The sequence below is a fragment of the Phoca vitulina genome, unplaced genomic scaffold (assembly GCF_004348235.1).
Source record: "Phoca vitulina isolate PV1807 unplaced genomic scaffold, GSC_HSeal_1.0 scaffold10, whole genome shotgun sequence".
Taxonomy (NCBI): domain Eukaryota; kingdom Metazoa; phylum Chordata; class Mammalia; order Carnivora; family Phocidae; genus Phoca; species Phoca vitulina.
Genome location: NW_022589713.1, coordinates 48,697,601 through 48,769,689, shown reverse-complemented (window position 1 = coordinate 48,769,689; position 72,089 = coordinate 48,697,601).

Here is a 72,089-nt window from a genome sequence, read left to right as displayed (position 1 = left end):
ATTCAGAATACTGTTTGTTTTTCACTGTTTGTACTATTTACCTGGGTTTTATTTGTCACTTGAATTTATTTAGGTTGTTTGTGAATACTCAACATTTTAAACATTATAGAGTCTTGTTTACCAATACATTGCTTAATGTCATCACTTTTAATAGCTTGTTAGCAAAATGTCAGTGAAGAACTTGACAGGTAGCTCTGAATTTCTCTCTCCCAAGTACCATCATTGCCCTGTGTTACCAATGTTCATGTGGAAAATTCCTTTTATTGTTATCTGTAGCCATCTCAATAAGCATATATATTTTTAAAATTATTTTTTAATTCCAGTATAACTAAATACAGTGCTATATTACTTTCAGGTGTACAATATAGTGATTCAACAATTCTGTACATTACTCAGTATACAGAAATCCATTTCATTTCTAATAAAGTAATAAAGTGGCAGAAAGAGAAATTAAGAAAATAATCCCATTTATAATTGCACCAATTATAATGAAATAGCCAGGAATAAACTTATCCAAGGAGGTGAAAGGCCTGTATTCCAAAAACTATAAAATTTTGATGAAAGAAATTGAAGATGATATAAACCAATAGAAAGATATCCCTTGCTCATGGATTGGGAGAATAAATATTGTTTAAATATCCATACTACTTAAATATCCAATCTACAGATTTAATGCAATTCCTATCAAAATACCAACAGCATTTTTCACAAAACTAGAACAAATAATACTAAAATTTGTATAGTACCACAAAAGACCCCAAATAGCCAAAACAACCTTCAAAAAGAATTAAAAAACTAGAGGAATCACAACTCCAGGCTTCAAGTTATACTACAAAGCGCTGGTAAACAAAATTGTATGGTACTGACACAAAAAATAGACACTAGATCTATAGAACAGAATAGAAAATCCACAAATAAACCCGTAATTGTACGGTCAATTAATCTACCACAAAGAAGGCAAAAATATGCAATGGGAAAAAGTCTCCTCAACAAATGGTGTTGGGAAAATTGGACAGCTACATGCAAAAAAAAAAAAAAAAAAAAAAAGAAAGAAAAAAGAAACTGGACCACTATTTATACCATACACAAAAATAAATTCAAAATGGATTAAAGACCTAAATGCGAGACCTGAAACCGTGAAATTCCCAGAAGAAAACATAGGCAGTAATCTCTTTGACATCAGCCACAGAAACATTTTTCTAGATATGTCTCCTTTGCCAAGGGAAACAAAAGCAAAAATAAACTAGTGGGACTATATCAAAATAAAAAGCTTTTGCACAGGAAAGGAAAGCATTAACAAAACAAAAAGACAACTCACCTAATGGGAGAAGATATTTGCAAATGACATATCTGATAAAGGGTTAATAATCAAAATATATAAAGAATTTATACAACTTAACACTGAAAAAAACTACAAATAATCCAATTAAAATAAGCAGAAAACATGAACAGACATTTTTCCAAAGAAGACATACAGATGGCCAACAGACACATTGAAAGATCATTAATCATCAGGGAAATACAAATGCAAATCAAAGCCAATAAACATATCTTTATCCTTATTCTCACTTATAAGGTGATTCTTTCAGTTATCCTGATAAAAGCTTCCTTTTCATAATTTCATTTGAATTTCATTTTCTCACACACTTCCATATAGAAGATGGATCTCCAGTATGTAGGGATATATGGATCACAGCCCTCCTGTTTTTGTTTTGTTTTTTGAGCCCACCTGTATTAGTTTGCTAGGGCTGTTATAACAAAGTAGTTTAAGCAACAGAGGTCTATCTTCTCATAGTTCTGGAGACTAGAATTCTGAGATCAAGGTGTCAGCAGGGTTGATTTTTTTTTGTGAGGGCTGTAGATGACTGTCTTCCTGTGTCTTCACATGGTTTTTGCTCTGTATATGTCTGTGACCAAATTCCTTCTTCTCATAAGGATGCCAGTCATGTTGGATTAGGGCTAACCCTAATGACATCATTTTAACCTAATTTCACCATGTCTCCACATACAGTCACATTCTGAGGTACTGGGGGTTAAGATTTCAACATATGAATTTGATGGTGTGGGGGGACAAAATCTGCTCATAACACTACCACACCTTTTGCTAACAATTATGCAGTGATTCGTTTGTCACTTCACTCTTTTCCCCCCAATTTCTGTACATTTTTTTCCACTGCCTTACTATCATAATGACCTGGAAAAATTCTAACTCTGTATGAATTCAGCTTTCTGCTTCTGACTGGACTGCTTCCAAGTGGCTCAGTGATTTGGAGCAAATTTTGACAAGAACATAAATTGGTACCATGATGAATTATCAGATTAGAATTCTTGCAGCCTTCTCCTGTAATACTTACAAACTTGCTATGTTCTACACCTATTCTCTTTTCATATTTTTATCATAGAAGAACTACATCTTTATGTCTAAAGCTAATAGTTTTGTGTTCTTGATCCTAAACTCTCATGTCTTTCCAATGACCTCATTCTTATTTATGAATTTTGATCCAACATTTCTCCATCTAGCATCCCTTTTCATCAGGGATTTCATATGTAAACATGTTTAAGTTCCTTTTATATTAGAAATACGTGTGAATATTTAGCAAACATGTATTTGGCACTACATGCCAGACACTCTTTCTGGCATGACAATGTACCAGTGTGTAAGACACAGTCTCCACTACCAAATAATTTATAATCCAGTAGGAGGACACAGCTAATTTTTTTTGAAGTTACATATACCAAAATGTATAACAAAGCATTGACTAATGCTAGAGAGGAAAAGAAACGTGGATAAGGAAAGAGATGATGAAGTTTCACTATTAGAAAGGATAGTTAGAAATGTTCTCCAAGGATGTGACTTTTTAAGAGAGTGTTGAAATAGTTGATGGAATTAGCCGTGTAAAATATAGGAATATTCTGGATAAAGTAAATAGTAAGTGTAATGTCCATCAGGGAAAATTCTTAGGATGTTTGAGGAACAACAATAAGCTATGGAATTGAATTTGAGAAAATTACATCAGAGAGATAATTAAGGATCAGATAATATAGGGCATTATAGGCCGTGGTAAAGATTCTGGATTTTGGTTCCATGTGTGATGGGAAGCCATGAAAGTTTTGACCAAGTCAGATAAATGGTATAATTTATGTTTTAAACATATTTCTGGATTGTTCTGTGGAGAAGAGACAGAGAAAGACAAAGAATTAGTAGAAGTCAGTTTAGCATCATTGCCCCAGTTCTTGTGAACAGATGAGGCAGCCCAGACTATTCATAGTGGTGGAGTGGTGATAGGAGAATCAGGAGAATCAGGACCTATTTTGAAGGTGCAGTCAATATATAGATTCATGAGAGAAGGAGAGGGATAAAAAATGATTCTAAACATGTTGGCCAGAACAGTGGGGTGTTCATGCCCTTCACTAGAATGGGGGATACTTTGGGAAGAGTAAGCTTGAAGAACAAAGTCAAGAGCTCCATGTGGGGCATGTTGTGTTTAAGTATATATGTATTAGATGTCCAATTAGAAAAATTGAATAGACAATGTATAAATGGACCCAGAGTTAAGTGCAAAGATTAGGATTATTATTATTATTAAAGATTATTATTATTAAAGATTATTAAAGATTATCCCCTATCGATAAGGGGATTGCTATTAAACAGATCAGGCACCATTCAAAGACAGTAACTGCTTAAAATTTATATTATTGGATACTAGCAAGATCACACGATAGTCAGGTGTGGTGTTTTTGATACAAATGTATCGATTTGTGATAGATTAGGAAAAAAAAACAAGAAAAAAACATTTCATCTCAGAGAGTTAAATAAGCACTGATATAGATGCTATTGAACTCTAAGGGGCTTTGTGTGATCTTCTGGGATTAAGCGCAGATAGAATAAAGAAGAGAACCAAGGACTGAGCCTTGAGGCACTCCAAATGTTAGAGGTCAGGTTGAGGAGGGTGGACGAGCTAGATATTGGAAAGGAATGGCTTGAGAAGTAGGATAATAAAGAGAAGCCAAACAAAGAAAATGTTTCAAGGAGAGAAGGTGTGATCATTTTGTCAAATGAAATCAAAGGACTGAGTAAAATGAAGACTAAACTTCAAGTACCTATATCTGTAAAATGAAGACTAAACTTCAAGTACCTATATCTGTATCTATATCCACACCTGCATCTGTATCATCCACCTCTACATCTACCTCTCCTGGACTTTCCACCTTTATCAGCATAGGTGATTTTAACTCTTACTTACATCATTTTGGTCAGCTCTTAATGGCTCTCTTTTCTTCCACGATTATGCTTCCTTCTATTCATTGCTTTGTTCTCTACAAGGAAGCTAAAGTGTCTTTTCTAAAGTTGAATATCAATCCTGTTTCTATTTGTCTAACACAAATACTATGCTTCATAACATTGTTAAAATATCCTTTTATAATTGTCATATTCTTCTCTTTCTAGTCCCAATGCTCCACCAGACCATGAGGGTGATGGCCAGTCACCCATCTATGGAAATCCAAGCAGCAGCCACAGCTCTGCACACTGAAAAAAGGCAGCATCCCCCACAGATATGGTGACCCAGATTGCCTATTACCAAATGCAGGGCAGGAAAAAACAGCTCTGCAGGACCCAACAAGGTTCTGCATCTGCAGGCTTTGCTCAATTTATTCTTTCTTACGCCCCAACCAAGTTCCTTCTCCAGCTGTCTCCCTCATTGTGAGCTACCCAAATTCTCCACCCCTGGCTATCTCCAGATAGCCCCCTAAGGAAGAGTGAGCTGGCTCATGTTTTGCTCTATTTCGGGTTTTTATTTATTTATTTTCTATTATGTCCTTTCCTCTGTAATATCATAATTCAGTTGTGCTTGGCTCAACTTGGTTCATTTCACACTTGTATTTACTGTAATTAAAATAGTGTTTATCTATACAATCTCTGAATCCCCATAATACTTTGGGGATCTGTTACATCCTCCCATAAATTTACTGGCTATGTGGTTTAGATGTCTACCGAAGTAAATCTATTTTATCACTTAATATATTTTCTTTTTGATAATTATCACTCAACATCAAGAAACGGAAGTATCGGGATGCCTGGGTGGCTCAGTTGGTTAAGTGTCTGCCTTTGGCTCAGGTCATGATCCCAGGGTCCTGGGATCGAGTCCGGCATCGAGGTCCCTGCTCAGCGGGGAGCATGCTTCTCCCTCTGCCTGTCACTTGCCCTGCTTGTGTGCGTGCTCTCTCTCTCTCTCTGACAAATAAATTTAAGAAAAAAGAAAAAAAAGAAAGGGAGGTATCAAATCTCTCATGGAAAAGGTTGATTATAACCTGAGCATATTATCTGCCTTAAACCTAGTGCCAAATTAAAATTATTCTTTAAGAAGAAGTTGCTGCGTCTGAGGTCGAAGAAGTTGCTGCCTGTGTTCTCCTTTAAGATTTTGATGGACTCCTGTCTCACATCTAGGTCTTTCAACCATTTGAGTCTACTTTTGTGAATGACATATCAGATAAAGGGCTAGTATCCAAAATCTATAAAGAACTTATCAAACGCAACACCCAAAGAACAAACAATCCAATCAAGAAATGGGCAGAAGACATGAGCAGACATTTTTCCAAAGAAGACATCCAAATGGCCAACAGACACATGAAAAAATGCTCAGCATCGCTTGGCATCAAGGAAGTCCAAATCAAAACCTCAATGAGATACCACCTCACACCAGTCAGGATGGCTAAAATTAACAAGTCAAGAAAGGACAGATGTTGTTGGGGATGCAGAGAAAGGGGAACCCTCCTACACTGTTGGTGGGAATGCAAGCTGTGTAGCCACTCTGGAAAACGTATTGAGGTTCCTCAAAAAGTTGAAAATAGAGCTACCATACGACCCAGCAATTGCACTATTGAGTATTTACCCCAAAGACACAAATGTAGGGATCTGAAGGGGTACGTGCACCCTGATGTTTATAGCAGCAATGTCCACGATAGCCAAACTATGGAAAGAGCCAAGATGTCCATCAACAGATGAATGGATAAAGAAGAAGTGGTATAGATATACAATGGAATATTATGCAGCCATCAAAAGGAATGAAATCTTGCCATTTGCAATGACATGGATGGAACTGGAGGCTATTTGCTGAGTGAAATAAGTCAATCAGAGAAAGACATGTATCATATGACCTCACTGATATGAGGAATTCTTAATCTCAGGAAACAAACTGAGGGTTGCTGGAATGGTGGGGGGTTGGAGGGATGGGGTGGCTGGGTGATAGACATTGGGGAGGGTATGTGCTATGGTGAGCGCTGTGAATTGTGTAAGACTGTTGAATCACAGACGTGTACCTCTGAAACAAATAATACATTATATGTTAAAAAAAAAGAAGAAGAAGAAGAAAATAGCAGGAAGGGAAAAATGAAGAGGGGGAAATCAGAGGGGTAGACGAACCATGAGAGACTATGGACTCTGAGAAACAAACTGAGGGTTCTAGAGGGGAGGGGTTGGGGGGATGGGTTAGCCTGGTGATGGGTCTTAAAGAAGGCACATACTGAATAGAGCACTGGGTGTTATGCACAAACAATGAATCATGGAACACTACATCAAAAACTAATGATGTAATGTATGGTGATTAATGTAACAATAAAATTAAGAAAAAATTATTCTTTAAGTAATTCTGTTTAATTTTTTCCCATTTAAACAGAAAACCAATGCAGAATTTTATTTAAATAATGGTTTGAAAATTAACTTTTCTTTTTTTTTCAAAATGGTAAATTTCCCAATCTCATTTAATAAACACAGCATCTTTCCCCAATGAATTGAAATGCCACCTTCAATTTATTAAAAATGTTAAAACCATCTGAGCTTCTTTTGGGTGTTGATATATTTTACCAGCCACATTCTGGCACAACATATTTCTGATTTCTTGAGCTTAACATCTGATATAACAAGTTTATCTTCTTTTTTATTAAAATATATGAATTATATGTTTCTTCACATTTTTAGTTTGGATATATGAATCATATAAGTTTCTTCACGTTTTTAGTTTGGATATTGTAAGTTACCAGAGTGTATATCTGTGTTATGAAAGTTAATAAGATAAAGTTTCCTTTCTGTTCCTTATATGTAGGGAAGGTGTTGGTGTGTTAATAACTAGGTATCTTTTCTAAAATCTTTTATTTTAAAATATTTTAATTTCACTAGTTTAACTTAATTTTTAAAAATTATTTTAATTTAAAATATTTAAATTTTATTTAAAATATTTATATTTTATATATTTGATGGAAAAATATAAGACTTTAATATAACCATATCACAAATATTTGTATATATTTCCTCTGTTTTTCAAATGAGTATCGTCAGCATTCAAGTCAATATTTTGTGGAGTTTTTTGTTTTCTTTTTTTCCTCTTTTAATATTTACAGTTCTAATATACTTTTCTTCAGTGAGAGTGGGAAGTCCTGTCCCTTTTTCTGAATTTAGTGGAGATTTTTCTACATTTTAATGATTACATATGATAATGGTATTTTGAAACACATAAAAGAAATATTTGCTTCTTGTTATAATACACACATATATGTATATGTGTATGTGTATATATTTAATTGTACAAAAAAGCTTTTTTTTTACATTTGTTGGAATGACGTTATTTTCTTTGTTATTTATTTGAAGAATTATATTAATCTATTTTTTAATATTTGTCTATCCAAGCATTCTTGAAATACTTCCTATAAAATCATGGTATATTTTACTTTAATATATTTGTATTCCATTTACCACCCTCTTTTTTATTTTTCAGTGTATATTTAGAATGCATTCTTCCTTTTTATTTGGGCCAACATTCATTTCATACTCTTAAACTTTCTCAAAGAATTCCTGCTAAACTATTGTTAGACAGATTTTTATGATTCTCTATTAATCAATAGAACAAAGCATTCAAACATTCATTAGAGAATTAATCCATGAATTCAATGCAATTTTGCTCTTCTTAAAGGCTTATTTGAGATAATAGAAGGGAAAACAAATCCAAGGTAGATGTATTATCTATTTCTGTTGATCCTTTAAGTTCACTCCTTGTATTTTTGGTTATTAGAAATCAGCAGACATTAACCATATTCTCTTGGCTTCCTGAAGATTGGCATTCTGTCGCCATTTTGGTATAAGAAATATCCAATTGACATGCATTATTATTGACATCAAAAATAAGTTTAGGGGTGTTTGGGTGGCTCAGTCGTTTAAGCGTGTACCTTCAGCTCAGTCATGATCCCAGGGTGCTGGGATCAAGCCTCATGTCAGACTCTCTGCTCAGCGGGGAGTCTGCTTCTCTCTCTCCCTCTGCGCCTCTCCCCCTGTTTGTGCTTGCTATCTCTCTCTCTCTCTTTCAAATAAGTAAATAAAATCTTAAAAAAAAATAAATAAGTTTAAAATAAGAAACAGCCTTTTGGAAAATAAATATGCATCTTCTGAAAAGTGTACCTGAAAACATTTTACATTTTATTGAAAAAATATATAAGCACCCACATATCATGTTTTTACAGCACTTAGAGTAATGAAATATTTTTATTCTCAAGATAGGCTTGGGATTTCCTAAAGCTAAATTGATATTCTTTATTTGTCAGATACTCAGGATATGTATTCAATGTCAAGTTCAATAACCAAATTCTTCCAAGTGGTTGCTGATGTCTATTTTACAACTTGCTCTGCTTTATTTTTAATTAATTATGTAATCTGTTTCAACTCACTTTTGAAAATTAATGAAAATATCCCCAGGAAGATGGATTAGTAATGTAGTTAGATTACTACCCGCTAACTGAATTCCCAATACTCAAAAAACAATCATCATGTATATATAAATATATATAATAAATATATATATATTATATAAATAAATATAATTATTATTATTATTAAGAACTACCATGGACTTCATAATGTTTGATATATTATGGGAGAGCTTGTAAATAAACTGAGATTTATGTCTTGCCTTCAAGGAGCTTCAAATAATTATATGATAAATGTAATTAGATGTCAAGTTACATGATATAATCTCTAAGTACTGAAATGTTTTGAAGAAAGGAGAGATGACTGAGGTCTGGGCTTGTCAGGAAACTTTCACAAAGCAAGGAAGAATACAGGTTGGCCCTGAGGAAAATAAAATAGAATTCAGATAGGTAGAAGATATTCTTAGTAGCTGAAACCACAGAAGGAAAACAAAGTCTATGTGCTATTTGACAGTGTGGACATGGAGGTGAATATTTGTATCTGAGTGGATCTCTAATGACCTGAGGAACTGGGCCTTACTCCGAAGGCTGCCTCTGACAAACCATACTCTATTCTATTCTGGTTCAAATAATGAGCTTGTGGTTTTTTGGGTGTTTTTTAAGATTATTGTATGTCAAAAATCTTCACATACTGCAGAATTCAAAGTTCAAACTAACTTTGGTTTTAGTTTCACCTTAAAAAACAAAACAAAACAAACAAACCTGGGGGTAATTCTAAAAGGACTAGATCCTACAGGTAATAAATATGGCTTTTCCTACTGCCAAATTTTAGTATTCAATGGAAAAATGAGTTTCATATGCTGTCTCTATGAGTGTCAATACTGGGTAAAAGGTCACGGGAAGCTCTAGAAATTTAATCTAGAAATGGGCATAGCACAAAGAAGTAGAGGGAACCAATATCAGCTGGATTTGAAATGGCTCCCAGTTGAGCTTCTGAGTGTATTCAGTTTTGCTTGTGATGGCACTTATAGGCTTTCATATAATATTTGTCCTTCCCCTATTGTCCCATTCTCCATGACAGATACCAAATAGCATAGGATCATTTGGAAGAAAGAATAAGTCTTTTGTTTCATAACCAAACATGAATCTGCAAATTACAGCATTTGTTTTCTATGTTGGTTCCATAAGGAATACCCTAATAGACTCATAATAGGCTGTCATTATCACATCAGCGAAAAGTAAGGTGCCTTCAGTAGTATAAACAATTATATTACAATTAAATAAGTCCAGTGGACTCATTGGTACTTTCACAAAATTATACCCAAATGTTTGATTATGAAAATCATTAAAAGGGGGACCATAATTAAAATATCTCTCTGTGTCTAGCAAAGAGAAATGCTTCAAAAAAAGCAATATGGTTTTCATATGTAAACTTTTTATGATTCAAAAAGTATTCTTTTCTCAAGGGGGGAACAAACAATTTTGAGTGCTTACTATGCATCAAGCATTTATAAAACTTAAAATATAAATAAAATTAGAAACAAGGTAGTTTTCATTTAGGAGAGATGCTTTCAATGATGGCAGCTAAATGAACATTTACTATTCACTCTTTGTACCTGGTTAGAAGTAGGTACAGCGTCCTGACAGATCCCTTAGAACCTACAGAGATTAGGAAGTGTAGGTTAGGGAAGACATTCTAGAAAGAGCAACATATAAATATATTAATATATGAGGATGTGCAAGGATTTAATCAGGCAAAAACACATACAGTGGTAATGTTTGCTGGTTAAGAGAGTGGAGCCCAGTATGTTTCAGGCAGAAGAAGTGAGAATCTCAAAGGTACATGGGAAGGACATGGCGTAATAGGGTTAGTAACAAGTACTCCATGTGGTAAGTGTGGAGTGTCACTGACATCTGGGCAAAGAGGCTCTGGAATTACCAAACAGGAGTTTTTGAAGATAAGGTTCCAAGCTAGAATAGGCAGTGGGGCTCACTAAAGGATTTTAAGCATAAGAATGGCAAAATCAGATTTCTGTTTGCAAAAGCAGATTCATAGTCCCTTTTCGAGTGGAATCTTTCCTCACTAATCTTCCAAGAAGTAATGATTGACTTTCTAATTACAGTGACTCTCCTTGTAAGAGTGTTAGCTTCTTTCTTACTGGTTCAAAAAATCTAATGGATATTCTGGCCTAATTTTTCTTAAACATTATTATGAATTCAACCACTTTGCTGTGTTTTTATGCCTTCAAACTCATGACTCTTGCTGTATTTTCTGCCAGATATACAGAAATTGCAGGATTTGCAAAAGAAGAGTATTTCCAAACTTGAAATAAAATACTCACTGGATTTCCAAACCAAGTGTTTTCACGTAATTGCCAAATTGCCTAGAACTCAAGATTAAAAAGGAAAAAAAATCAAGCCACTTCTTTCAAAATCTGTGAAGAGGTACATTTAATCAGACTTCTCCAGTACCTGTGCTTTTGAAAATACTCTATTTCAGGCTCATACTTTACTGATTCGACAATTTACAAATCAGCTTTCAATAAGAAAGAAAGAGACTGTATTCTTCTGCCCTTGCTTGCTCTGTGTGTACTTCACATAAAATAGCTTAAGTTGCTTATGTAATGAGATGGCGCAGAGATTCTGTGATGCCATGTGATTTTACAAAAAAAGTAAAAATAAACATTCAAAAGGATCATTCTTTTTCATCCCATTTTACCAGCTATGTCTATTATGTTTCTAAAATACAAAATATGAGTGTGGTTTTCTTGGTCAGAGTTAATAATTTCCTTCTCAGACACAGTTACTGGGTAGTGTTTGTTTTTTTCTCTACTAAAACCTTTATTCGTTGCCCATCATCTTCTGGATCCATTCCTTTCTATTTCATTTTCTCCGCAGTTGGTTTGATTACAACGTCCACTTCAAATTACACTTAAGAGTAATTCCCCCCAACAAGGAAATGAGGATGGTCTTGTGCTGTGGGCTTCAAGCTGTTTGAGGTGGGAACTGTAGTGTTTTGTTTCTATTTGCTCTGCTATAGACAGAAACCAGCCTTTAAAACTGTAACATTTCACAAATAAAGTTAGCAGCTAAACTTGCTAGTCTACATTATGTATTGTCTGCTCTAAACCATATATATATGTATGCTCTAAACCATACATATATATATATATTAACCTGCCTGATCTTCCCAGTGACTCGTGAGGTGAAAATTGAATCAGTGCAAGAAGTTCAGTAACTTCTCCAGTTTACACAGAATGAGTGGAGAAACTTAGAATGATGGCCCCATAAACCTGTGTCCTAAACCACTATTCTAACACTGGAAAACAAACCTATTGTTGCTTTCTTTCTCTCAGATATGGCATCCATCTGTTGAAACAGTATGTAATTCACATTTGCACTAACATGTGAGGTGGTAACCCTGGTGACGTGATCCTGATTTTACTGATAAGGAATATGAGATTGTTCCATTTGTATGGGCAAGAAACCCCACATTTGCAGTCAACAAGGACACAGTGCTGCCTCACAGGGTTCTACATCTGTCCATCAAGTACCATTACTTGACCTATGAAGGTGGATTATGTTGGAAGCAAACAAGCAAAAAATATCACTGTACATGTCAATATGCTTTTCAACCAGACCCCTGGTAAATCCATGCCTACTGCCAGATATACACTGACTAGGATTTAAAAGGTAAATATTAGAAATGAGTGTGGTTCTCTCTACACTTCTCTACACTTTTTCCCAAAAGTAATTTATATGCAAGCTCTTTACTCAAGTCTCCCCATAGAATCTTTGTTCCACATACAACAGTCCCTTCAATGTTCCCAGATCTAGGAAATTAGACTATTTTTCCCTTCCATTGTCTGAAACAAATTCATTCTTTCAATGCTCGTTCCTTGAATCCTTGATCCCTTTGTGCCTGGTAAATTTCTAGCTGCTGGGGGGAAGGGAGGACAACAATGAAAATAATTAGATAAAAGTTCTTTTCCTCACTTCTCTAAAAGGGAAGGAGGTGACTGACAATAAACAAATAAGTAAGACACATAATAGACCACTTAGTGATAAGTGCTAAAGAGAAAAATAAAAAATAAAAGAAAAAGAATGAGAATAGAGAATGATGGAGGGGGCCATTTTAAGTATGTTGATCAGTGTATATACCATTGAGATCAGTGTATATACCAGGTGACTTTGAGCAAAGACTCCAAGAAAGTGAAGAACAGAGATATAGAGGTATCTGGCAAAAGAGCATTTCAAGCAGAGGAGACAGGATGTGTGGGAGCATGTTTGTGGGTTCCGTGAGTAGCAAGTAGTCTGGTGTGGCTACAGCAGAATGATCAGGGGCAAGAGTAAGAGTGATTAAAATGGGAACCTATGGGAAGATTTAGAGAACAGGAGTGATATGACTACAGTTTGGAAGGATCATTCTGATTGTGAAGTGAGAACATTCTGTAAAGGGACAAGAAGGAAGCAAGACCATCTTTCAGATGAGGCTGTTACAAAATCCAAATGAGAGGTGATGGTGGCTTGGGCCAGGTCGTGGCAGTAGAGATGGTGACAAGGGTTAATTTTGGATCTACGTTGTGCAGAAAACAAACATTCTTCCTTTTTTTTTTTTAAATTTTTTTATTGTTATGTTAATCCCCATACATTACATCATTAGTTTTAGATATAGTGTTCAATGATTCACGTTTGTGCATAACACCCAGTGCTCCATGCAGAACGTGCCCTCCTCAATACCCATCACCAGGCTAACCCATCCTCCCACCCCCCTCCCCTCTAGAACCCTCAGTTTGTTTTTCAGAGTCCATCGTCTCTCATGGTTCTTCTCCTCTCCGATTTCCCCCCCTTCATTCTTCCCCTCCTGCTACATTCTTCTTCTTTTTTCCTTTCTTAACATATATTGCATTATTTGTTTCAGAGGTACAGATCTGAGATTCAACAGTCTTGCACAATTCACAGCGCTTACCAGAGCACATACCCTCCCCAGTGTCCATCACCCAGTCACCCCATCCCTCCCACCCCACCCCCCACTCCAGCAACCCTCAGTTTGTTTCCTGAGATTAAGAATTCCTCATATCAGTGAGGTCATATGATACATGTCTTTCTCTGTTTGACTTATTTTGCTCAGCATAATACCCTCCAGTTCCATCCACATCATTGCAAATGGCAAGATCTCATTCCTTTTGATGGCTGCATAATATTCCATTGTATATATAACAAACATTCTTTCTTGATGGATAGTATATGGTACGTTAGAGAACCAGAGGAACAAGGATGATATCAAATTTTTGGCATTACGTGGTGAAAGAGGAAAATAATAGAAAAGTGTGTTTATAAAGGAATAACAGAAATTACCTTTGGAAAATAAATAAATGAATTATTTGATGAATAAATGAACCAGCTGGATTCAGGTTCAAACAGAACAGCCTAGCAAGGCAAATAATTTTCTGGAAGATAACATAAAAGTTATATGTTGATGAAGACAGGTACTATCTAGTTTTATATTTATGATAACAGAGACTTTTAAGGTTAATTAGAAAATCATTTCAGGTTTTATTTTTTTTTAGTCCTATTTGCCAATATACGTTTTTCTGTCCACCAACATTTAGAATTTTTCCTTTTTCTTTTATTTCTTAAATTCAGCAAGTGATACCAAGTAGAAAAACTGTGGTCTCATTTTCCACAAGACAAAAAACTGCATGTATCATTTTAAACTGATTGGACCTAAGGCAAGGAGTTAACTTGGTTTGAATGTCTTTTTCTTTCCCAGAGTGATAGCTTAGTGCATATATAAAATCCCTTATCTAATTCTTGGAAATTTCACAAGACATGAGTAGAATTAAATCAATTTGGAAATAGGAATTTATTTGGAAATAGGAATTTGGTCATACTATACACACAATGACCTAAGCATGAGATCACCATTAATACTTTACATACACATGCACACACACACACACACACACACACACACACACGTACATAATATAGAACTATTTATTTGCAGTAAAATGTCCTATGTACTTTCTGAGGTCATGTTATCAATAACCAGTTTGAATAGATAGTGCGGTTATTATCATCTTCCTTTTATATAGCTGGAAACTGAAGTTCAAATAAAGGGACTTTTCCAAGGTCACCCATTAAGTTTCTGAGGAAAGATTTGAACCCCAACATTTTAGGTGCTAATTTACTCCTACCACCACCAGACATCTCCCCTACATATAAATTCTATAACCTCTCATTCTTTTTGTTACATTCTCATGAATTTACTCCTCTCTTTTCTTAGCTCAAATATTTAAAACCTATCTAGAAGCTCCTCATTGTGTTGGTTTTATCTGCTCCAGCGGCCATGCCTGATCATTGGATTTTCATAGAGGATTTGAAGATTATGGCATTTGAAGCATTTAAATTTAAATTTTTATTGTTCTGAAGATATATTTTCCCTTACCTGTTATCAAAACCTCATATACTAATGCTTCACATTCAGATTAAAATCTGCAACATTTAGATTATTTTGACAATCTTAATTATAAATGATCAATACCTATATAGGTTACACAAGTGATAATAAAGAAGTTGTGATTCTGTATTCATCATATCTTAGAATCATTAAATATTGTCTAACTCATGTTTACAGACAAAAAAATATTTCCTGATTGCTTCATTAGTTAGGTTTCCTTTAGCTTCATGATTCAGTGTCCTGTGGTCTCCTATTAATTTCCTTTATTTTTTTGGGTTATTCCTCTGGAAAAGCGAAAGTACTATGAAAATATGCCATTAAGACTGTAATCCATTTAGCTTATTTCTCTGCTCAGACAACCCTTATGGGAGCAGACACTCAGCAGACTGATTATAGAGATGTTTCCATATGCAGTGACTCACCAAGATTTTAAAAAATTCAATACATTTTTTCATACCATAAGCATGTTATCTTATTAATAAATTTTTGTATCTTTTGTTACCAGGACTGTTCAAGATTTTTCCTGAAAAATAAGTGTAAGTGTTTGGCATAGAAATGAAAGATGCACTGCATTGGGCAAGGGGTATCATAGCAATGTGCACCAGAATAGATTGGGGTTTTATTGCTCCACATTATTGAGAGGGAGTGACAAGGCGCTGTGGACCATTCAGGCAGGGTTCTACCCGTGGGTAATGAACACAGAATTCTCTTCTTTTCCTTTCTTTCCTGAAATTTGTCACTGAGGTATTTTTAGCTCAACAAGAGTAAGTGATCTGAGTGAATGCCTCACACTCTATACTGTGGAAAATGCTATTTATTATTGATATCGCTATGCATATTCTATGGAATATAAAACACTCTAAATTCTCTACTGGTGCCTTTGGCACAATGGAGAAGAGAACTTTTTGAAAGGAAAACATTGCCTCATCTATAATAAATTAATAACAACTCAATGTGTGGTTTTTAAAAGTAACTAAATGCATTCTAGCTATTTTCGAAGGGATTTTAGGCTATATGCAAATACACAGCTCTAAAAATTTCAATTTGGGGATTAGCATTTTGATGCTTTCTCTCCCTTAGGTTATGCTTGCCCTACCTAATGTGTTTGTATTCTTTCTGGAATTTTGTATATGAACAGACAGTAAATAATTAACTCTCATTTGTGAAGTGTTTTATAATTTACAATTTGGTGTTTTGTTGTTTATATCCTTTTTCTCTTGCTAACTGTGGAAAAATATCACAGGATGGGTTATTATTAGTCCATGTTCCAGATGACAAAACTGAATTTTGGAAAAGCTGTGGGTCTGGTCATGGCATGTGCTGGTTTGCTGAGAATTGAAGTCTTCATTTATGGCCCAGCCCCTTCAAGTATTTTTGGGTTTTGTTTTTTTTTTTTGGCCCTAACTTTCATCTTCCTATTGCCTCCCTGCACAATCTCTTTAGATAGATGTTTCATTCGGCCCATCTGTTTCTTAAACTCGCCTTCTGAAACTTTGCTGTTGCACTATTTCTGTGTCTCCTATTTGCACTTAGCTTCTGGAACCCCATCCGTAGTCTTTGGTCCTCAAAGTGAGTTAGACAGAAAATCAGACATAAAACAAGTAAAGGAAAAGTAGTTCTCATTTCCCATAAGGTCTGTTTATCCTCAAAGTTTTAGAGAAAAGATGGAGCTGTGGTTCCTATGCCTGTATCTGCTAGATGAGATGGGGTTCCAAAGCCTTGGGTTTCTGTCACTTTTTTGGCATCTGCAGGATGAGTTACCATTTGCAAATCATATTAACCACTCTGGTTCTCAGTCTCCTGATAGAAAATGTTAATAATAATCCCTCATTTTCTGACAAAGCTATTATGAGGAGCAAATGGTCTGTGAAGTATTTTTTTTGCTTTGTAAAGCTCTGTGTAAGGGTATATCAGCTACTATAATTGTCATTACCATAGACTTCCTCAGAGCAATCAGTGGCTTACTGCTAATGAAAAAAAAAATTGAAGCCACAATGAGTATTATGCTCTCTCTGTGAAGGTATGAACCTTCAACAAGAAACTCAGATATATGAGTTTAATGTGTCTTTATTTCCTTTAAAATAATTTTAGTTTAAATCTGTCTCTCCTCCCTCCAGATGGGCAGGATGTACAAAAATACAAAGTTTTGAGACATGCCTAAGCATTAGAGTGGTCTCTCTCATGATTGATCTATTTGCGTTTACACCAGTGAAGTACCTGCTGTTCCACCACTCATGAGGTAGGTCAGGTTGAGGTACAAGATTCTTTAAGATGCCTGAAAATCTAAGCATCTTGGACCTAGTTGTTCTAGATGCAGTAAGCAGTTAATCCCAACAGATCTTAACATATCCCGGGGGCAGGGGCTGCCCAGGTACTAGGCTAATTGCTAGTCTATTGATCTCCAGAACTTCCCAGCTTTTCCCAGAGTTAAAGTTCTCTTCCTTTCCAGACTACTCAAAGACACCCCCCTAAATTCTCTATCTTAGAACTCCCACATCCCTTTAACTATTCATTCTATCCCATTGAATCAGGTTCTGTTTTTGTTTTGTAAAAAACACTGAGGAAAGGAAATAAAAAGAATCTGACTACCTTTTTATAATGATGGAAGAGAAAAATACAGGGAAGACGAAAATAAATTAGTATGTCAGTGATTACACATGTAATTAACGATTCAGGTATAAATAGTTAAAACACAAAATGAGGCTGTCTGACTGCCATCCTGGTTTGCAGAAAGGTTTTAACCAAGAAATTGACTTGATGTTATTATACCAGATTTTCCCCAAATTTTTTGGTATAAAAAAGAGGTTAGTATCACATGCAATGATTTCAGCAGTGTGGGTGAGAAACTTCAGGATGGGAGAGAGCTAGGGAGAAAGAGAAGAGGGAGGGAAACACAGAGAACCAGATCAGTAAACAGGGAAAACAGGTTACGGTTAGGGAAAACGGGTTCTGTTTAGTCTTCAGATGTGGAAAAATTTTGTTTCATAATTCAGATCTTTCACTGAAATAATGAAGATAAAATGTAAGAAAAAAGTAATGTGTGACTAAGACACAGCAAATCTTAGAAGGTTTTTTTTTAATTTTTTATTGTTGTGTTAATCACCATACGTTACATCATTAGTTTTTGATGTAGTGTTCTATGATTCATTGTTTGTGCATAACACCCAGTGCTCCATGCAGAACATGCCCTCTTTAATACCCATCACCAGGCTAACCCATCCTCCCACCCCTCTCCCCTCTAGAACCCTCAGTTTGTTTTTCAGAGTCCATCGTCTCTCATGGTTCGTCCCCCCTCCGATTTCCCCCACTTCATCCTTCCCCTCCTGCTATCTTCTTCTTCTTCTTCTTCTTTTTTTTTCTTAACATATATTGCATTATTCGTTTCAGAGGTACAGATCTGTGATTCAACAGTCTTGCACAATTCACAGCGCTCACCATAGCACATACCCTCCCCAATGTCTATCACCCAGCCACTCCATCCCTCCCACCCACCCCCCACTCCAGCAACCCTCAGTTTCTTTCCTGAGATTAAGAATTCCTCATATCAGTGAGATCATATGATACATGTCTTTCTCTGATTGACTTATTTCGCTCAGCATAACCCCCTCCAGTTCCATCCACGTCATTGTAAATGGCAAGATCTCATTCCTTTTGATGGCTGCATAATATTCCATCGTATATTTATACCACTTCTTCTTTATCCATTCATCTGTCGATGGATATTTTGGCTCTTTCCATAGTTTGGCTATTGTGGACATTGCTGCTATAAACATCAGGGTACACGTACCCCTTCGGATCCCTACATTTGTATCTTTGGGGTAAATACCCAGTAGTGCAATTGCTGGATTGTATGGTAGCTCTATTTTCAACTTTTTGAGGAACCTCCATACTATTTTCCAGAGTGGTTGCACCAGCTTGCATTCCCACCAACAGTGTGGGAGGGTTTCCCTTTCTCTGCATCCCCAACAACATCTGTCCTTTCCTGACTTGTTAATTTTAGCCATTCTGACTGGTGTGAGGTGGTATCTCATTGAGGTTTTGATTTGGATTTCCCTGATGCCGAGCAATGTTGAGCACTTTTTCATGTGTCTGTTGGCCATTTGGATGTCTTCTTTGGAAAAATGTCTGTTCATGTCTTCTGCCCATTTCTTGATTGGATCATTTGTTCTTTGGGTGTTGAGTTTGATGAGTTCTTTATAGATTTTGGATACTAGCCCTTTATGTGATATGTCATTTGCAAATATCTTCTCCCATTCTGTCGATTGTCTTTTGGTTGTGTTGACTGTTTCTTTTGCTGTGCAAAAGCTTTTTATCTTGATGAAGTCCCAATAGTTCATTTTTGCCCTTGCTTCCCTTGCCTTTGGCAATGTTTCTAAGAAGAAGTTGCTGTGGCTGAGGTCGAAGAGGTTGCTGCCTATGTTCTCCTTTAGGATTTTGATGGACTCCTGTCTCACATTTAGGTCTTTCAACACATTGTGAGTCTATTTTTGTGTGTGGTGTAAGGAAATGGTCCAGTTTCATTCTTCTGCATGTGGCTGTCCAATTTTCCCAACACCATTGGATTGGAAGAACAAATATTGTGAAGATGTCAATCCTACCTAGAGCAATCTACACATTCAGTGCAATCCCCATCAAAATACCATCCACTTTTTTCAAAGAAATGGAACAAATAATCCTAAAATTTGTATGGAACCAGAAAAGACACTGAATAGCCAGAGGAATGTTGAAAAAGAAAAGCAAAGCTGGTGGCATCACAATTCCGGACTTCAAGCTCTATCACAGAGCTGTCATCATCAAGACAGTATGGTACTGGCACAAAAACAGACACATAGATCAATGGAACAGAATAGAGAGCCCAGAAATGGACCCTCAACTTTATGGTCAACTAATCTTTGACAAAGCAAGAAAGAATGTCCAATGCAAATCTTAGAAGTTTTAATTACAGTATTTTAACTTTTTTTTCCTGATGATGAAAATGATAGGGAACCATTGTAGAAAATATGTAGAAATAAGAAAATCATCATTGCTCATAATCTATTGCACAAACATACATATGTAGTAAAAATGGCTTCATCACTTAACTTTATATAATTTGTTCATGCCTTAAAAATTATTTGAATAGGTCATTTTAATAGTTATTAACATTCCCTTCTATAAACATATCATAACCTGTTTAATTACTCTCCTTTCACTGGAGCTTTAAGATGTTTTCATTTCTTTGATATTACAATTACATGGAATTAAAAATCCATGTACATAAATTTTGTTCTCATTTTAATCATTCCATTGTAAAGACTCCAGGAAATTAAATTATTTAGTCAAAGGAATAAATGTATTTATTACTCTACATGGGATAGTTTTTTTTATTATTGATGAACTTTAAAACTAATTTTAATCATTTCTTCCTGATTGTAAAAATACAAAACAAAACACAAAACTTGTTTCATTAATTTATTTATTGATAGAAAGCCACTTTATCCTCCAAATGTAATCTTTATGAAAACGTGGAGACCTCTGGAATTAGCCATGTCTTACATTTACTCATAGTATTCTTCTTTCCTCGTTTTTGTGAGTAAAATGGATAAGCAGATATAAGGATTACATTCTCTGGACTTGAATAAAATTCAGTGTTCTCTCACTTGCTGCTAATGCACCATGAGTGGAGACAGTATTATCCCCCAATCCTGAGTCACATCCCTCTTGGAAATGTGAGTTCCAGTGACAGACCAGCTAGCTTTCTGACACACACCAAAGCTCACAGTTGGTTAAAGCCTGGTTGATGTATATTGAAATCCAATATTTGGAAACAAAAAACTTAAAGCTTTGGTAGTGACCATATAGGTCAGTTTACCCTACATACCTCAACTCCAGCATCATGATTTTCTCCAAATTGTGCAGGTATTGAAAATAAGCCTGTTAATTCAAATGTGAAGAATTCCTAATAAGATCTCATGTGCGATCTCATCTTGCTGGGGACCCACAGAAAGCCACTTGAGACTATCCAGTCCTTCTTGTACCATACAGTAAGTGAAATAGCTGTTCTTAGCAGGTGGGATTCAACCTAAATAAAACTCAAAAGACTCTAAAAGTAAAGGAAAAGACCAAATGTTCAACCCAAATTTTACTTTATGAGTCAGAATCTGAAGCATTTTTCTTCATGGGATTTGTTTCCTGAATATTATAACCTGTCTTAAACAAAAGAAGAAATTGTACCTGCATGTGGTGGAAGATTCTCAGAAAGGCACTGAACTTGTCAAAATAATTTCATTTTAGATATCTTTTGGCTGTCCCCTAGCATTGTGGCCGTGTCATTTAACCTCAAATGCCTGAGATGAGATTTCCTCAGTCTCATTCTTTAGAATGAGATTTCCTCATATGAAAACTGGTTGGAGTTATATCTGATGTGAATTAAATAGATAAAAAATATGATAGCGTTCTGAAATTTGCAAAGTACCAGAATATAAAAGCATAAACATGCAAAAAATAAACTTTGGAATAAGAGTCTAGCTCCTGGCCAGAAGACCGGTCTGTAATCTTTCAGGCTTGACCATCTGCAATTACAAAGGCTTTCTAACTGGAGGGTCTCAGGGAAGAAGGCCACCCTCTGCATCTCAAACTCGGGGCACAGCCAGGGCACTACAGTCTCTGAAGGCAGTTGCAGTCAAGGACTCAGGGCTCCCTGGTAGCCATAAGCTTATGCATATGTGTTTTTCTCAGTATCCTTAGCCCAAGCACCTCCTTTTGGGTGCTTTACCACCCCCAGCCCTCCACCATCTCTCTCTCGCTGCACCCTAGGTTAGGACTATTCATCCTTCTTTAGCCAGTGACCTTGTGGCTGAGCTTGCCTGGTGAGTCAGATTATATATCCACCAGAGGGGTTTCAGACCATTTAGAGCTTTAAAATGCTGGTCTAAATGCAGAGTCATATTCTCCTGGACTCTAAAATAGAAATAATTTTGTGAGGGTTTTTTTTTCCTATTTTTTAATATAATTATTGATCCATAACTCAATCGCCTGTTCCAAGTAATTTCACTAATGGTGAGAATCTTTATGCAGGGTTTCTTTGTTTCATTCTTTAGATGTTTTAGATGTTTCGATTTTCTTTCTGACATTTTTTTACGTGCTTCATTTTTATTTTTTTCTCTATGTTTCATTTTACTCTTGTCTTTATGGCTTTGTTACTTTGTAGAATTTTCAATTAATCTTTTACTTTCTGGGATTCCTTTTTATTAAAAAATAATATTTTAATATAAAATATTTACCTATTTTCCATCCATGTTTAAATCCATTTTGTATGTGTTTTCTTCTGTGGTGCACATCACATACTTTTTTTTTAACTTTTCTCTTTCTCTTTTTTTTTCAATTTTATTTATTTATTTGATGGAGAGAGAGAGAGAGAGAGAGCAAGTACAAGCACTGGGAGTGGCAGGCAGAGGGAGAAGCAGGCTACCAGCTGAGCAGGGAGCCCAATGCAGGGCTCGACCCCAAGACCCCAAGATCATGACCTGAGCTGAAGACAGATGCTTAACTTACTGAGCCACCCAGGCACCCCTTCTTTTTTATTAATGTGAAATGCATCTACTATAATATTATACATTTTTAAAAAATTTTTTTATTGTTATGTTAATCACCATACATTACATCATTAGTTTTTGATGTAGTGTTCCATGATTCATTGTTTGTGTATAACACCCAGTGCTCCATGCAGAACGTGCCCTATATAATACCCATCACCAGGATAACCCATCCCCCCACTCCCCTCCCCTCTAGAACCCTCAGTTTGTTTCTCAGAGTCCATCATCTCTCATGGTTTGTCTCCCCCTCCGATTTCCCCCCCTTCATGCTTCCCCTCCTGCTATCTTCTTCTTCTTTTTTTTTTTTTTTTCTTAACATATATTGCATTCTTTGTTTCAGAGGTACAGATCTGTGATTCAACAGTCTTCCACAATACACAGCGCACACCATAGCACATACCCTCCCCAATGTCTATCACCCAGCCACTCCATCCCTCCCACCCACCCCCCACTCCAGCAACCCTCAGTTTCTTTCCTGAGATTAAGAATTCCTCATATCAGTGAGGTCATATGATACATGTCTTTCTCTGATTGACTTATTTCGCTCAGCATAACCCCCTCCAGTTCCATCCACATCGTTGCAAATGGCAAGATCTTATTCCTTTTGATGGCTGCATAATATTCCATTGTATATATATACCATTTCTTCTTTATCCATTCATCTGTTGATGGACATCTTAGCTCTTTCCATAGTTTGGCTATTGTGGACATTGCTGCTATAAACAGTGGGGTGCACGTACCCCTTCGGATCCCTACATTTGTATCTTTGGGGTAAATACCCAGTAGTGCAATTGCTGGATCGTATGGTAGCTCTATTTTCAACTTCTTGAAGAACCTCCATATTGTTTTCCAGAGTGGCTATACCAGCTTGCATTCCCACCAACAGTGTAGGAGGGTTTCCCTTTCTCCGCATCCCCGCCAACATCTGTCGTTTCCTGACTTGTTAATTTTAGCCATTCTGACTGGTGTGAGGTGGTATCTCATTGAGGTTTTGATTTGGATTTCCCTGATGCCGAGCGATGTTGAGCACTCGAGACCTTTCTTGTTTCTTGAGAAAGGCTTGTATTGCTATATACTTTCCTCTTAGGACTGCCTTTGCTGCATCCCAAAGATTTTGAAGAGTTGTATTTTTGTTTTCATTGGTTTCCAAGCATTTTTTAAATTCTTTAATTTCCTGGTTGACCCATTCATTCTTTAGTAGAATGCTCTTTAGCCTCCATGTATTTGAGTTCTTTCTGACTTTCCTCTTGTGATTGAGTTCTAGTTTCAAAGCATTGTGGTCTGAAAATATGCGGGGAATAATCCCAATCTTTTGTTACTGGTTGAGACCTGATTTGTGACCTAGGATGTGATCTATTCTGGAGAATGTTCCATGGTCACTAGAGAAGAATGTGTATTCCGTTGTTTTGGGACGGAATGTTCTGAATATGTCTGTGAAGTCCATTTGGTCCAGTGTGTCATTTAAAGTCTTTATTTCCTTGTTGATCTTTTGCTTAGATGATCTGCTTATTTCAGTGAGGGGGGTGTTAAAGTCCCCCACTATTACTGTATTGTTGTCAATGTGTTTCTTTGCTTTTGTTATTAATTGGCTTATATAATTGGCTGCTCCCATGTTAGGGGCGTAGATATTTACAATTGTTAGATCTTCTTGTTGGATAGACCCTTTAAGTAGGATAGAGTGTCCTTCCTCATCTCTTATTACAGTCTTTGGTTTAAAATCTAATTTGTCTGATATAAGGATTGCCTCCCCAGCTTCCTTTTGGTGTCCATTTGCATGGTAAATGGTTTTCCACCCCCTCACTTTCAATCTGGGGGTGTCTTTGGGTTTAAAATGAGTCTCTTGCAGACAGCATATGGATGGGTCTTGTTTTTTAATCCAATCTGATAGCCTATGTCTTTTGATTGGGGCATTTAGCCCATTTACATTCAGGGTAACTATTGAAAGATATGAATTTAGTGCCATTTTATTGCCTGTAAGGTGACTGTTACTGTATAATGTCTCTGCTCCTTTCTGGTCTATGTTGCTTTTAGGCTCTCTCTTTGCTTAGAGGGCCCCTTTCAATATTTCTTGTAGGGCTGGTTTCGTGTTTGCAAATTCCTTTAGTTTTTGTTTGTCCTGGAAGCTTTTTATCTCTCCTTCAATTTTCAATGACAGCCTAGCTGGATATAGTGTTCTTGGCTGCATATTTTTCTCATTTAGTGCTCTGAATATATCCTGCCAGTCCTTTCTGGCCTGCCAGGTCTCTGTGGATAGGTCTGTTTCCATTCTAATGTTTCTACCATTGTAGGTTACATATCTCTTCTCCCGAGCTGCTTTCAGGATTTTCTCTTTGTCTCTGAGACTCGTAAGTTTTACTATTAGATGTCGGGGTGTTGACCTATTTTTATTGATTTTGAGAGGGTTTCTCTGTGCCTCCTGGATTTTGATGCTTGTTTCCTTCCCCAAATTAGGGAAGTTCTCTGCTATAATTTGCTCTAATATTCCTTCTGCCCCTCTCTCTCTTTCTTCTTCTGAGATCCCAATTATTTTAATGTTATTTCATCTTATGGTATTGCTTATCTCTCAAATTCAGCCCTCGTGATCCAGTAGTTGTTTATCTCTCTTTTTCTCAGCTTTTTTATTTTCCATCATTTGGTCTTCTATCTCACTGATTCTCTCTTCTGCTTCATTTATCCTAGCAGTTAGTGCCCCCATTTTTTTTTTTTTTTAAAGATTTTATTTATTTATTTGAGAGAGAGAATGAGAGACAGAGAGCATGAGAGGGAGGAGGGTCAGAGGGAGAAGCAGACTCCCCGCCGAGCAGGGAGCCCGATGCGGGACTCGATCCCGGGACTCCAGGATCATGACCTGAGCCGAAGGCAGTCGCTTAACCAACTGAGCCACCCAGGCGCCCTAGTGCCCCCATTTTTTATTGTACCTCATTAATAGCCTTTTTATTTCGACTTGGTTAGATTTTAGTTCTTTTATTTCTCCAGAAGGCGTTTCTCTAATAACTTCCATGCTTTTTTCAAGCCCAGCTAGTATCTTTAAAATCATCATTCTGAACTTTAGATCCGACATCATACTAATGTCCGTATTGAGTAGGTCCCTGGCAGTCGGTACTGCCTCTTGTTCTTTTTGTTGAGGTGATTTTTTCTGTCTTGTCCTTTTGTCCAGAGGACAATAGATGAATGAGAGAACAAAATGCTAACAGGGTAACAACGTCCCCAGAAAACATACTCTAAATAAATCAGAAAATACCTGACACCGGGGGAAAAGAAAAGGAAAGAAAGAAAAAAGAAAAGAAAAAGAAAGAAAAAGAAAAAGATAAAAACAAACAAAAACAGAACAAAACAAAAAAAACAGAATATGATCAAATTTGATCAGGCTGGTGCATAGATCAGTGCCACACACTAGATTTTGGGTGTATTTTGGTCTGTTAGAAGAAAGTGTCTCCCAAAGTTTTAAAGAAAAAAAAAACTTATATATGTACAAAAATAAGGGTTGATACGATGAAGGGATTGAATATGACTGTAAAGATGAAAATTAAAAAAATTTTATAAAAGGAATTGATAAGGTAAGAAGTTGTTTGGAAAAAGAAAGAAGAGGTTTAAAAAAAAAAAAGAAAAAAAAAGGGAGAGAATGTGATCAGGCAGGAGACTAGAACAAAGCCATACACTAGAGATTTAGGGTATATTTTGATCCGTTAGAAGAAACTGTATCTCAAAATTTTAAAGAAAGAACAACTTATATATATATGCCAAAAATAAGGGTAACTACTATGAAGGGATAGAATATGACTCTAAAAATGAAAAATAAAATTTTTTTAAAAAAGGAATTGATAAGATGTTGGTTGAAAAAAGGAAAAAGAAAAATTCAAAAAAAAAAAGACAGTTAAAAAAAATTAACTTTGAAAGACTAAAGAATCATGGTAAAAAAAGCCATAGATTCTATGTGCACTATTCCCCTAGCTCTGGAGTTCTGCGGTTCTCATTGATCGGTAAACTTGGTCTTGGCTGGCTGTTCTTCCTGATCTGGGGGAGGGGCCTGTTGCCATGGTTCCCAAAGGTCTTTGCCCGAGGCAGAATTGCCCTGCCCTTGCCCCGTCGGGGATAAGTAATCTGCTTGGGTTTGCTCTCGGGAGCTTTTGTTCCCTGCAAGCTTTCTGTACAGCTTTGGAGGACGAGACTGAAAATGGCGGCCTCCCATTCTCTGCCCCAGAGGAGCTGAGAACTCAGGGCCCCACTCCTCAGTGCACCCCCAGAGAAATGCAATCAATCACTCCCGTCTCCCCAGTCTCCAGCCGCACTCTGTGCTCACCCAGCCTGTGACTGAGCGTTTCTATCTCTGGCATACGACCCTGTGTGGAGTCTCCAAACTCAGCAGATCCCTGCGGTGTGCTCCTGCGCCGCTCCTCCCGGGAGAGGAAGGAGAGTCTCCCCAGATCTGTGGCTTGTTGTGTCCCTGCTGGAGGAACAGCGACCCCACTGTGCCGGGGACCATGGTTTATGGCAACCGCGAGCTGAGAGCCCACACCTCGGCTCCTTCTCTGCTGCCGGCTACCCCGCTCTGATACCTGGGAGCTCTTCTGCACTCAGGCACCCCCAGTCTCTCTGTGACCCCAAGGGTCCTGAGACCACACTGTCCCAATGCGGGTTCCACCCCCTGCTTAGCCACTGGAGCTATGTCCCTCAGCGGAGCCAACTTCTAAAAGTTCCGATTTTGTGCTCCGTGGCTCTATCACTTGCCAGAAGCAGCCGATGGAGGCCCCCTCCCCCGCCGTCTATCCTACCAAATATTGTCTTGGATTCACTTCTCCACACGTCCTACCTTCCAGAAAGTGGTCGCTTTTTCGTTCAGAGTTGTTGCTATTCTTTTCTTCGATCTACTGCTGAGTTCGTAGGTGTTCAGAATGGTTTGATCCCTATCCAGCTGAATTCCTGAGACCAGATGAAATCTAGGTCTCCTACTCCTCTGCCATCTTGCTTTGCCTCCAAAATTATCCATTTTAAAGTATACAATTTAGTAACATTTAATGTATTTACAATCTCATGCCACTGTCACTCTATCTAGTTCTAAGTCATTTTCATCCCCAAACAAAACTGTACCCATTAAGCAGTCACTCTTCACACATTATATGACCTTTCATATCTGGTATCTTTCACTTCACATAGTGTTCTTGAGGTTCATCCACATTGTAGCGTACATCACTACTTCTTTCCTATTTATGGTTGATTGATATTCCATTCATGAATACACCACAGTTGATTTATCCATCCATTAATTCATTAATGGACATTTGGGTGGTTTCCACCTTTTGGTTATTTTGAATAGTGCTCCTATAAACATGTATGTACACATATTAGTTTGACTATCTCTTTTCAATTCTTTTGGGTATATACCTAAGTGTGGAATTGCTTGATCATATGTTTATTCTACATTAGATTTTTAAGGAACTGACAAACTTTTTTTCCAGAGCAGCTGAACAATTTTACTTTCCCATTAGCAATGCCCAAGGTCTCTAATTTCCCCACATTTGCATGAATGCTTGTTATTTTCTGGTTTTCTTATTATCACCATTCTAGTGGGTATGAAGAAGTATCTCCTTATGATTTTGATTTGCATTTCCCTAATGACATTAAGTGTCTTTTCAGGTGCTTGTTGACCACTTTTATATCTTTTTTGAAGAAATGTCTATTTAAGCCCTTTGCCTTTTTTTTTTTTTTTTTGATTTGAGTTGTTTTTCTTTTTGTTGTTGAGTTGTAAGTGTTCCTTGAATAGTGAAGATACTAGAAACTTATCATATATATGATTTGCAAATAACTCTTACATTCTGTAGGTTGTCTTTTTGCTTTCTTGGTGATATCCTTTGATGCACAATGTTTTCAATTTTGATATAGTCCAATTTATCTATTTGTTGTTGTTGTTGCACTATCATATATTTTTTGTACTATAATTTTCTTGGTTTCCTGGTACCACATTGCCATACAATAGCCTGAGAGGTCTTGTATAGTTTTACTTTTTGAAAGAGATTTCCTTTTCTTTTTCCTTTTCTTTTTCTTCTCTTTAAACATAGCAGCCACATTTGTTTTCATTGTTTTCCTACTTATCGTTCTTACCTATCCTCCTCTTCTCTTTTTATTTTAAACATTATCCTCTTTTTATGTTTACCTAACCAAGGTTCGTGTGCTTTTTTCATTTTTAACAGTTTGAAAGAATCACCTTAATCATAGCATTTTGGAGGTCTGTGTTACAGAATAATTCATGATAGAAAACTAGACCGACCCAAGTTTAAAGAAGGTCCTGAACTTAATTTCTCTTGCCCATGACAGTTTTTTTTTCTCCTCTCCTTCATGACTCGAGGTGACTTTCCTGAGTACTGAACGAGGGAGATAGGGAAGTGAGCAAGAAGGGAAGAAGAAAGAGAGTTAAATAGCCCAGTTCGAATAATGTGGTATCCAAAGAACTTTAACCAATATATCTGAAACCACTGAATTTATGACAATGTCCTTTGAATCTAAATTTAATTTTTAAAATACATTAGGGCAGTTGATTAGCTTAGAAGGACAGAAGCAGTGTGGGACTGTAGTGGAATGGAATGGGCTTTTAAGCTAGAAGTGCTTTTGAAACCTAGCTCTGCTCTTTGGAGCAGTGTGCCCCGCCACATACACGTATACACTTTCATAACCTTTCCAGCCCTCAGTTCTCTCAGCCATGTTTTTTTGTTTTTCCCTCAGCTGTGGCATTTTATAAGGGCAGAATGAAATAATAATTGTGAAGCTCTGCATGTGGTAAATATTCACCAAATGTTAATTCCATTTTATTATTTTATGATTCTTACTGCAAAGGGAAAGATCAGTGTATAATGTGATAATCATAACATTGTTGAGGTCAGACATATTTATATTAGGGTTCTCTAAGATTCAGACATAAAACTTCCAAATGCAGAATATCTAGCTCACTGAATACCACAGCAAAGCACAGGGTAACCTATGAAAGTAGCCCTTTCAAATGGCACAACCTAATAAATTTCCCTCATTATTTCAAACAAATGAAAGCTGTTTTCTCTGCACTTCCCCTTCATTTTTGGGTGAGAAAACCTGGAAGCTTTTCTGTACTTGAAAAGAATTAGAAAAGAAAACACTCAGGGCTCCTGGCTGGCTCAGTCAGTAGAGAATGAGACTCTTGATCTTGGGGTTGTAAGTTTGAGTCTGATGTTGGGTGTAGAGATTGCTTAAAAATAAAATCTGAAAAAAGAAGAAAAGAAAAGAAAAGGAAACACTCTTAGAACTCACTTTAAAATATATGAGACCAGGAAAGCAAGCACAGAAAGGCAAGAGCTATCAGAGTGGGGAATTAAAGGTGGCTGGCATCATAAAATATTAAAACATGGCTTAATCAGGAGTCAGATATGTAAGCAGGCTTAATTAGAAATACATATTATTATTTGACTTTAAAGTATAAAATGAAAAATTAAAGCAATCTTATAGGATATGTAATCAGTGAGGAATAATATGTTGTAAAATGAGTCTGATGTTGTAATTGGTGTATGTAATTAAAATTAATTAATTTTAATTAGCATACATACATGCAAATATGAAATCAACAAATTTTAAATATTAAACCCATAATTATAGTGACACTGGTATGTTGCTATGAAGAAGCAGGAGAGTACTCTATGGCATTTAGTCACCCTCAGCTATAATATGCTGTTTCTGACCAAATCAGGGAGGTATTCTGTCTACAGGATGTTTGGGCAATTGTGATTATGTGAAGTGTACCCATTCCTAATTTTTAAATTAAAATTCACAGTGATGTTTTGCCTGTGTCAAATTTTCTTTCCTATCACATCTTAAATGAAAAAGGGACTTAATTTTAATTAACACATCATTGCAGGTACTATAATATTAATGTTCACTAAGCCCTTTAGAAGATTCATTAACAACCATTTTGTGATGAAAGTACCCAGGAGGCAGATATAAAGTTGGGGGGCTGTTTTTTAGTGATTTTACTATTGATTTTGCAAAATGCTAAAGACAGGAGTACAATGTTTCAAGAGTCCATAGTCAGGTAGGAATAAAGTCATTCTAAGAGGTAAGAAGAGATAGAGGAAGAGAAAGGAAGAGAATAAGAGAGTATCTATCTAACATGTATCTATCTATCATGTATTTATCTATATCTATCATCTATCATCTATCTATCCATCATCTATCTATCTATTATCATCATCATCTTTCTATTTATCATTTATCTATCATCTATTTATCTATCATCTATTATCTATCTATCATCTATCATCTATCTATGATAGATGACAGAGACAGAGAGAAATAGAGAGAGAAAGAATTGTCTGAGCCAATGTTAATATTGGTAGACTCCAACAAAGTTGTCAAATAAGCCAAACACCAGAGTGGGAACAAAACCATGATAATCAGAATGAAATTTGGACCTATTATTTAAAATTGATTCCAGATCTGTAGATTACATAAAAGAAGATGAATTAATATGTCCTTGGCCTTTAAAACATGTAGTGTCTCCCATGCATTATCCCCAGCCAACAGCAGTCCATAAAGCAATCTGAAACTTACTAGGCCATTTATGTACACCTGTCTTTTGGTGCTACTGTCTACTTCTATTATCTACTACATCTCTGCTTCTGAAATATTCTACTTGTTGCTAGATCCCATCTTCTTGGCTCTATTCAGGTTAATTTTTGCCTCTGGTTCACTGGTAAAACTTTGTACATGCTACTAATTCCCCACAATTTCCCCTGTGCCCTATGAAGGACTGAGCAAAAGCTTCTCTCCAAAGGTAAACTCATGGGGGACATATGCCATCAACTTTAGCAACATCTTCCTCACTGCAGCCTCTCTGAAAGATACCATGAACAAAATGAAAGAGGAGAAAACAAGCAAGAGGAAGGAGCTCAAGGAGAGACAGCAGGGTTTAAGAAAAACAATAACAACAATAGCAACAACAAAACAATGGAGTAATTTTCCAGACATATTACTCAATGTCAAAGAATAGGTATAAAACTAGTTTTCCTTTGGAATATGGTTGTCTGAAATAAACACGGAGAGACTGTCTTCTTGAAGCTTTCTTCGTGACATTGTAATATGGTTCTCTAGAGAAACAGAACCAATAGAATATGTATGTATATATGTTCATGTGCACATGTACATGCATATATAGATATATGATATATAGGTATAGATATAGATATGTAGATATAGAATTAAATGCAAATAGAGATATATATGCTGCCAAAATCTCAGCAAGATTTTACTTGAGATATAGACAAAGTTATTCTAAAACTTAAGTGGAAAGATAAAAGAACTAGAATAACAAAAGTTCTAAAAATAGAAGTGGGAGAAAATTACTACTTGATTTCAAGACTTAGTATAGGGCTATAGTAATCATGACTGTGTGTTTGGAGGGATAGACACCTTGATCATTGGGAAAAACAGAATCCAAAAATAACTTCACAGAAGTATGGATAACTTTTATTTATTTTTTCTTTTTCTTTTTTTTAACAGTTTCATTGAGATATAGTGTACAACTCAACACTTCTACATTTCTGTATTTGAAATGTACAGCACAGTGATTTTTAGTATATTCATAGATACTTATGATTATCACCACAGTTGATTACCTAAAAAAGAAATCTTACACTCTTTAGTTATCACCTTATACATTCCATCATTCCATATCCCTTAACTACCATCTCTAAGTAACCACTAATTTACTTTCTGTCTCTGTAGATTTTGCCTATTCTAGACACTTTACCTAAATGGAATATGATATTATGTGACTGGTTTCTTTTACTTAGCATAATTGTTTTTAAATTTATTCATGCTGTAGCATGCATCAATATTTTAATTTTATGGCCAAATACTATTTCACTGTATGGATATACATTTTTTTTTCTATTCATCAGTTGATTGGCATTTGGGTTTTATAGCTAACTGACTTTTGGCAGAGTTCCAAAAACAATTCAGTGCAGGACGGATAATCTCTTCAACAATGATACTGAAACTACTGGATATCCATAGTCAAAAATAATAAACTTCATAACTGATATGAAAATTAATTCAAATTACAGATTACAATATAAAATGTCAAACTATAAAAGTTTTAGAAGAAAACATAGAAGAAGTCTTCAGGATATAAATTTGGTGAAATATTCTTAGACATGATGCAAAAAGCATGATTATTTTCAAAAAATAATAAATAGGATTTCATCAAAATTAAACTTTTTTTCTCTACTATAGACTCTTTAAGATGAAAAAAATAAGGTACAGATTTAGAGAACAGTTTTAGAAATCACATATCTGACAAGTAACTCCTATCTAAAGATTATAAGGAATTCTCATGTATTATCATTAAAAAATAAACAATCCAAAAATGGGCAAAAGACATGGACATTTCACTGAATAAGATATATGGTTGGTGAAAAATACATGAAAAGATGTCTAACTTTACCAGCCAACTTCTGATTGAGATATATGCTTTCTACAGCCTTTATCAACAATGACAATTAGATGTAAGCTTAATTTACAGCACATGAGCACAATCAATCAAAATTACTGAAAATATTTCTAAACCTATTAATATTATTTCTCTCAATGAATTTTTCTAGGGAAAAACATTCAAAAGTGAAATTTCATGGTGACCACAATCAGCATACTAGTTCAGGTGGTCTCTAGACCTAAGCTTCTATAGTGTGTGTTACCCACCTACTTGTCCTGATTCATTTTTTCAAGTGCAGTAGGAAATGTTAATTAACAAACTTGAAAGTCCTTAGAATGTTATGCTATTTAGGTAACAGAGTTAATTTCTACCTAGAAGTTTTATAAAACCCCCAGTGTTGTATTTTTTAAGACATTTCTATTATTCCAAAAATATTCTAATGGTCAACGTCAGCTCTTTTATTTTGAGGTCAAGATAAAAAACCATGCAAATCATTTCATTATGTTTCACTTGTAATTTCTAGAACTCAGATTCCCCAAATTCACCAATGTTCCTAGACTGCCAGGGAGTGACATTCTTCACCTCTGTAAAGATGAGATCATCATAAATCAGGTCCTACCCTACTTCCCTGAAAGGGATTTCTAACTATTGTTTCCAACACATAAGTAACATATAAATAAATAAAACATTTAAATTAAATTGATCTTTAAATCTTCATTTTTGTCATGATCATGGTTACTAATAAGATTGCTGAGATATAAAACTAAATAATGCCCTAAATAACATATACAATGTAAAAACATAACTTTTGACTTTATCTTTTCTACCGGACAGAAAAAAATAATCATGGTTATGATTTATTTTTTTATTTTTGTCATTCCAAATTATCATCTAAATTTACAGAACTGTAAAACATCTGGGCCCAAATCAGTTGTGCCTAGTGAATTGAACAAATTTATACTCATCAAGAAAGAATGGTAACCCTTGTTGGGCATATTAGAAGCTCTGACATAATATTAGTCACATAATTATCATTTTGCCTTACTCCCAATTTATTCTGAACACAGTCCCTAAATGGTATAAGTTTATGTGTTTTTGACATTTATGTAAATGGTACCTTCTGTAAATACTCTGTGTCTTGTTCTTCCGCTCAATATTGTGTTTGTGTGATCTATGTTGTTGCTTAAGCTCCTGCATTTTTTATTTCATTTGATTGCTGTATTGTATTCCATTGTGCAGATATAACCTATTTCCTATCGTACTGGTGAACAAGTTTAGAGTCCTTTTGCTATGTAAATTGTATATACATATGTATGAGTTATCTATTAATGCATAACAAATTACCACTTGCTGTATTCTATTTGTTAGAAGCAAGTAACTAGGCCAGCCAACACCCAGGGGAAGGGATGACTCAAGCATATGCATAACAAGAGGTAGGTCTTATCAGAGGTTGCCTAACACAACATATTATATCTATTTTTTTTTAAATAAATGGAATCTCAGTATACAAATGTCTCTGCAAGATTTAGTGACTGCATAGTAGGAGTTCTGCAATAGGAACTTTGCTTAGCACTGGAAGCAAATAATCTCTAATCCTCTTAACTGTCCTGTATTTTTATCCTCTTCTTATAATTTAGGGAAGTGTGGCTCAGCAGGGTTGGATAATTTGCCTTTGGAAGGTCTCGTGTGTGAGAGAGAACATATTGTAGGCTTCAGAACCAATGTTGTCAGCATGCTGTTTAAATATAATAATAATAAGCATTGGTGATTATAGAAAATAAGTATTCTTGTTGCTCATCTTAATTATGATGGCCAACTCTTATCTCCACCAAACACAAGATACAATTTAGTGACTTTCCTCTAGAAATATACTAGATGTATTCCCAAGGTAAAAAGTAACAGTGTAGCTCTACTTCATATTGCCATATATGAAATATTCTATAACCTTTTTTTTTTTTTAAATTTTTTTATTGTTATGTTAATCCCCATACATTACATCATTAGTTTTAGATATAGTGTTCCATGATTCATTGTTTGTGCATAACACCCAGTGCTCCATGCAGAACGTGCCCTCCTCAATACCCATCACCAGGCTAACCCATCCTCCCAACCCCCTCCCCTCTAGAACCCTCAGTTTGTTTTTCAGAGTCCATCGTCTCTCATGGTTCTTCTCCCCCTCCGATTTCCCCCCCTTCATTCTTCCCCTCCTGCTACATTCTTCTTCTTCTTTTTTTCTTTCTTAACATATATTGCATTATTTGTTTCAGAGGTACAGATCTGAGATTCAACAGTCTTGCACAATTCACAGCGCTTACCAGAACACATACCCTCCCCAGTGTCCATCACCCAGTCACCCCATCCCTCCCACCCCACCCCCCACTCCAGCAACCCTCAGTTTGTTTCCTGAGATTAAGAATTCCTCATATCAGTGAGGTCATATGATACATGTCTTTCTCTGTTTGACTTATTTCGCTCAGCATAATACCCTCCAGTTCCATCCACGTCGTTGCAAATGGCAAGATCTTATTCCTTTTGATGGCTGCATAATATTCCATTGTATATATATACCACCTCTTCTTTATCCATTCATCTGTTGATGGACATCTTGGCTCTTTCCACAGTTTGGCTATTGTGGACATTGCTGCTATAAACATCGGGGTGCACGTAGCCTTTCGGGTCCCTACTTTTGTATCTTTGGGGTAAATACCCAGTAGTGCAATTGCTGGATCATATGGTAGCTCTATTTTCAACTTTTTGAGGAACCTCCATACTGTTTTCCAGAGTGGCTGCACCAGCTTGCATTCCCACCAACAGTGTAGGAGGGTTCCCCTTTCTCCGCATCCCCGCCAACATCTGTCATTTCCTGACTTGTTAATTTTAGCCATTCTGACTGGTGTGAGGTGGTATCTCATTGAGGTTTTGATTTGGATTTCCCTGATGCCGAGCGATATTGAACACTTTTTCATGTGTCTGTTGGCCATTTGGATGTCTTCTTTGGAGAATTGTCTGTTCATGTCTTCTGCCCATTTCTTGATTGGATTCTTTGTTCTTTTGGTGTTGAGTTTGATGAGTTCTTTATAGATTTTGGATACTAGCCCTTTATCTGATATGTCATTTGCAAATATCTTCTCCCATTCTGTCAGTTGTCTTTTGGTTTTGTTGACTGTTTCCTTTGCTTTGCAAAAGCTTTTTATCTTGATGAAGTCCCAATAGTTCATTTTTGCCCTTGCTTCCCTTGCCTTTGGCGATGTTTCTAGGAAGAAGTTGCTGCGGCTGAGGTCGAAGAGGTTGCTGCCTGTGTTCTCCTTTAGGATTTTGATGGACTCCTGTCTCACATTGAGGTCTTTCAACCATTTTGAGTCTATTTTTGTGTGTGGTGTAAGGAAATGGTCCAGTTTCATTCTTCTGCATGTGGCTGTCCAATTTTCCCAACACCATTTGTTGAAGAGACTGTCTTTTTTCCATTGGACATTCTTTCCTGCTTTGTCAAAGATTAGTTGACCATAGAGTTGAGGGTCCATTTCTGGGCTCTCTATTCTGTTCCATTGATCTATGTGTCTGTTTTTGTGCCAGTACCATACTGTCTTGATGATGACAGCTTTGTAGTAGAGCTGGAAGTCTGGAATTGTGATGCCGCCAGCTTTGCTTTTCTTTTTCAACATTCCTCTGGCTATGCGGGGTCTTTTCTGGTTCCATATAAATTTTAGGATTATTTGTTCCATTTCTTTGAAGAAAGTCGATGGTATTTTGATGGGGATTGCATTGAATGTGTAGATTGCTCTAGGTAGGATTGACATCTTCACAATATTTGTTCTTCCAATCCATGAGCATGGAACGTTTTTCCATTTCTTTGTGTCTTCCTCAATTTCTTTCATGAGTATTTTATAGTTTTCTGAGTACAGATCCTTTGCCTCTTTGGTTAGATTTATTCCTAGGTATCTTATGGTTTTGGGTGCAATTGTAAATGGGATCGACTCCTTAATTTCTCTTTCTTCTGACTTGTTGTTGGTGTATAGGAATGCCACTGACTTCTGTGCATTGATTTTATATCCTGCCACTTGACTGAATTCCTGTATGAGTTCTAGCAGTTTTGGAGTGGAGTCTTTAGGATTTTCCACATAAAGTATCATATCATCTGCAAAGAGTGAGAGTTTGACTTCTTCTTTGCCAATTTGGATGCCTTTTATTTCTTTTTGTTTTCTGATTGCTGTGGTTAGGACTTCCAATACTATGTTGAATAGCAGTGGTGATAGTGGACATCCCTGCCGCGTTCCTGACCTTAGGGGGAAAGCTCTCAGTTTTTCCCCATTGAGAATGATATTCGCTGTAGGTTTTTCATAGATGGCTTTTATGATATTGAGGTACGTACCCTCTATCCCTATACTCTGAAGAGTTTTGATCAAGAAAGGATGCTGTACTTTGTCAAATGCTATTTCTGCATCTATTGAGAGGATCATTTGATTCTTGTTCTTTCTTTTGTTAATGTATTGTATCACGTTGATTGATTTGCGGATGTTGAACCAACCTTGCAGCCCAGGGATAAATCCGACTTGGTCGTGGTGAATAATCCTTTTAATGTACTGTTGGATCCTATTGGCTAGTATTTTGGTGAGAATTTTTGCATCCATGTTCATCAGGGATATTGGTCTGTAATTCTCCTTTTTGATGGGGTCTTTGTCTGGTTTTGGGATCAAGGTAATGCTGGCCTCATAAAATGAGTTTGGAAGTTTTCCTTCCATTTCTATTTTTTGGAACAGTTTCAGAAGGATAGGTATTAATTCTTCTTGAAATGTTTGGTAGAATTCCCCTGGGAAGCCATCTGGCCCTGGGCTGTTGTGTTTTGGGAGATTTTTGATGACTGCTTCTATTTCCTTAGTGGTTATAGGTTTGTTCAGGTTTTCTATTTCTTCCTGGTTCAGTTTTGGTAGTTGATACATCTCTAGGAATGCATCCATTACTTCCAGGTTATCTAATTTGCTGGCATAGAGTTGCTCATAATATGTTCTTATAATTGTTTGTATTTCTTTGGTGTTGGTTGTGATTTCTCCTCTTTCATTCATGATTTTGTTGATTTGGGTCATTTCTCTTTTCTTTTTGATAAGTCTGGCCAGGGGCTTATCAATCTTGTTAATTCTTTCAAAGAACCAGCTCCTAGTTTCGTTGATCTGTTCTACTGTTCTTTTGGTTTCTATTTCATTGACTTCTGCTCTGATCTTTATTATTTCTCTTCTCCTGCTGGGTTTAGGCTTTATTTGCTGTTCTTTCTCCAGCTCCTTTAGGTGTAGGGTTAGGTTGTGTACTTGAGACCTTTCTTGTTTCTTGAGAAAGGCTTGTATTGCTATATACTTTCCTCTTAGGACTGCCTTTGCTGCATCCCAAAGATTTTGAATAGTTGTGTTTTCATTTTCATTGGTTTCCATGAATTTTTTAAATTCTTCTTTAATTTCCTGGTTGACCCATTCATTCTTCAGTAGGATGCTCTTTAGCCTCCATGTATTTGAGTTCTTTCCGACTTTCCTCTTGTGATTGAGTTCTAGTTTCAAAGCATTGTGGTCTGAAAATAGGCAGGGAATGATCCCAATCTTCTGGTACCGGTTGAGACCTGATTTATGAGCTAGGATGTGATCTCTTCTGGAGAATGTTCCATGGGCACTAGAGAAGAATGTGTATTCTGTTGCTTTGGGATGGAATGTTCTGAATATGTCTGTGAAGTCCATTTGGTCCAGTGTGTCATTTAAAGTCTTTATTTCCTTGTTGATCTTTTGCTTAGACGATCTGTCCATTTCAGTGAGGGGGGTGTTAAAGTCCCCCACTAATATTGTATTGTTGTCGATGTGTTTCTTTGCTTTTGTTATTAATTGCCTTATATAATTGGCTGCTCCCATGTTAGGGGCATAGATATTTACAATTGTTAGATCTTCTTGTTGGATAGACCCTTTAAGTAGGATATAGTGTTCTTCCTCATCTCTTATTACAGTCTTTGGTTTAAAATCTAATTTGTCTGATATAAGGATTGCCACCCCAGCTTTCTTTTGGTGTCCATTAGCATGGTAAATGGTTTTCCACCCCCTCACTTTCAATCTGGGGGTGTCTTTGGGTCTAAAATGAATCTCTTGCAGACAGCATATCGATGGGTCTTGTTTTTTAATCCAATCTGATAGCCTGTGTCTTTTGATTGGGGCATTTAGCCCATTTACATTCAGGGTAACTATTGAAAGATAGGAATTCAGTGCCATTGTATTGCCTGTAAAGTGACTGTTACTGTATATTGTTTGTGTTCCTTTCTGGTCTATGTTGCTTTTAGGCTCTCTCTTTGCTTAGAGGACCCCTTTCAAGATTTCTTGTAGGGCTGGTTTCGTGTTTGCAAATTCCTTTAGTTTTTGTTTGTCCTGGAAGCTTTTTATCTCTCCTTCAATTTTCAAGGACAGCCTAGCTGGATATAGTATTCTTGGCTGCATATTTTTCTCATTTAGTGCTCTGAATATGTCCTGCCAGTCCTTTCTGGCCTGCCAGGTCTCTGTGGATAAGTCTGTTGCCAATCTAATGTTTCTACCATTGTAGGTTACATATCTCTTCTCCCGAGCTGCTTTCAGGATTTTCTCTTTGTCTCTGAGACTCGTAAGTTTTACTATTAGATGTCGGGGTGTTGACCTATTTTTATTGATTTTGAGAGGGGTTCTCTGTGCTTCCTGGATTTTGATGCCTGTTTCCTTCCCCAAATTAGGGAAGTTCTCTGCTATCATTTGCTCCATTATACCTTCTGCCCCTCTCTCTCTTTCTTCTTCTTCTGGGATCCCAATTATTCTAATGTTGTTTCGTCTTATGGTATTGCTTATCTCTCGACTTCTGCCCTCGTGATCCAGTAGTTGTTTATCTCTCTTTTTCTCAGCTTCTTTATTTTCCATCATTTGGTCTTCTATCTCACTGATTCTTTCTTCTGCCTCATTTATCCTAGCAGTTAGCGCCCCCATATTTGATTGCACCACATTGATAGCCTTTTTGATTTCTACTTGGTTAGATTTTAGTTCTTTTACTTCTCCAGAAAGGGTTTCTCTAATAACTTCCATGTTTTTTTCAAGCCCAGCTAGTATCTTTAAAGTGATGATTCTGAATTCTAGATCTGACATCGTACTAATGTCCGTATTGAGTAGGTCCCTGGCAGTCGGTACTACCTCTTGTTCTTTTTGTTGAGGTGATTTTTTCCGTCTTGTCATTTTGTGCAGAGGAGAATAGATTAATGAGAGAACAAAATGCTAGCAGGGTAACAACGTCCCCAGAAAATATACTCTAAACAAATCAGAAAAGACCTTCCAGAAAGTGGTCGCTTTTCTGTTCAGAGAGTTGTTGCTATTCTTTTCTTCGATCTCCTGTTGAGTTTGTAGGTGTTCAGAATGGTTTGATCCCTATCCAGCTGAATTCCTGAGAGGAGACGAAATCCAGGTCTCCTACTCCTCCGCCATCTTGCTCCGCCCCCTCTAAAATGCACTTCTGATCACATTACTTCTGATGGTTCTAAAATGCACTTTTGATCATGTTACTTCTCTGCATGGTTTTTTATCATCTTCAGGACATAGTCCAAAGACTAGAATAGAGGACCTCAGGCCTCCCTGCTCACCCCACTGGCCTTTGTAAAAACATTATCAGGGTGTACCAACCAACTTTTCTATTCCAACTACTCTATCCTATTTTATTCATCCATGTTTTTATTGTAATATGCTTTTATTACATTGCCACATGCCAATTTTTAAATTATATTTTAAAGTTCAGAAAAATCCTTATTTCTTTTCTAATTCTTTTTTTTTTTTGTTCCCGTGGTATTTTGTATATTAACACTTTTTTAACTTTTCAATTTTTATCTATTTTAATTATGCAAATAACCATGAACGTATTCCCACCATGAAAGATTAAAATAACAGTTCCAAAGATCACTTGGTTGATTTACGGGGGCACCCAGAAATGACATTAAAGTTCTATGGGTCCCCACACAAATCCCATTCATTTCAACACAATCTTCCGTGTGTAGCAACAATGTAATTTGCCTTTGGCAAATGGAGCTTTTCACTTCAGCTTTCCCCTATGCTTTTCAGTTCAACAGCACATGTAGACCAAATTAGCAAATGGATATTCTCAGATTCTAATTTTGAGGGACCATGGATATGTTCTTTTATAAAAATATTCCTCTCTTAAGAACTCTAAATTAGCCAAGTTCATAGTTTTAGGGACAAGATACAAAAACTCTGTTAATGACTTATTAGTTGAGTAGAACCCTCCTATATCCACCCCAAATTCCTGGACTCATGTATTCTGATTATAGGGCAATACCTTCATATCTTGGCCACTGGTTTAAAAGACTACCTCACATCCTTTAAATAGTATCTGGATCTTATATGGTGGTATCTCTCAGTTGGTAGTACAACTCTTCTTTTTATAGGCCATTTCACTATTATAACAAGTTGATTGCTTTTGGGTGATGTGACAAACAGTAAACAGTAAATGACATAGGTATTAAGCTCATTGTCTACTTTCATGTAAAATGAAGTTCCCACCATGGAAAAAATGGTGTGTGATGCCATGTCAGAGAATAAGTCATTCCATCAGTCTAAGATGGAGCTGATAGAAGAATTGAGGACAAGGAAGACAAATTTGCATTTATAATATGTATCTCTCTCTGTAAGGATAGATTGCTATTCTCCCCAAGATGGAAAATTTCCAATGCAATCAACCTGTCACTAGGTGACTGACTAATCCCTTCTACCCATCAATTCTGGGAATGGTGCCATGTCAGTGCTTGGGTTTGACCTCTGTTATTGGCAATTTGCATATTTGGTAGATATAACAGTCAGATCAGCTATGTGAGGGAGATTTCATGTAGTTGAGCCTACATGGAAACTTCATGGCTGACAAAATGGCTCATGAGTCCATTAAGCAAAAACTGGGATAACTGGAAAGACAGACTTACTGATAGCTCCGGGATAAGTTCTCTTGACAACCTGGATATTGGCAGTCTGAGTCACAGTGAATGCAACCTATAAGCATTTTCATGGAACACAAATATATTCTTATTCTATTTCCATTCTGAGAGGAATATCTACATTCTTCTTTAGACTTCCCAGGCACTGATTTTCCAATCTTATTCAGTGACTATGGGAACTCAGATCAGATTTATCTCCATTGATCTACAATTTATCTGATTACATAAATCAAGTAACACCTTAGTAAACTGCCCAACTATTTGATTCCTATGAGCTCTGTGAAAAATTAGTCATCGTCATATATCCCTGAAAGTCAAAACACTTGGATTGTGACTGTGTCCCTGTGGATTATTACAGCAATTGCATCTACCTGTTAAGAATGATTAAATGCCACCATGTGGCATTTGCCACTGCAGGATCATATTATTCTCACCAAATTCATAAGGGTGAAATGGGAGCCCCAAAGATACCCTTTTGTCTTCAGACTGAAGAAACTACAATAGACACCAACTGTAACAGAGGTTCAGAAGGATGCATTTTTTTTAATTGTTTATTTATTTTGACACAGAGAGAGAGACAGTGAGAGAGGGAACACAAGCAGGGTGAGTGGGAGAGGGAGAAGCAGGCTTCTCGCAGAGCAGGGAGCTTGATGTGGGGCTCGACGTGGGGCTCGATCCCAGCACCCTGGGATCATGACCTGAGCTGAAGGCAGACCTTAATGACTGAGCTACCCAGGAGCCCCGCATTTTTAATAATTTAGTGGAGTTTCCTCTGAGTCTCCTGAGGGCTGGCATCTATTCCAACATTCCCATATTCCAGAACTTTCAATCCCTTTTCTCTATTGTGTACCAGAGAAGTTCTGGATTTCAATCTTACTGAATTTAGTGCACCGATGAACTCAAGTTTCAATATACCAACTAAGAAAGCTTTTAGATCCACTCTTAGATCATAAATCCCTGTACTTTGACCACCTTTGTCTAAAACCCTTAGAATCTCAATTCCACCATTGTTTTCCAGATCACTCCCAGAGCAGAATATAATGTAAAATGTAAATGTAGAGAGTAAAATGCAGGATTTAAATCTCCTCCTAGCATAGATCCTTGGCAAAGGCAAGATTATATAGATAAATTAATCTTCAAAATAAACATATATATAATATATAAATATAATTATATAATTATATAAATTAATCTTCACATATAAATTAATGTATTAATTTATATTATATTATATATATAATCTCTCATTTATATATATATATAAATCTCTCATTTATATATATCAAGAGAGAGAGAAGTTCTGAAGGCCAATTAATGATAATTCACAACATATTACTGTCAACATAATAATCTCATGGGAAAGGAGTAGAATGGTATTTTGGATGAGAATAAACGATAAAAATAAAACTGGGAGGAAAAGTATTTTTGAAAAGTGAAAGATGGGGGTCAGAAGTGGTTTGTGTTAATAGAGTGATGGTCTTTTCATAAGTCAATGATTAATTGTCTATATTCTATGTCCCTTTTCTATTCTTTATTCCCAAGAGAGATCTTTTAGTTGCTTATGAATATGGATTTGTATTTTGTATCCATGTTACAAACAAGTTTCCACATCTGTCACATGTCAAACTCTTATGGTAATTTCTACAATTCATATGATATGTGTGAAATCAATTCTGTCACCATTTTATTTTCTGACTTTTAGATTTTGCATCTGGAAGGATTTTTCTATCACCAAGTTACATGTACATTATCCCATAAAATATTTAATACTACCATATATATTCATAAAGTATTACCTTTCTTTGTAACAGCCCCTTAATCTCTCTTTCTCCCTCTCTTTCTCTATCCCCATCTTGCTATCTTTTTTACTTACATGAAAAAGTAGTCTAACTTTGTGTCAACAACATTTACTGACTTCTCATATTCCCAATAGTTTGAAATTCCACCTCCATTATAAGTTAAATTTATATAAATCAATGGGCCTAATTCTGAACTCTATTCTGTTCTATTGATCTATTTTTTCAAAAGTACATACATTCTTTTCATTACCATCCCATTGGAGTATATTTTAAAACCTGAAAGTTCTGTCCTAGCTCTCAAAATTTTATCCCATAATGTAGGTGCTGTTTTTTACATTGTCTTCTAGATAAAATAGTCCAGGTTGTTGTTGAGTGTCTAACACTTATGGGAGTTTTGAATGTATAGAGGTTATTAAATACTCCATTTCAAAGTAAAAAAAAAAGTAATGTGATAGGAATCATTCCTATATCCTTCATCTGATTTTGGTCAGAATGTATAAAATATTTTATCATTAAAATTTTAGCTCATTAGATTTCTGGTAGAAAGTTCATGATATTAAATAAGATATAAGATTTTCTTCTATTTTTAACTAATATGATATTTTTGGCTCCAAATGCTGAATATTTTACTGCTTTTGGCATCTGATTGAGATCATCACATCATTTAATCTCTGAATCTCTTCAAGTATTAGAACAGCTTAATATTTGCTGGAAATTAAACTATGTCTGCTTTCCTAGAATAAACCTGCTCGGCGTAGTAATCTTTTAATACACTTATAGATTTGTTGATTATATGTCTATTTCAATTATTTATACTGTTTATACCTTTGTTGTGTATACAATATAGTTTTTTTACCACCCCTATAATTTGGCATATGATAGACATCTAAAACATCTAAAATTAGAAGAGGTTTCATCATATTATATGATTTATGACACGTTATAAAAGTGAGATATTTTATGTTCAGGTGTGTATTTGCCAAACAACGCATAATGTATGTATACTCTATGCCAGTATCAGATTGAGATTCGATATGGACTAATTTAATCAACTTAAAAGAAAAAACTTGATGCTGTTATTATCTGCAATATTAGAGATAAGGAAATTGAAGAATAGAGAGCATCTGTTATTTATACATAATATCCTTGGTAGTGCATGAATTAGAAATCAGACAACTTAAACTTATGTTGTTGCCTTAAGCAATCTTGGCTCCCATTTACAACTATTTAAAAAGTTATATTTAAGATACATGAAATATTCATTTATAATCTCTAATGCAAAAGGCATAGTTTAAAGAATAACAATTAAATCATTGCCCATGTGTCCAACACCTTGTTTAGGAAATGGAATAGTAATACTAACTCTTTTTTTTTTAAGTTTTCATTTAAATTCCAGTAAGTTAACATATAGTGTAATATTAGTTTCAGGTGTACAATATTCAACACTTACATACATCACCCTGTACTCATCACAGCAAGTGCACTCCTTAATCCCCATGACCAATTTCACCTGTCCTCCCTACCCTCTGGTAACCATCAGTTTGTTCTCTATAGTTAAAGGGTTTGTTTCTTGGTTTGTCTCTCTCTCTCTCTCTTCTTTTTTTCCTTTGTTTGTTTTGTTTCTTAAATTCCACATATGAGTGAAATCATATGGAATTTGTCTTTCTCTGACTGACCTATTTTACTTAGCATTATATGCTCTAGCTCCATCCATGTCATTGAAAATGGCAACATCTCATTCTTTTTTATGGCTGAGTAATATTCCAGTGTGTGTGTGTGTGTGTGTGTGTGTGTGTGTGTGTGTGTGTGTATCTTCTTTATCCATTCATCAATCAATGGGCACTTGGGTTGTTTGCATAATTTGGCTATTGAAGATAATGCTGCTGTAAACATCCGGGTTCATGTATCCCTTTGAACTAGTATTTTTGTATTCTTTGGATAAATACCTAGTCATGCAATTGCTGGATTATAGGGTAGTTCATTAACTCTTAAAGTCTCTGTGCTTCTTCTTTTATGTCCTCCCATCTCTTCTCCAGAAATAAATTACTCTCCTGAAGGTTAATCAATCCTATACTTATCTTCACAGTTTTACCGCTGTTTATTTATTCTAAAATATTTATCCACTTGTTTGCATATTTTGGCTTTTGTATCGGTAGAATCAAAAACATGGATTTGTTGGGGATTCTGCCCCTTGTTTTCAATGCCACTCAGTAATTCATTATTAACTGAATCACATTTATGCTTCCATTCTTCTCCAGATAAGCATTTGGGTTCTTAACAATTCCTTGCCCTCACAAAAAACACTGTTTTGAATATTCTTACACATGGGTCCTAGTGCATATATGCAGACCTTGTCTAGGATATATACCTAAGAGGTTTACTGCTGGGTTAATGGATATGAAACTTGTAACATTTTCTAGGTAATGTCACATAATTTTCCAAAGTAATTGTTTCTGTTTACAGCAGCACATAGGGATTATACTACTTCACATTCTTGCCAAAACTTGATTTTTTTTCAGGATTTTGCAAAATATAAATATATTTTATATATTTTAGTACATAGCCAATACTGGATATAAAATGCTTTAATTTGCACTTCCCTGATGATATTGAACATTTTTCCACAGCTATATTGGCTCATTTTCTTTTTAGATAATTTGTTTTATTGCAGTATTTAGATAATTTAGATAATTTGTTTTATTGCAGTATTTATATATTACAAACATCAGTCTTTTGTGTATTTTTCTTTTTTTTAACGATTTTATTTATTTATTTGTGAGAGAGAGAGAGTACACACAAGCAGGGGAGAGGGGCAGAGGTACAAGGAGAAGCAGGCTCCCCTCTGAGCAGGGAGCCCAACATGGGGCTCCATCCCAGGACCCTGGGATTATGACCTGAGCCCAAGGCAGACTTATGGACTGAGCCACCCAGGAGCCCTTTTATGTTTTTTCTTGTGTGAAAATATTTTAACTAGAATACAGTCAAGTTAATCCTGCACTTCTGGAAAACAGTAATGGCCTGAGGCAGTTGTCATGTGAGACACTGCTGATTCCTGTCAGAACCCACCCCAACGACCACTGTCTTGGCTTCTAGACCCATAACTAGACTCAAATCCCAGCAGGCCCCTAAAGGTGAAATACAAAGTGTGATCAATGAGGAGGTGTACTTCTCTTAAAGGACTTGAGTTTTCTATTTCTACCAGTACAAATCCAGGGAACACATGTGTGGTTGGATACTAGGTGTGGGGAAATGGTGGAAGGAACATAAAGTTGGATCAGGCCAAATTTATTGACGTGGACTCACTAAGCAGAGATTCTGCATTTGATGTTGCAGCCTGGGTTGTTAGATAGACTTTTAACAGTTTGGCTATTGGCTGAAACATGGATTGAAGATGGCCCACAGTGAATTAATTTGAAGTGCCAGACATGCCTTCATTTAATGCAGAGGAAGGGTTCAAAAGCTCAAGGGCATTGGAATGTTAAACTGAGTTGGCTATTTAAGGCCTATTCACCCTCTTGGGTGGGTCCGTAAGACACAGCTTTCACTTATCCTGTGAGAAATAAATTTGTGAGGGGAGCCTGGCATCCTTGAAGAACTTTGTGATGACCCTTCTTGCAGGCCAAACCTCAGTGTGGGAACTGCTATCACTGCACTGGGAAACCTAAGTGCAATGGGAGTAATGGATCCCAGGGCATCAGGGGTCAAACTGCCACATTCAGTCACCAAAGGTGAGGTGGACATGGTTACCCTAATGGATAGCAGAGTCAAAGCAGCAATATGACATTGGCTAATTGACCAGTGTTACCAGGTGTGAAATAGGAAGTTTACTAAATTCTTACTTGATCTCTAAACTCTGAACTGGCTCCGAACTGACATGGAAAATATCACTGTGGTCCACAAGTCAGAGTAGGGGTTTCAGGAAGTCAAGTGATCAATGGAATTTTAGCTCATGTCCAGCTCACTGTGGATCCAGTGGATCCCCGAGGCTTTCCTATGGTTATTTCCCAAATTGCAGAATGTATAATAAGAATACAGAATAATAAGAACAGACATACTTAGCAGCTAGCAGAATCTCTGGTTCCCTGACCTGTGGAGGGTGAGTCACCCTGGTGGGAAAAGCCAAATGGAAGCCACTAAAACTGCCTCTACCCAGAAAAATAGGGACCAAAACAATACTGCACTCTTGGAGGGATTGCAGAGATTAGAGCCACCATCAAGGACTTTAAAGATACAAAAGTGGTCATTCCCACCACATCCCCACTCAACTCACCAATTTGTCCTATGCAGAAGACAGGTAGATCTTGGAGAATGACAGTGGATGATCATAAGCTTAACCAGGTAGTGATTCCAACTGCAAATGCTGTACCAGATATAGTTCCATTGTTTGAGCAAATTAACACATCTCCTTGTACCTAGTTTGCACCTATTAATCAGGCAAATGCTTTTTTCTCCATCCCTGTCCATAAAGTTCAGCAGGAACAGTTTTCTTTCAGCTGGAAAGGCCTTCATTGTCCTACCTAGGGGATAATTATTCTCCAGCTCTGTGTCATAATTTAGTTTGCAGGGTCTTGATTACTTTTTCTTCCATAATTTTTCATACTGGTCCATTACATTGATGACATTATGCTGACTAGACCTAGTCACCAAGAAGTAGCAACTATTATATACATATTGTCAAGACGTTTGTGTGCTAGAAGGTAGCAGATAATAATAATAGAGAGCCTTCTACTTCAGAGAAATTTTAGGGGACGAGTGGGGTGGGGCATTTTAAGATATCCCTTCTAAGTTAAATTGTATCTGGCCCCTCCTACAATCAGAAAAGAGGCATAATGCTTAGGGGACCTCTTTGGATTTTGGAGGCAACATATTCCTCATTTGGATGTGTTACTCACACCCATTTACTGAGTGATCCCAAAGCTAGTTTTCAGCGGGGTGCAGAACAAAGTAAGACTGCAACAGATCCAGGCTGCTGTGCCAGCAGTTCTGCTCCTTGGGCAGATGATTCCGGAAGATCTCATGGTGCTTAAAGTGTCATCAGCAGATAGGCATGCTGTTTGCAGCTTTTCATAGGCCCCTATAGGTGAATCATAGTGCAGATTCTTATGATTTTGGAGCAAAACTCCACAGTCCTCTGCAGGTAACTACTTCCCTTTCGAGAAACAGTTCTTGGCCTGCTACTCAGCTTTAGTAGAGATTGAACAATTAAACACGAGCCACCAAATTACCGTAGGACCTGAGCAGTCCATCATAAACTGGGTGCTATCTGACCCACCAAGTCATAAAGTTGGGCATGCGCCATTATCATATGGAAGCGGCACACATGTGAACGAAGGCACAAGTAGTTACATGAAAAAGTGGACCAAATGCTCATGGCCTATGCTCCCACTACATTGTTGTCTCTCTCCCAGCCTGCACCTGTGGCCTCATAGGGAGTCCTCACAATCAGTTAACAGAGAAAGAAAAGACTTGGGTGTGGTTTACAGATGGTTCTGCATGGTACACACGCACTTCCAGAAAATGGACAGCTGAAGCACCACAGGCCCCCTGGGCCATCCCTGAAGGACACTGGTAAGGGAAATCATCCCAGTGGGCAGAACTTTAAGCACTGCACCTGGTTATGCACTTTGCTTGGAAGGAGAAATGGCCTGGCCAGACTTGCAGCTCTATATGGATTCAGAGAATAATGAACTAAGGAAATAAAAGGAAGTGACCTCTATTAGAGCCACACTGCATCACATTCCCATTCTTAATTTGTAGACTTGAATTGTAAAATTCTTCTAATCATGATTCTCTTCAAATCTACGGTCAAAATTCCCTTGTTACATGGACAGATATAGAGTCCTTTATCTGCCAACCCCACAGCTTCCTGAAAGTCTTTAAATGCTGCTGACAAACCTTCTGTGACTGAGTAAGTGTGGGGTCAGGGGGAAAAGAAACCAAGTATTTAAGCTGCCTCTCTGGGCAGGTTCCCATGGCAGGGGTGGGCTTTGAGCTTCTCAAAATCCATCTGCATGAGGAACACCTCTATCCTTCCCTCTCCTTCTGTTCACTCTGCAATAACACTGAACTGAACAGGGCTCTCCATGAGTTCACACTGGCAGGCTCAGAAGCTTAACACATTTGAAGTCTGTTACCTAATAAAACATTTTTATGTGGGGATGATTGCATTGAGAGAGAATGTGTAAGTGTGTGTGCTTGCCAAAACATGGTGGAAATTTATAATATTATATTTTATTTGTTTGTTCAAGTAAAATGTCACCCTTTTATGAAATGCCTTAGGGTTATATGCAATAAAATTGCATTAATTGGAATATGTAAAGCATATGAAACAAGTGACAGCTATTCAGCTATACAGAACCACATGAAGGCAGCAAGAAAAAAATAGTACTTGTTTACTGCAACCCCAAGGGGAAGCTGGATTTTAAAATACTGCATATCCTCCTGGAAAAGATTCACCTCCCCCACCATATAAAACACAGGTGGTATTTTTGAGACTGAGAGAATGCAGGGGCTTACTGAACTCCAAAGCTACAGAGCTGCAAGTATGCTTATGGTGCATTTATCCCAAGAATTCCAAACTGAGTCCTTAGGATTTCCTGAGCTGTTTGAAACCACACAACCATAGAGACAAAACATTAATTCAGTAGATCTGAGTGGGTTGAGGGTAGGGGCCAAGGTTGGTTGTTGTTTATTATTGTGTGATATTCATATATGTATTAAAAGTTTATAAAGTGGTTTTGTCAATTCATATGTGAAAACATTATAATTTGAACTCTCATTTTTCTGAGACAGTGGATTCCTATGGCATTGACATTAGTTATACGGCACTGAGTTATGTTGACAGTCTATGAGAAATGCTCATCTTCCATATTCTTGAAATAATACTGTTACTTTTCCAGAAATCGTATGTGTGTGTGTGTGTGTGTGTGTGTGTGAATGATGCAAATTGAAAAATACTATCATGTTAAATGTTTCCAACAGGAGATATTTAATATATGTGATTGGTTATCTACCTCCAGAAAGCTGAAGGGGAAAAAAAAACACCAAAATAACTTTAATAACTGGTTGGGGAACAGGAAGAGATGACCTTCTAATGAAATATAGAAGCTCAGTGAAGGGACCCTGTGGGATTGATGCTCACATTCTCAAGTAAGGCTTTACCTGGCTTCTGATGGTAAAATAGGGCCTTGGAGGGGGATCCATAGTTCATACTCAGACCTCTAAGGAGGTCACATTGGCTGGTTGACACTAGCATCTCTAAGAGATTGTGATGAGGCTGGGTCTGAGTGTTCCAAAAAGAGGCTGGGTCTTGAGCCACCCACTCCTTCTGGGACCAACCACTGTAGCTGGGTCATGCTGACAGCACCACTCAGACAAGAAAGGAGTTTCTTCTCCCTCCTTGCACCCATAGACTTTACAACACCACTGATGAGTCTTTGGGGGCTCTGTCCTTCTGGCACCAAGCTTCATCTTCATCTGTAATTCCAACTAGAATACCTCAATTACTCTAGACTCCAGACACACTGTCTCAAGGAAATGACTGCATAATTAACCAACAACTCTTTTCTAAAAATTTCGTTTATTTAATTTATTTTTTAAAAGTTTTTTTAAAGATTTTGTTTATTTTGACAGAGAGAGAGAGAGCATAAGCAGGGATAGTGGGAGAGGGAGAAGCAGGCTCCCCACTGAGCAGGGAGCCTGATTCAAGGCTCGATCCCAGGACCCTGGGATCATGACCCGAGCTGAAGGCAGACGCTTAACCAACTGAGCCATCCAGGCGCCCCATTTTTTAAGTTTTTATTTAAGTTCCATTTAGTTAACATACTGTGTAATACTAGTTTCAGGTGTACAATATTGTGATTCCGTATTTCCAACAACTCCCAGTCCTCATCACAGCAAGTGCCCTCCTTAATCCCCATCACCTATTTTACCCATACCTCCATTCACCTTTCCTCTGGTAACCATCGGTTTGTTCTCTATAGTTAAAGTCTCTTTCTTGGTTTGCCTCTATTTTTCTTTTCCCATTTGCTCATTTGTTTTGTTTCTTAAACTCCACATATGAGTGAAATCATATGATATTTATTTTTCTCTCATTGACTTATTTCACTTAACATAATACTCTCTAGATCCATCCATGTCATTGCAAATGACAAGATTTCAACCTTTTATATGGCTGAGTAATATACATACCACATCTTCTTTATCCATTCATCAGTCATTGGACACAGGCTGTTTCCATAATTTGGCTATTGTAAAAAATGCTGCTGTAAACATTGGGGTACATGTATCCCTTTGAATTAATATTTTTGTATTCTTTGGGTAAATACCTAGTAATATAATTGCTGGATCATAGTGTAGTTCTACTTTTAACTTTCTGAGGAATCTCCATACTCTTTTCCAGAGTGACTGCACCAGTTTGCACCTCTTGATAGTTAATTTTATGGATTAGTCAGAATGCACCTGGAGGACATTCAACATTGTATGTGTGCAGAAAAGTACACATCTATGCTTTACTCATCCTGTGTCTATTCTGTGGTCCTTCTGTCTATGCAAAATACCGTGAACATCTAATAAAAACTACCACTATAATTCTCTGTTCATCATAGCTTTAATATTTCTATCATTTTTCATAAATGTGTATGTTTGAGAATAGCGATTAAAGCAATTTTGTTTTGAAATAGGAATTCAATATAGTAAAATAATTTTATAGGAAAATAGAAGTGTTTTTAAGTCATAAAACTGAACAAAAGTAATGCAGCAGAAATACTTTCATTTTTGTTGCCAGTGTATATTTTTACTTTCAAGCACAAAGAACTACTTAGATCCATTGTGTTATATATTTTTTCCACAAAAAAAGTCATATTGGTGTATTTTCTCAAATTTTATATATTTATACTTATAATTGTAGAAATTAACAGTGCCTGAAAATATCAGGCAGGAAGTCATCCCCAGAAATTTTATTTTTTGATGTAATCAGCATTAATATTTTCATAACTATCTTGTCATATGTCTTTTTAGAAAAAGAAGCTTATATATTATTTATGAACATGAGATCTTATTTTAATTTTTTTGTGGGAGTGGCTAACCTCCCCCCTTCACTTATAATGCTCCTTTTTTCTACACCTAATGGTAACAACTTGGTATATCTCTCTACACATCTAAGTCTTTGAATGTTTATTTCATCATATTTTAATGTGTGCAGGGAATTTCACGTTGTTTAGTTAGGATCATGTTTTTTTTTTCACTTTTTATAAAAATTCCAGTATAGTTAACAAACAGTGTTATATTAGTTTCAGGTGTACACCTATATTCAACAGTTCTATACATTATTCAGTACTCATTGTGATAATTACTCCTAATCCCTTTCACCAATTTCACCCATTCCCCTCAACCACTTCCCCTCTGGTCACCATCAATTTGTTCTCTGTATTAAGAGTATGTTTTTAGGAGGGAGTTGAGATGACTGAGGAGTAGGGGACTCTAAGTTTGTCTGGTCCCTCAAATACAGCTAAATAGTTATCAAATCATTCTAAACACCTGTGAAATCAATTGGAGATCTGAGAAAAGAAATGCTGCAATTCTACAAATAGAAAAGCGACCACTGTTTGGAAGGTAGGCAGTGTGGAGACTTGAATCCAGGGTGATTTATTAGAGGATATGGTGGAGAGGAGGGAGCCTTCTTAAGGAGGCTACTGCAAAGTATTATAAGCAGTGGAGCAAAAGTCTGAACTTTTAGAAGTCTGCCACAGTGAGGTACGTCCCTGGCTTAAAGGTGCTCAGGTGGTGAAATGGGGCAGAATCGCAGGTGGAACAGCACTGTCTCAGGATCCCCAGGGTCACAAGAAGAACAGGGGTGCCTGAGTGCAGCAGAGTTCCCAGGCATAGGAGTGGGGAAGCGAGCTGAAAACAGCAAGTCCAGGAGCTGGCTTTCTGCTCAGTGTTGCCATAAACTGTGAACTGTGTGACTGCTTGCCTGGCAGGGGTCCAGCAAAAGTCAGCATCCTGGTGAGATCCCTCTCCCTCCCCTGGGAGGAACAGTGTGGGTCCATGCCACAGAAGTCTGTAAAATTTGGAGTTTTGAAACTCAATTGCATGCCTGAGATGAAAATGCTCAGTCACAGGCCGGGTGAACACAGAGTTTGGACAGAAACTGGGTAGGCAAGAGTGATTGACTGTTTTTTCTGTGAGGGTTCACTGAAGAGTGGAGGAGGGGTGCAAACTTCCAGCTCTGGGGCTAGAGAGCAGGGGGCCGCCATTTTCATCCCATCCATCAGGGCTGAAAACTTCAGGGAACAAAACAGCACAATATAGTGGAATCTGGAGCCACTTACACTGAGTCTGGCCCCCCTGGCAAGGGAGGTGCATTTCCACTAGGGCAAGGACACCTGAGAATCAGTGCAACAGACCCCTCTTCCAGAAGACCCGTAGGAACAACTGGCTCACACCAAGATTATTGATCATAGAGGGCTGCAAAGCTTCAACTCTTGGGGAAAACAGTATATAGCATTCATGTTGTTTTTTGTTTTTTGTTTGTTTTTTTTATTATTATTCTTTAGTCTTTCAGTATTGTTTTTTCAGTTATTTTATTATTTTTCAATTATTTTTTATTCCTTTTTTATTTTTATTTATATATATGTTATATATATTATTTTTTGTTTCCTTTCATTGTGTTTTATTTCATTTTTGTGCGTATAAGTTTTTCTTTCTTATTTTGGGATCTAGCTTCTTTTAATAAGCAGACCAAAACACACACAGGATCTGTTTTTTTGTTTTGTTTTATTTTGTTTCTTGGTTTTTTTTCTTGTTTATTTTTTTTTAAATTTTTTTCTTTCTTTTCTTTATTTGTCAGAGACAGAGAGAGCACAAACAGGGGGAGCTGCAGAGGGAGAAGGAGAAGTAGGGTCCCCGCTGAGCAAGGAGCTCAATATGGTACTCAGTCCCAGGACCCTGGGATCATGACCTGAACCAAAGGCAGACGCTTAACTGACTGAGCCACCCAAGTGCCCCCAAAATGTTCTATTCTAATGTTCTGTTTCTTGATTTTGGTGATGTTTTGCTGGTAAGTTCATTTTGTGATAATTCACCAAGCTCTACAATTATAATTTCATACATTTTTCTGTATATAGATAATAAAAAGTAAAAAAGAAAAAAATAATAAATTAGAAGAAAATCAATGTAACCAAGCAATATATTAAACAGTATTCTACAGACAGTAATTTTAAACACCTGACTCCTAAATAACTTGTATATATACGTATCTCCTTCCTTTTCCCTTTCAATACTTGCTAATTTGTATATGATAATTATATATTATTTTTATAATTTGTAAATAAGTTACTAACAACAGACATATATATGTACATATACATTGCATTATTGCTTCTTTTGAATACTGAAAGAGGGAGTCATTAGTGAATACTCACCCTCTAAGGTTTTAGTGAAATCTGTTGGAGGGGTATCATTCTAAAATTAAGGTATTTATAAGAACCAGATATTTGTATTTCTTTCTAAGCCAATAGTTTTAGTCCAGTTATTTATTTAATCTCTTTAGTTTCTTGTGTTTATTATTTCTGTTTCTAATTTTCTTTGCCTGACACAACACTCAATAGAATTTAAATACCTTTCCATATTTACCCATCTCTTTCCTTGACAGGAATGACAGTTGCTAACTCTGAAAAACCACATGGCCAGGGCATTGGGCTATATTTTAATTTTAATCAAAATTCAATAGACTACATCTTGGTTTATTTCATACAACCATTATACACCTGCACAGGAGCCTGAGATCAAAATGGAAAAAAATGGGCTTATAGAACATTTATTATCACAAGGAGCTCAAGACACAAGTAGGCTGAAAATAACCATTCTCCACAATCATCAAAACTCAACACAGCAAATCAACATGCCCTTTCAAGGCTTCTTTAAAAGGAAAATTGTTAAATGGAGTTTGGGAATTCCAAACTTATGGCAACATCAACAATTTGTCACTAAATCTTAAAAAGCAAGCGGTTAGATAGATGATGGATACTTATTTCAAAGAGACACATTTTGAACTCCACAATGTATTTAAAGCCACTGGGAAAACACTCTTGTATCAAGTTTGTTTTGCAGAAGGCTTTATTTCTACTCTCTCTTAGGCTTTGGGGATCAGGTCTCATTTCAAAATTCAAGTTGGCAACTCAGTGAAAGGCAAGACATCAGCACTTCTGGATACACCTGAAGAAGACTGAAGCAAGTGGAGGAAATTCTCTCAAGGCTTCACTTTTCAGTTTGCCTTAGATAATCCTTGAAAAGTTCAGATGCTTACCGGAGATTTATCTGAGGGACCTCCAGGGACTCCAAGATTTCTCTGTAAACTGTTTTCTTCAAGATGTTTAATATTTTCTTTTTCTCAACACAAATAACACCAAAACATTTTTTTATTTTTTCTTCTCAAACAAGTTCTGTTGCACTTTTCTTTACAGATAGATTCTGGAAGGGTGAGAAAACATTTGAACAGAGTGAAACTTGAGACAGTGTGTGAATTTTTAAATAATTTAATTAGTGTGTTTTGCAAACAAGCTATGAGTTAGAAAGAGAATGTTTATAATTGCATTCCGATGACTACATTCTTATTTATAACTTTGGAGCCTTTTACTAGAGTTATGGCACCAGCAAGGCATGAAAAATGGAAGCAAGCAATATTCTAGATCATATCATGAAAAATATTTTATTCTTGAACTTTTTAATATAGTCTTTATTATTTGTTTTCATAGATGAGCACATTTTTTAGGAGGACATTATGACACAATGAAGAGGTAATTGAGCAAAAAAGATGACATATTTCCTAGAATAAAAGTCACTAAAATGTTTTGACCTATTTCATCCCTATCACCTGTACAGGCTAGAATAAACTTATTTAGATCTAGAAATATAAAACATTGTGATTTTATATTTTATATGATCCAAGATTAACATAGACTTATCATCTAGTCTATACCTATATAGCTTTTGTTGCATCACACAATATCACAAAACTGGTCTTAAAACAGCCTTTTTATTTAGCTCACAAGTGTGTTGGTTGGGTGGCTTATTCTTCTGGTCCAAGCCACTTGGCTATTTCTGCTGTCCTGTGGTCAGCAGGTGAGTGGGCTCGTGACAGAATGATTTGGGTTGGCTTTAGTCATATGTGTGGTGGTTGAGAGGCTATTAACCAGAGTGATTTGGTTCTCCTCCTTATGGTCTTTTGTATTCTAACAGGTTAGCTCAAGTTTATTTACACAGTGTTCTCAAAGAGTATCAAGAAAAAGGGTCCAAAATGAAAAAGGACTTTCAAGTATCTACAAACCACATGGCCAAGCCCAGAGTCCATTTGTGAGGGATTATAGAAGCAGGTGCTTACAGGGAGGTGTAAATGAATTGAGAAACATTGCCGAAATATCAACCACATAGTTCTCTTGCTTCATGTCATAGATAATAAACTAAGATCCAAAATTCTTACACAATTTGGAAGACACAGTCCCATGATATCTTTGCCTGACTACTTCTTTCCACCTCTGTCCTGGTCTAAGTTGCTCAGTCTTTGTACAACTCCAAAACTCTTGCATTTCTTTTATAGCAATTGTTTCCATGTTTGTCTTCCTTATAAGACTCTGAGCAATTTGAGGAAAAGGATTTAGTTTGGCATACAATAAGTATAACATCAAGTACATGAGTAAATGTATGAGCAAAGGGGGAATTAGTTGATAAACAATCTTCTCAAAGGGATTTCTGTGTGCAAAAAGGACATGCATATATTATCATTTAATTTTTAGAGTTACTGTGCAGTAAAGACTCAACCGTACCCAAAGGAAGTTCTGACCTTTGTCCTCAGCTTCTGGGAGGTGATGTCCTACTTAATAAGAGTATATTTACTTGCAGTCCTTGGGCCACACTGCATAGTCAACAATTTATTATGGATTCTTTAGGCCATGAATTATCTGCTCTACCTCTGGAAGAGCTGGAAACTCAACCACATGGAAAATTAACCATGTTTATTATGTGATCAATCCCCAGTAAAACTTCTGGACACCAAGTCTCAGATGAGCTTCCCTGGTCAGCAATACTTCATGTGTACTGCTACACATCATTGCTGGGGGGAGTTGATGCTGTCTATAACTTCATAGACAAAAGACAATTGGAAATTCCATATTTGGAATTTTCCTGAACTCTGCCCCACATTAATTTCTCCTTGGTTAATTTTAATCTGTGTTCTTTTACTGAAACAAAACATAACTGTAAGTATAACAGCTTTCAGTGAGTTCTGAGAGTATTCTTTGGCAAATTATTCAATCTTGGGGACCTCTGAACTCAGCAGTCATTGCCAGAAGTGAAGGTGGTCTTCTGGACTGCTCCCTAACTTCACAGCTACATGTCAGAAGTTAAAGCACTATTTTCCCATCAAGTATAGCCAACATTTCCTAAATCCTATTCTAAATAACTAGTGTCCCATGATCTGCCAACAGATGTTCTTTGAAAATAAGAGACTATGTCCAAATTAAGCTTTAATGACATAGCATTGAAAGACAGATAAGGTCCCTGCTCTCACAAGGATTACTTTATAGTGAGATTGGCAGGAATTAAATAACAGAGTTATAATTTCAGAGTTATAATTGCTATAAGTTTAATAAAACAGGGTGATATGAAAAAATCAATTGCCACAGGCTAAGATAGGAGGAAAAAATTAAGAACAGTGGTCAGGAGATGTGAGTCTGAAGATGTGATATTTGTCCTTCAATCTGAAGGCAGAAATCATCCATGCCTATGTGTATGACAAGAGATTTCAGAAGAAAAGTATGCTTGAAAGAAGCTATATGCTGGGTCCTAGTGACAGGGGGGCAGAGTTTGGGGGACCAGGTCAGAGATGTAAAGAGGGACCCAATCATATGAGAAAAGTGTTTCTGAAAGTGTGGTTCCTTTGCCAGCATCATCAGCATCGCTTGGGAGTTGATGACAAATGTAAATTCTGAGGCTGATCTAGACTCACAGAGTAAGAAATTTTGGTGGTGCAGCCCAGAACTCGTTTGAACAAGTCCTCCAAGGAATTCTGGAATACTCAAACTGGAGTACCATTGTTTTGTGCCTCAGTCTATCCATAGTATTGTTATGTGCTAGAAATATCTAGAGGTACTCATCTAGGCCCCAGTGAGCTTCCCACAGACATCTCCTCTTTCCAAACCAATGTTACCACTTGATCAACCTTTGTGGTTCTTATGATTGCAAGATACCCTTCAGAAACAACCATCAGGAAACTTAGAAAAAAATAAAGGTCTATTACATATAAGACCTGGAAACTACATAACACACAAGGGACCTCACAGCAAGGTGAGGGTAGAGAGAAATAGATTAAGCATGGTCCTGGGGCCCGCATTTTATTGGGATTGAAGGTGGGGGCCTAGGGTTTTGTGGGCTTTCTTTCTGTAGGTGAATTTAAAAGATAAGAGTGGGAGTTTAAAGTGTGAGAAAAAACAAGTGGCCCAAGTGGTCACTTATCTAATCTAACCAAGATCTCTGAGAAAAAGGAGCCTCAGTGGGAGGAGGTAGCCTGGCTCTTCATCTAGTTGTGGCTGGTAACGGGTTATTCCAGATAGTTATCTTTGAAGTGGATATCTAGGCAATCAAACTTTAAGTCAGACATTTTTGTTACAAAAAAGGAAAAGAAAGAAAAATCAGAACTTACATTATAACCACTGATGCAGATTCTTGAAGACCTAGTGAAGATACAGTTTTAGCTGAAATACAATGAAAAGTGCTTGAATTATTAAATGGTTTTAAGTAAGGAAATGATGAGATTCAATTTATATTTTAAAATGGCACATCAATAGCTGTGTAGTGGATAGTAGGGAACCTGAACAGAAATAGAGAGATCAATGTTAGTGGTGCTGCCGCCATACGGGTGTGAAAAGATACAGATAAAAATGTTGTTGAGGAATAGTGGAGGGATATGGGATATACTTTGGATTCAAATAAAATCAGTTGGTTTTAAATGAAGGACATATCCAAGCTTCTTTAACTTTCAAGTGCATTATGAATCTCGAAAAGAATAATATAATATGGAAGTCTTCCTCAATTTGATCATGGCATCTTTTTTCTTTTATGCCCCTATAAATTTAAGAAAATATCCCAGGTTTATAGTCTCCGTGGAAAAGAAACACAATTTGGAAAACATTGCATTATAGCTAAAAGTGAAAGAAGTTAAATACTTTCTAATTTCTAATTAATTAAGTTGTAACTATATAACTTACTTTAAAAAGAAATGCAGTTTTTAAGAATACTAAGCAGTACATCCTGGCTAACCAAGTGGTTTTCTAATAAAAGTCCCACTTTGGTAAATAGATAAGAGCAATTTACCATTTTAAGAATTTCTCCAGGAGCATTGTCCTCTTTGTGAATCATGATTACAGCTATTCTCTGCCTAAGTGGTCATTTTAAAACGTGCAAGAACATTATAATTGAATTAGAAAGAATTGTATTTACTTACATATTTTTTTTAATAATTTATTTAGCAAATCCCTCAAAAAAAGTAGAAGGAAGTGTTTGACCCGGGATCTATGCAAATTCTAATTTTTAATTTAGTAAGTTATGGTTTTGAAACCTTTTATTATATAAATATTCAGGAATTGTTACATTTCCTAGCAAGATCCAGGTTAACATAATGCTTTCCTTTTAGGATAGATGTAACATTCAGAATCTTTCTTTTAACACTAACGAACACAACAACAGAATACATTTGATTTCTTCATTCTAGAAGCACAAAAATTTTAGAATTCATGATTTTGCTTATTTTTTTTATTTAATGTATATACTCTGTGGTCCAAAATTATCCAGAAGAGACTAATAAAATAAAACTTAGACCAATATCCTAGTTTTTAGTAAACAAATCCTTGCCTGTGCTAAGCCTCACACTTTCTACTTACAAAGTGAAGGTTTGGGCGCTTACACCAGTGTCAGTATTTTTAGGAAATATGCATATTTCCCCAAGGTCTAGAGATTCCTTGCAAATGGGACCAAGGAAAATTTAATGCGGCAAAGAAAACTGACTTTTCATATCCTCCATATACTATTTTAATCTTCCCCATTTCCATTTACTTGCTCTATGTAAGATAATCAAGTGTTCTCTTAAAAGTTGTATATATCCATGCAATCAAAAATGCTCACATATTATCCTGATGCTGTCAGCCTGGCCCACTCTACCAGTCAGAGCCTGTGTAAGTCCCAGGTTCCCTGTATCCAATTAATTGAAAGGAAGTTTATGTGACACCCAAGAATTCTAGAGTGCATCAGGCACTTCAGAGATTAATGTGTTCTTTGTGACTCTTTCGGAATCACTGGCAATACCTATGTCTTTTATTTTTTTTATTTTATTTTTTTTCAATGGAGAAACATTCAAATAGTCCCATAGCTCTTGATAGAAGCTGAGCAATTTTCAAAAAACACCAAACAACTGTTTACCTTGTAGGATCTGGTTCTTCCTATTTAAGAAGATAATATACCATAGCTATCCCAGAATTCCAGAAGACTTTCAGATTTATCTTCTACTATGAAATGTAAAATATGCAATTGACCATGTTTTTGGGGAGATCAAATCATATAACATTTACAAATATGAGGCATTATGCCTGGCATGTTTTGCAAAGTCTTAGTTGATAATGGTTTAAATGAATAGATAAGTCAATCGATCCATCCATCAATCACCAAGCCCTAAATTTATATTTTATTTTATTTTAATTTAATTATATTTTACATATTATAAATTATATTTTATATATTTTATTTTATATTTTAATTTAAGTGGCTTGAAATATGAAAGAATGCTTAATTATTAAGTCACTCATAGTATAAAACAAAGACTGACAACTCTGAATTCATAAAGCAAGGACTCTATGAGACCTTCCTGTGGAATGTGGAACCTTTCAGATTTGGCCTGCCCTTGACAGACTTCAGGTCTATAAAAAGAGTCCTAGATTATATCTGGACCTGCCTGAGACATGCCACACAGACCGTGAAATTTTTCTTTCTTGAGTCAATGGATTTGACTCCCTATGCTACCTCCCACCAAGAGGAAAAACAAAAACAAAATTCTCTAGAAAGGCCAGAGTACTCTGCTCACAAGGTTATCTGAGGATGACAGCACAAGATACAAATGATATTATCATCATTTTCAGATATAGAAACAGTATCCTGAGATTTTAAGTGATTAAGTCACACACTTAGTGGCAAATCTAGGGTTCACTAGATTCACTAGCAATATATTTCCTTCCCAACTCCTTATCTTTCCTTGCCATACACTACCTTCCCAGTTAACTATGGAATTTCAATATCCTCAAGTGTAAAATTGGTTAATAACACCTATCATCTAATATCATTGTGAAGATCAAACAAGATAGCAAACATGAAAATGCTTTATGAATAATAAAGGGTTACACGATGTGAAGCATTACTCTTTGGGCATTGTTTCTATATGGTTGCTGCTGTGTCCTCAGATCATGGCTGTTCCTTGTGGTGTCTCCAATAGTGAAGGCTCCCTTTTGAAACTGGTGCGGTCTAATGCATGCCATTTTCTCTATTATATCCCTCTACGTCTGTTCTGGAGATAGAAAAATACTTTTTTAGTAGTTACTCAATGTCACAATTTTTATTCCCAAATCTCTATGAAGTACACTTAGTCAAGCCATCATCATTTCCTGTGCCTCAATGTTACCATTCATCATTATGAGTAATTAACTTCTAACTCTCAAAATGAGTGTTGGGAGTTTATTAGAAAGATATATTTGAAAGATCATGGCCTTCACAGTCGACAAGGGAAACCCTGTTTTGGGTTTGTTTGTATCCACTTTGATGCAGGGGACAAAAAAATAGCCTTACAAAGGGTATCCATGGAATACAAGACTCCTTTGATCCAGTTATGCTTCCAAGAATATTTTTGAGAAGCGAGGATGTTAGGTCACCATTTTGTGACTTTTAAATGCCCCACAGCTTCACCTGTTGTGTAGAAGCTACTGATCACAGATCTGATGAGAGCTGGCATTTTGGATTTTTAATCTGGTAGAATGCCTGAAGATTCTAATGAATGGCACTAGCAAAGCAATACTGCATATGCTCCAAAATTGGCTGGAATTTATCCTCTTTTAAATGACACTGAATATAATTTAGAAGTGTCAGACTCATAAAGTTCATGTTCTCATGAAAGTTCACTATGAAAAAAAGGTATGTCCACTCAGGATTTCTTTGGCAGAATGTCTGCAACATCATTGTTTTGCTTAACTTGTACGAAGGTATTTTTAAAAAACCTGTTAACAACTTCAATATTGTGGTCTTTTCTGATACTCACTTTTATATTGTCAACAATTTCATCTTTCCTCCATTCAGCACAATTTTTTTTTTCTCTTTGTGAATTTTCTTTTGAAAATGCTGAGCTATTATTAAGGTACAGTAAACAGAACTCTTGTATAAGAATGCCTGTTTCAAGTAGGCCCTTAGGCCTTCAGACAGGACAATGGAACAGAATCCATTAATTATCATTTCCCAGAATGAATGGGGTGAACTTTGACAAAGCATACCTTGCAAAAGCTATCAGCACCAAGCACTCCTCTCCGTGGTTAGGGTATTTGACCCCAGGGAATGACACAAACACTGAAGGTATTTTTTTCTTCTTTTGCTTACATTTTGACAGAAATTTAAAAATAGATTACAGAAAGATTTAATACCCCAGAGTGGTTTGCTTTCTAGCAGAGCTCTTAAAAGCACTCCTGATTGTTAACAATTATAATTGTACCTTCACTCCTGGATACCAGAAATAATAGCACTGCTACTGCAATGATATCCTTTTAGTTCAGACTGACACTTGCACCAAAATGTGCAAGGTTAAACTGCAACTTTAAAATGGGCATTGATGATTGTTGTGTTGAAATTGACAGACAATATTGAACATTTGTAAAGTAAGAACCTGTTGTCTGCATGCAGAAAAATTTAAGAATCAACTGTAAACAGGGCTGGGTATTCATGAGTAATGATCTAATGATGCAGTTAACCGTACAGGAAACTAAAATTTTAGGTAAATGTTTAGATAATTCAAACATAAAGAGAGCTTTCTGTTACTTGACTATCTGAGATGGGTGTTTCAATTCCTCTTCACCAAATTTTTGTGTTCTCAATACTTATATGTTAAAAGAAAAAAATCATAAATATTCAGGTTTCCTTAAATCAAAATCTATACTTCTCTTGGTGTGTAAATAATTTGGGACTTAAAAAAAAATAAGTTTGTAATTAGCCTGCTCTTTGGATCACAAACTTAGAAGTGGTTGTAGCGGGTGTTTGTTATTTGATCTTAACCCCTCTCATCCTCCACACCACACACACACACACACACAAACACACACGCACACACACTTGTTCACACAATCACACCCATACACACATATGCTCCTTTTGGATTTACTCATCTCTGCTACAATCATTGAACCTACATTACTGACCTGTTGTTTGGTGTACAGGTGGCTACAGCACCAGTAGGATTTGGAAATGTTCCCAGGATTTCCCAGATTGGAACTAGGGCTAGAGATGCTATTCTTCTCTAGTGATAAAATCTGAAGCATGAGCTTAATAACTCTTTTTTTTAAAGTCCATTATTATTTGTAAGAAAGTATTCCCAGATATTTAAATGGACCCAGGTTAAGTTGGCTTTCTGTTTATTACAAACCAGAGTCCTCACTAGTGAATCCAGTAAGAAAGGATGATTATTTATGAATGGAAGAAAAGTGTATTTTCTGATGGATCTGGATTTAAATTCCAGGTCAATAGTTTGATTGGTCATGTGTCCTTAGGTAAGTTACTTGTCCCTCTGAATGTCAGATTTATCTTCGATTAAGGGAAAATAGGTATAATAGTACCCTATTTACTATAAAGACTAATATCTTACAATGCATGAAAATTTGAAATGATGGTTCCCTTTCCCTTTTTATCCAGGTATTTCTAAAACAAACTGGAAAAACAACAATAAAAAATTAAACTAAGCAAAACACATATTTATAGTAGAAGAAGAATGAAATGATAATTTTACATCTATTTTTTATTGATTTTAATGATTAGACATTTTTCTTATAAGTTGACAAACACCTATTAGTATGCTTCCAACGGTAACAATATTGTTTACTCAAAATTAAATGTCACTGGGTGCAAGTTCAATAAAAGATTGAAAATATCATATTTAGGGACACCTGGGTTTCAAGTTAGTTAAGGGTCCAACTCTTGGTTTCGGTTCAGGTCGTGATCTCAGGGTTGTGAGATCAAGCCCTGCATTGGGCTGTATGCTCAGCATGGGGTCTGTTTGAGATTTTCTCTCCCTCTCCCTCTGCCCATCCTGCTTGTGCTCATGCTCTCTCACTCTCTAAAATAAATAAATAAATAAATAAATAAATAAATCTTAAAAAAAAGAAAGAGAAAATATCATATTTAGATAAACAGAAGTCAGTGCAATTACACTAAATGAACCAGCAATAAGTAAGGGAAGAAAATCCCAGGAAAAATTAATATCCGTAATATTTTAGAAAAGGAAAATTTCAAAGACAAAGTGAATGAATGATCATGTGTGAAAACTTTGTTTCACATTGAGTTCCAACTTTCTGTTTTGTGCAGCAGTTTCTCAGATTAGTGTTTTCTGCTACTTATGACTTGTAGAGTGACCGTGCATATTTTATTTACTTTCTCCTTTACCTTCCTGGGAGGTATCCACAGAACAGAGATAGAAAACTGCACACCACCTGGTAACATGAGTGAGATGGTATGTTACCTTCTCTGTCAGACAAGGCTGTGTGAAAGGTGGGGGGAGCTCCAGTAAGTACTTGGCTTGAAAGACAAAAGAATTGATTATGATGATTATGATGGGGAATGGCCTTTGTTTGATGACAGAAAAGCCTTTTTTTTTTTTTTTTTTTTAGATACAGAGCATTCATCAGTGGGTGTCATAGAGAGCAGGGACCTTAACAAACTGATAGCTGCTGTAGAGTGTGATACAATGTCAATTGCAGGTATATTAACTTACCTTAGCACTTCACTTTACAGTATGTAAAATCCTTTCTCATACAAAATCCCCACACCTCCAGCAACCTGCTGTAATAAGTCAGTCAGGAATTAAAGCCTCAGTGATCTTATATGCTTTGCTCAAAGAGATAGCCAGCGAGTACTGGAGCAGGTTTCAAGGCTAGGCTTACCAGATTCAGCCAAATTGTGTTATCACCTCCCCATGCTGTCCATGCACCCATTCATCTGTGAGTTAGGCCACTCCAACAAATCTTAAGGTGGAGTAATTGTAGTATTCTTTCTTCAGCATGGTGTTTATTTTTTTTTCTCTCTCTTAATTTCCTTTTTTCTTTCTTTCCTATCCTCATTTAATTCCCATTCCTTCTCTGCCTTACTTCCTTATTTTGTTGCATTTTTCTCTATTTTGAAGATCATTTTCAAAGTATTTTAACAAACATAACACCACTGGTTTTCTCAACAATCCCGTAATGGAAAAATGCAGTTTTCAGACTCCTTTACCTGTGAGAAAAGCTGATGTGCAGAGGTGTTCCATGGTCATGCATGGCATGAAGGCAGTATCAGGATCAGGTTTCCAGATGCATGAGGACAGGCAGAGCCTTAGTGCCTTTCACTGTTTTAAGGCCTTGATAAAAAACTAGTTTCACAGCCAGAAAGCAGGTTAAGAATGCTGTCAAATTCATCCATCTACCCATCTATCAACCTACATATCTATCCAACAAAGTATATTATTCTTGACTCTGAAATGACAAAGGTAAAAATGGACAATCGCTGCTATTAAAGGACTCACAACATGTTATGTGAGAAACACCTTGGTGGATACATGGTGGAAATAATCAGTGAGCCCCTATTCTAAAGAAGTGTACCTCCTAAGGAGGAGATATATAGATGCACTTATACATAGGGAGGATATTCAAGTTGAAAAAGCAGGTAAAGGGTTTAGACTCTGCAATTATCTAGCTGTGTGACTTTAGGTAAGTTATTCTCCCCCAATATTTTAGAAAGAGGAAGTAACATTGGGCAGGGGGAGGGGTATTTGGGTCAACAACCAAATTAAATACTGTGAAAGTTCTAGTTCTTCGATTCTTGTCCAAATGAAGTTAGATAAATTCTCCAACCTAGTTTTTAACTACAACCCCAACAGAATATGGAAACCGACTCTTCCGGCATGCTACATATATTGGCATGTTAAATGAGGCTAAGGTAAGCAAGGGAAATACTGATTAAGAACAGAATTGAATTTTAAATTCCAATTAAAAAAATAAAAAAAAAGAGCTAATAAAAATCAATGGTGTTGAAGAAATCAATAAGAACTAGTACATTATTTTTAAATAGTGCAAAACAATATGACCAAGAATCAGATTGCTCTAAGTGACCAAATAAATAAAAAATGCAGTTTACATTTTCTAGGAAATTGTAAATCTTGAAAGTAAGTTTCAAAGAATAGTTCCGCCAAAATGTCTACCTTATATATTGGCGTGTCACATTTTTGCCCACCCTCACCCCTATCTAAGCATTCTACTCCATCTATTGCCACTTTGGTTTTGGTCATGGTTACTACCTGGAAGATTTCATCTTCTTTATTGATAAGAATATAGGACATTTTCACTAGGGTTTCCTACAAGTGTAAGTAGTTCTGTCCAGGCATTAGGAGCAAATAAGAAGCTAGGGATATTTGGCCTGTAAAAGAGAACAATTAAGGGGATATAGTACCTGTGTTTTTAAAAGTGAAAGATTAGCCTGTGGAAGAAAGATGAGTTTTACTACCAGAGCATTCAAAAATAGAATCAGTACCAATGGATAAAAGTAGAGAGCACTATTTGGTTCATAATAAGAAAAACTGTCTAAGAATTAAGCATGATTGAAGTTGAATGGCAAGGAGGTGGCTAGTTCCCAGGTCTTGGAGGCATTTTTGCAAATGCTTAGTACCTACTGAGTTTGAGTGTATGAAACGGGATTAAGTGGCAGATTGAAGATTGAAATAGAGCAGTTTTTGAAAACTCTGCTTCACACCACATTAGCAGAACATGAAATCAAATTAATGGATCTTGACCAGCATTTTTAAATGAATATGTTAATTTTTATACAAGTAGTCATTCATGTTTATTGCAGAAATATACAAGTATAGGGAAATCAAAAGAAAAAAAAACAGAAAAAATATCACAGAGATATTCATCTTAATCATTGTACTTTATTCCACACATCTTTGTCTGTAGATATATATTTAAACTCATTTATTATCTATCAATACATGTATGTGTGCATATTAAATGCATATTTAAACATATGTATATATTTGTATATGTACTTTAAATATATCTATACATACAATGGGATGCATTTTTTCTCACCTGTGTGGAGAGCTAAAGAGCCCTATACAACATTAAATTAATGCCATTATGGTAAAAATGTGGCAAGCCCTGTGCTTTGCACTCTCCATGTATTAGTTTGCATAGCCCTTATATCCACAATGAGGTAGATGTTATTATCAGTACACAAAAATATGTTATATATCTATACACTAATAGTGGACTATCAAAAATAGAAATTAAGAGAACAATCCCATTTATAATTTCACACACACACACACAAAACAAACCTAGGAACACATTTAATCAAAGAGGTAAAAAACCTGTACACTGAAAAATGTTAAGATAGTCATAAAAGAAATAGAAACAACACTAATATTTCATGCTTATGAAACTAAAAGCCTTACCATCCAAAGGCTTTGGATGTCCATACCATCCAAAGAATCTACAGATTCAATATAATCCCTATCAAAATTCCAGTGGCATTTTTCACAGAAATGGAACAATCTTAAAATTTGTATGGAACCACAAAATGTCCTGAATAGCCAAAGCAATCTTAAGAAAGAAGAACAGGTTGAAAGCATCATGCTCCCTTATTTCAAACTCTATTACAAAGCTATAGTAATCAAAACAGTATAGTACTAACATAAAAAATAGACACATAGATCAATGGAATAGAATAGAGAGCCCAGAAATAAACCAAAACATGTTTAATCAATTTATGACAAAGGAGCTAAGAATATACAATGGGGAAAGGACAGTCTCTTCAATAAATGGTGTTGGGAAAACTGGACAGCCATATGCAAAAGAATGAAACTGGATCGTTATCTTACATCATACATCATACACAAAAATTAACCCAAAATGGATTAAGTACTTGAATGTAAGACCTGAAATCATAAAAATCCTAGAAGAAAACATAGGGGGTAACCTTCTTGACATGGGTCTTGGTGACAAATTTATGGATTTGATATCAAAAGTAAAAATAAACAAGTATAACAACATCAAACTAAAAAACTTCTGCACAAAAAGGAAACCATCAACAAAATGAAAAGACAACCACTGAATAAGAGAAAATATTTGCAAATCATATTTCGATAAGGGGCTGATATCCAAAATATATGAAGAACTCATACAACTCAATAGCAAAAAAAACCCCAAACAATCCAATTTAAAAAATGGGTAGAGGGTCTGAATAGACGTTTTTCCAAAGAAGACATAGAGATGGCCAACAGGCACATGAAAATATCTCAACACTGCTAATCATCAGAGAAATGCAAACCAAAACCATGAGATATCACCCACACCTGCTATAATGGCTGCTATATTAAAAAAAAAAGGGGGGGGGGGGCCCTGGGTGGCTCAGATGGTTAAGCGTCTGCCTTCAGCTCAGGTCATGATCCCAGGTCCTGGGATCGAATCCCACATCAGGCTACCTGCTAGGCGGGGGGCCTGCCTCTCCCTCTGCCTCTCTCTGACTCTCATGAATAAATAAATAAAACATTAAAAAAAAAAGACAAGAAATAACATGTGTTAACAAGGATATGGAGAAAAGGAAACTCCTATGCACTGTTGGTGTGAATATAAATTTATGCAGCCACTATGAAAAATAGTATGGAGATTTCTTTAAAATATTAAAAATAGAACCAGCATATGATCCAATAATTTCACTTCTGGGTATTTATCCAAAGGAAATGAACACACTAATTCAAAAAGATATCTAAACCTTCATGTTCATTGCAGCATTATTTACAATAGACAAGGCATGAATACAACCTAAATGTTCATCAGTGGGTAAATCAGTGGGTGAATGGATAAAGAAATTGTGGTATATATGTATAATGGAATATTATTATATTATATGCTGTATTATATAAAAGGGGGATAATATTCAGCCATAAAAAAGAATGAAATCTTGCCATTTGCAACAATATGGATGGACCTTGGGGCTATTATGCTAAGTGAAATGAGTAACACATTGCTGCTATAAATATTGGGGTGCACGTGCCCCGTCGGATCACTACATTTTTGTCTTTGGGGTAAATACCCAGTAGTGCAATTGCTGGGTCATAGGGTAGCTCTATTTTCAACTTTTTGAGGAACCTCCATACTGTTTTCCAGAGTGGTTGCACCAGCTTGCATTCCCACCAACAGCGTAGGAGGGTTCCCCTTTCTCCGCATCCTCACCAACATCTGTCGTTTCCTGACTTGTTAATTTTAGCCATTCTGACTGGTGTGAGGTGGTATCTCATTGAGGTTTTGATTTGGATTTCCCTGATGCCGAGTGATGTTGAGCACTTTTTCATGTGTCTATTGGCCATTTGGATGTCTTCTTTTCAGAAATGTCTGTTCATGTCTTCTGCCCATTTCTTGATAGGATCATTTGTTCTTTGGGTGTTGAGTTTGATAAGTTCTTTATAGATTTTGGATACTAGCTCTTTATCTGATATGTCATTTGCAAATACCTTCTCCCATTCACAATAGCCAAACTATGGAAAGAGCCTAGATGTCCATCAACAGATGAATGGATAAAGAAAATGTGGCATATATATACACACACACAATGGAATATTATGCAGTCATCAAAAAATGAAATCTTGCCATTTGCAACAATGTGGATGGAACTAGAGGGTATTATGCTAAGCGAAATAAGTCAATCAGAGAAAGACAAGTATCATATGATCTCACTGATATGAGGAATTTGAGAAACAAGACAGAGGATCATAGGGGAAGGGAGGGAAAAATGAAACAAGATGAAACCAGAGAAGGAGAAAACCATAAGAGACTCTTAATCTCAGGAAACAAACTGAGGGTTGCTGGAGTGGAGGGGTGGTGGGAGGGATGGGGTGGCTGGGTGATGGACATTGGGGAGGGTATGTGCTATGGAGAGCACTGTGAATTGTGTAAGACTGATGAATCACAGACCTGTACCTCTGAAACAAATAATACATTATATGTTAATAAAAAAAAAAGAAGTAAGTCACACAGTAAAAGATAATTATATGTGATCTTACTTATATGTGGAATCTAAAAAAAAAAAAAAAACACAATAATAAAAAATAAACATTGAAACCAGAAACCAAAAACCAAAAAACCCCCTGACCTTATGTATATAGAGAATAGAATAGGTGGTTGCCTGAGGTGAAGGGTGGGGGGGGCGAGGGGTGGGAAGTGTGACGGGAGTCAAAAGGTACAAACTTCCAGTTGTAAAATGAATAAGGCATGGGGCTGTAACGTACAGCATGCTATCTCGAATACTGCACATTTTAAAGTAGCTAGAAAAGTGGATCTTGGAAGTTCTCATCATGAGAAAAAAAAAATGTTAATTATGCATGTGACACATATTAACTGGACTTACTGTGGCACCATTTTGCAATATATACAAGTATGGAATCATTATGCTGTACATCTGAAACTAATGTTATATCAATTATATCTCAATAAAAAGGGGTGAGCTTAATTACTTTTAATGAGTAATACTTTCTCCCCTTTTCCCTAAAGGCCTCAAACATGGCAAAAACTTCCTTTTATGGAATGACCTTTCAAAGATGATATGGCTTTCTAGAAATTAAGAAATGACCAAAGGGTGTATTCGAAAGCTTGTCCATAGCTTAAAAAAATAATAATTGACAATAGCCTATTGAAAAATAGGACTTACCACATGTTATTATTTCTAGTTTTTTTTTCTTTCCTCCCCTCCCCTCCCCTCCCCCCTCCCCTCCCCTCCCCTTTCTTTTCTTTAATCCTGGTGGGTGGAGTGCTGGGTTTGCCCCAAAGGG